Raw genomic sequence first — 70,856 nt, forward strand, 5'->3', positions numbered from 1 at the left:
AGGTGATAGATTCCATGCTTGGCATTCTGCACACACGACCTCACCTCAGCCTCACAACTCCCCTGACAAGTGGTCTGTCATTTAGACAAGGGGCCTGAGACTTAAGAGAGGTAAACAGCTTGCTAAAATTCACATAACCTGTAAGTGACGGAGATGGAATCTAAAGCAAGCTCTGTCTGATTCTAAAGCATTTATTAGGTAACTGCTTCCCACTTTCCAGCCCAATTCCTGTTCCCTGGCAAGTCCATTAGAACCCACACCAGGAGGAGAGAATTTTCTTTCACGACATCTCAGAAAAACTGAACCCTGTGTGAAGACCTCAGCACAATCTGGCAGCCTCTCCACAGCTAAGGGCCTGGTACCAATTTCTAATCAATGGATTTGAGCCAAGTTGTCAGGGAGGGTAAAGTCTTGGCAAACTGGACGAAGGAGAGGATGGCAAGTTGTTTAGCCTCCCTGGGGCTTAGTATTTGTTTTTGCTTTGTTTTCTGAAAGGGAATAATAGAGACCCCTGACCACAGAGTCGGGAGGAAGATGTGGGAGACTGAGTGAGAAAGTGCTTTTCAAAGTATATGCCTGGCACTTATGTGAGGCACAGCAGGGATGACCTGAGCAGTTCTGGGTACACCAGGATCCCCTGTGGGATGCTCAGCTTTCACCCTACCCAAGTCCTTGCTTCCTGTTGTCATATGAATCTCTGTCACCTGGTTTTTCCTTGTGTGTGGAAGGGAACAGAAATATATCCTATGGTCCACAATTCTACTCCTGGAGATGCTGAACAGAAATGCACCCATATGTTTGTTAGAAAATATATATCTATCAGTTGTATGTATAACTGCCCCAAACTGGAAACCGCCAATAGGTCTATCAACAGCAAAATGAATAAATACATTTTGTTGTATTTACCCCATGCAATACGAAACAGCTATGAAAAAACCAAAAAACTTAAATTGCGTGAAACAAAATGACTACATCTCACTAACACAATCTTGAACAAAAGAAGCCAGACACAAAAGATAGAAAACTACATATGATTCTATTTATATAAAGTTCAAATGGACCAGGCATGATGGTTCACACCTATAATCCCAGCACTTGGGAGGCCAAGGTAGGTGGATCACTTGAGACCAGAAGTTCGAGACCAGCTTAGAAAACATAGTGAAACCCTGTCTCTATTAAAAATACAAAAAAAAAAAAAAAAAAAAAATTCAGCTGGGAGTGGTGGTGCATGCCTGTAATCCCAACTACTCAGGACACTGAGGCACAAGAATCGCTTGAACCTGGGAGGCAGACGTTGCAGTGAGCTGAGATTGTGCCACTGCACTCCAGCCTAGGTGACAGAGCAAGACTCTATCTAAATAATAATAATAATAATAATAATAATAAAATCTTAAAAAATAAAGTTCAAATGCAGGAAAAACTAATCCATGAATTGTGATTATTCTTGTTGGAGATGGGGGCTAGGACGATTGGATGGGAACACAACGAGGCCTTCTGGGATTCTGGCATGTTTGGTTTCTTAATCTGGGTGCTGGTTTTATGGGAGTATTCAATTTGTTAAAAATTGCTGGTAGTTCAGGTCCTCATTAACCACCTCCTAACAAGCCTCCTAGCCTCCTGGTCCTCCTTGCTCTTACAAATCCTTCACTGTTTAAATGGTCTTTCTAGAACATAATCTGATCAGGTCCTCTTGCTTCTTGGGGCAAATCCTTCCATGGCTCCCCATTGCTTAGGTCTTCAAACCCTAATAGGTGTAAGAAATACCTAGAGAACTGTGCTTATTAATTATTGTCTACTGTTTAACAAATTACTACAAAACTTAGTGGCTTAAGACATACACATTTTTTATCTCACAGTTTCTGTGGGACAGGACCCTCAGCTTCATGGTCTATTGCAAGGTTCCAATCAAAGTGTTGTCCCAGGGACTGTGCTCTCATCTGAAGGCTTGATTGGAGAAGGATCCACTTTCAAACTCACAAAGTGGTTATTGGCAACATTGAGTTTCTCACAGGCTGTTGAACTTAGGAATTCAGTTTATCACTGGCTGTTGGTATGAGGCCACCCTCGGTTCATGAAAACATACAAACTGAGAAGGGAATAGAGAGAGTCAGCTAATGCACAGAAGTTACAATCTTGTAACCCAGTCATACAGGTGACATTCCATCACCTTTATTGTATTCTGTTGGTTGCAATCAAGTTACTAGGTCCAGCCTATAATCAAGGGGAAAGAATTACACAAGCACATGAATGCTCAGAGGAGGAGATCACTGTGGGCAGGTGAGTTGAATCGTGTCCTCCAAAAAGACATGCTGAAGTCCTCACTCCCCAGTATCTGTGAACTGACCTTATTTGCACCTTGTCCTACCAGAAGCTGGGAGACAGGTATCCTTCCCTAGAACAAATTCTTCTTTGGAAACTCAGAGAGAGCATGGCCTTACTGACTCCTTGATTTTGGACATTTGGCCTCCAGAATTGTGAAACAATAGATTTCCATTCTTTTAAGTCTTCCAGATTGTGGCACTTAGTTAAGGCAACCCTAGGAAAGTGTTACAGGGGTGGTGCTAGAAATCAGCCTACCACATCTAGCAAAATTGCAGATTCCTGAGCCCATGCTCTCCTTACTGCCACCACAATGTGATACGATGGGCTTTGTGGAAAGACCTATTTATTTTGATGCAAGAATTCAAGGGCCCACAATCTCTGATGCAGGAATTCAAGGGAAGCAGTCTCTTTGGCCCAGCTCTGTTCCCCATACTCCAGTTCTCTGTGCACCCACCCTCCCTACCACAAAGTCTATGGCTATGCTCTGACATTTCCTCTACCTCTTTGTCCTTCTCCCTTCTCTACCTGATAACACACTTATCAAGATCCTGGTTGATAACCTCCTCCAGGAAGCCTCCACTGATTACACTGAACCACTAGACTGAATTAGTTGTTTCCTCCTCTGTGATCCCAGATCATTTTGTGCCTAAATGTGCTAAAGGCACTTTGCCTCTCACATTGCATTGCCGTTATTTGCTCCCTTTTCACTTTTCATTTCTAAGCTATGAGCGCCCCAAGAACAGAAGTTGTGACTGATTTAGTTTTGTACCCCCATTACAGAAGTTGTGACTGATTTAGTCTTATATCCCCAGAGCCTGGCACAATGCCTGCCCAGGCGTACTGCTAACTAAGTGAATAAATGAGATGACTCTTCACGGCTGCTCGGGCATTGTTGGGAGGAAGCTTCAGCCACTCCTCGCCTGGCTGTCTTTAGGAGTCATCTTGGCTTATATGACATGACCTTTGATTGTTCTGATTGTGCTACATTTGTGTGGCAGAAGTGATGGCTCGGGGAGAATGGGTCATTCCTTAGTCACTGAGGGAAGAAGCACAGAATCAAAGAACATCAGAGCTAGAAGAGAGACATCCTGGATAACAGCCCAATGTGAGCCATGGGGACAGGCTTCGCTATCGAGGGGCTCAGCTCTGATGTGGCTTGCATGACCTCACTGAGGGCTACATGGGCTAGGCTTCCCCTATTCTGTTGGGAGAGAGTTTCTCATATACAGGAGGCTGAGTCAATGATCCTTGCATCCCTCACCCCCTGCCCAGCCACCAGCAGAAAGAGGAACTATGTAGGGAAGGTTGGGGGAGCCCCAGCTGGGTCACTGGACCAGCTCCACGGGGCTCTCAAGACAAGAGTTATTAGAAAGCTTGTACCTATGCGTGGTGGCTGGGAGGTGAATATTTTCAAAGCCGCTTTACTGAAATAGCACTAATATATTATACAATCTACTCACTGAAAGTTTTAGTACAGTCATGGAGTTGGGCAACCACCATCACAACCAATTTTAAAACATTTTCATCACCCCCAAAAAGAAACCCCATACCCATTTGCAGTCACTCCTCATTCCCCTTATCCCCCTAGCATCTGCTAATCACTTATTTCCTTTCTGTCTCTATGAAGTAGCCTCCTCTGGACATTTCATTTAAATGGAGTTAAACAATATGTGGTCTTTTACAATTGGTATCTTTCAAAGGCTCATCCACATTGTAGCATCTATCAGTGCTGCATTCCTTTGTATTGATGAATAATTTTCCATTGTATGGATAGGCCACATTTTCTTTCTCCATTCATGGGATGTGGAATTTCTTTAGGTTGAGAATCCCATTGGAACTTGATGAATCTAAAGTTGACTTAAATGTAAACCAGATGTGCCACTCTTCTGCTAAAAATACCCTGCACAACAAAACAGATGAATCGCACAGATTCATTGACTCAAAGAAGCAGACTCAGAAAGAGTACATACTGGACATGGTTATGTAGATGAACTTCTAGAACCAGAATAACTCATCTTTAATTATAAAAATCAACAGCGGTCTCTCAGGGTGGGGTTTGGGGGAACTGACTGCAAAGGACCAGGAGAAAACTTTCAGGGTGGGGAGTACAGTTGATAATTACTCAGGAGTATACACTTGTCAAAGTTTATGAAGTTGTATCCTCAAAATTGTGGATTTTATTGCATAGCAAGTTATACTTCTTCTCCCCTAATGAGAACTCTGAGGATAGAGAGCAACCTGCAAATAATTGCACTTGAAAGATTCTTGGTTTGGGGAGAAAGACTTTTAAAAAATTTTTTTGTAGAGACAGGGTCTCACTGTGTTGTTCAGGTTGGTCTCAAACTCTTACCCTCCAGTGAGGCCCTCCAACCTCAGCTTCCCAAAGTGCTGAGATTACAGATGTGAGCCACTGTGCCTCCCTATAAGAAGAACTTTCAAAGAAGACAAGGGAACCAGGAAGAGAAAGGGGGACATGGGACAGCTGGCTCATTTCTGGATAGAAGAGTAAGGCCTCCTTGAAGTAAGGAAGCAACTCTTGGGGCATCTCTCCATTGTAGAACTGTGTTAGCTTTCTCAAGGCAACACTGCAAGAACAGACTTTGACCTGTGGGTTCATCTTGAAGAATGAATGAATGAGGAATAACAGCACAATAGCTAGGACTTACATAGCACTTACTGTATGCCAGCCCTGTCCTTGTAACAACCCTATGAGGCTAAATGTTTTAGTACTCTCTCCAGCTCTTCCTTGTCATACTCGGGACCTCAGTTTCCTCATCTATCAGTCAGAAATCATAATAGTACCTACCTCACCAAGTTATAATGCCTGGCTTCTAATAAGGATTCAATGACCGTGAGCTGATATTACCTCTATATAACTGTTACCTTCACTGTCATGAAAGGGTTAGATATTCAGTCACTCTAAGGACATTGTATGTTATGCAGGAAACATATGTGATCAGGCACAGCTTGGCTATGACCTATCTCCCAGGGCTGTGTATTATCTAAGGGTCAGTCTTTAGCCAGAGGGAGATGTCATTGACAGCATTTCTGGTGGCATCGAGAAAGATGGGAGAGAACTTTCTAGGAAAGTTCCAGTAAAGAGCTTGTGTAGCATGTGTAGGTAGCACAGTTGCCCCAGGATCACAATTCCAGGCTTTTGTCCATTCTGCCTTCAAAGCAAAGACCTGCACGTCGGAAGAGGTGGGCGGTAAAATGAGGCCATCAGGGCCAGGGCAAACTACGTTAATTGTGGGGACCTCCAGCCTGGGAACTTTGCAACTTTGGCTAGAAGCCTAAGCAGTCACCACCCCCTCCACGGATAAGGAGGTGGGCTGTGCCAGGAAGATGCTCCAAGGAGAAGGACTGCAGTATGGCTATGGAGGGAAGGAAGCAGCCTTCTCTTAGGTGAAGTACTGGAAAATATGGAAATGCTCCCCTCCTTTGGGAAGCGCCTTGCTTACTGACTTGTGTGTGTGCACACACGTGTATGTGCTTTGTGTGTGTGGTGGGCCTGGGGCAGGTGAGAATGCCATGCCAAGCACTCCTGTATCAGGCCTCATGCTTTTGTGTAAAAGTTGGGTGTTAATCACGGGCATTCTCCAGGCCCCTTCTGCCCTCTTGGCTCCTTGTCCCAGGGGTGGGTGGTGTGGTGTAGAGACCCGCTCTCACAGCCCATCTGCCTGAGATTAGCCTGGGAAAGGTCCCTCAAAGGTCTTATTCCTTGGGCTCCTTTAGGTTTTGTAAAATGCAGCATCAAAAGATCTCAGATTTTCATTAAACTCTTTAAAAACAGCTTTGGGGTATGATCAGGTTATTTGAAGGTCCCTAATCAAATGGGCCAATTCTCTGTAAGGGAGCTGTGAATCCATTCATTCATTCATCCATTCATTCATTCGTCTCACTCAGGTATTCAGGCATTAACACAAGCGCTTCCTGAGCACAGGCGTTTCGTCCGCTGGTTGGCCGACGGCACTGAGTCCCGGGAAGACGAATGAGGCAAGCCCGTCCCCTCCCCGCGTCCTTCCTGAAGAACACCTAGCTTGAGGTTAGGACTGGCGCCTAACGGATAGAACGAAACTGGGACCACAGAATGGGCCCTAAAATAGAGGCAGGAAAAGCGGGAAGGAGGATGACAGGCAGGCGAGACCACTTCCTGTCGTGGCCAGGTAAAGATCAGCAGAGATCTGAAGGCGATTTCATCCACTTCTTCTCCCGGGATCCAGAGAAAAAAATGCTTTTGTTCTCTAACTGCGGCGGGCGGCGAAGGGCAAGACCTCAATGGTTTTTAAACGTCTTGAGCCGGGACAGTGGTTCTCCAGAGGAACCCGCAGGCTTGGTTCAGAGGCTGTCCCACAGAGGGCGCTGTCTGCCTGACTTTGAATGGAGTCGTGAGCGCAGGAACGCTGGCAACACCCCTCGCCAGAGGGCGAGTGAAGGGCTGAGCCGGCGCCCAGACCCGACTCCCACCAGCTTTCTCGAAGGGGAAGGGAAAGATCTACTCAATGTATGTATCCCGCTGTTCAGCCCAGCAATCCCTAAAACTGAGAGGATGGGCTGAGAGTGCTGACACTGGGGAAGCTCCTCTCCCTGGCCAAACACAAGCACACAACAGCGCCCCTGCGCGCCCCTGGGAGGGGAGTCAACCGGAGAACTTGGGGCGACAACCAGAAAGCCGGCAACGGGTAGCCGCACAGCAGGGACGTGGGCTGCTGTCCCGGACTCTTCTCCTGCCACACTGGGCTAGACTCCCCATCTGGGTCTAGCCCTGGAGTTGTGATCAGCCACGAGTCCCCCTCCCCAGACAGAATCCTCAGCATTTTCCGCGACGTCTGCCGGGGCGCTTCTTTTTCAGGGGAGATGACAAGCTTTTCCACCTGTCCCAGTTTAAAGGCGACTTTCGTGCGTCAGAACTCTAGCCAAGTTTTCATGCGTCTGCCCTGAATGGTGGAGCTCCCAAAACACACGGGCACACACGCAGGGGTCTCTCCACGCACACTCGGCCGCGTGGCAGGCTGTGTGCAGACGGTGCCCACCCAACCCTCATAGACCTCGTGCATCGAGCTACTTCTGCAGTTGGGGGAAAATGACGTCTGGGTATCCAGCAGCGGTTGGGCGAGCTAGGCCCAGTTTCCTCCTCTCTGGGCGCGGGTTTCCACTTATAAAATCCAAGTATGAGGCCCACCCTGCTGGGGTCTCAGGGCAGTGATCCTTTCCAACCCAGATTTTGGATGGTGTAGCGTTTTGCATTCCAGTAAAGCCCTGTGTAAACTCAAGGGAGTAATAACAGTAATTGTTTATGGAAGCGCCATTTACGTTTCTAGATTTTCAAAGCAAAAATGGGGTTTGCTGCTGTAGATGAATGCAGAAAGAAACATTACATATGCCCGTCGAGATTTGGTGGGAGAGGGTCTGACGCCACAGGACCGGAAAACAAAATCTACGTCTCAAGTGGGTACCCCGAGTCTGCCAATGCAGGGCGGCCTTGAATTAGGCGAGGCTCAATCTAACGAAAAAGAAAGCGGTGGGGAGGTAAAGGGATCCCAAAAAGCCCTCGTGTGCGGGAGCTTCACCGGGGTGGAAGAGGGTGAGGCCAGTTTGTCACCTTTCTCTGATAAGAAAACTGTCTCTCGGGAGGGGACCCCACAAACAATTCTGATTTACTTGATGCTTAAATCTAGAGTCTTAAATGGCTGCCCCATGGGCTTCTCGTGCGAACCGGGGAGCTGTTTCTAAAGCCAATGGAGTGGAGTGTCCTTTCACTAAGCCGTTCTGCAAAGGTCCAGTGTGGTTCTCTAAGGACTTGGCTGCTGTCGAGCCGCGCAGCGGATGCCTCTGCTTACCGCGGCGGAGGAAGTTACGCCGCTGCGCCTTTGGTTCACCTTGCCCCTATTAAAGCGTTAGTTAGGCAGCTCCAAACGCCGGCCGGCCGGAGAGACTTCCTGGGAGAAAGTGCTGTCTTCGGGGTCACAGACTCTTAGTTGAGCTTGGGCACCGGCGGCCAGAGCAGAGGAGTGCCCTTCCGAGAGCAGCCGTCGGTTCCGAGAAGCTGTTGCCCCAGCAGCCCCACCGAGTGACGCGCGGGTTTTGGCCGGGTCAGCGCTCATACGCACACAGGCACACCCACTCCTGGTCCCGGGGGAAGGCTCACTCTTCCATTTTCCAGGGCTAAAGGCCAAGGCCACGCGGATTTCTGAGTCCGAAGACGCAGTGCGAGGACTTACACGCGGATTCCCTTACTATCGGCTGGACGATGGGTGGGGAACCCAAATCCCTCTCTTCTTGGCCTCGCCCTTCCTAGCAGGCTTTAGGAAAAATACTGAGGTCGCTGGACCTCAAAGGGTTGGAAAGTGATGAGTTCTCCGCGGGCCGAGGTCACGTCCTGCCTCTTGGGCCGGCGCTGCGTGGCTCTCCAGCCGCGTGGGGGCGGCGGGCCCCTGTCCAGCCCCAGGGGGCGGGGGAGCGGCAGCTGCGAGCACAGATAACCCGGAGGTGACCCGAGAGGGCCTGGTCCGCCCCTCCCCCCTCCCGCAGGCCTGGCGGCGGGAAGCGGGTCCCTGCGCCGCAGGGGGGAGCGGCAGGCGCGGTCTCCGGGCTCGCGGCTGTCAGTGCGCTTCGGCCAGGGGCGCCGCCTGCTCCGCGTCCCTCGCTCGCCTCCTGCGCTCGCAGGAGCGCTCCGAGTGCCTCTTTAGCGGGAGCCAATATCCTTTTGTGCTAATAGGCTTGTCCTCATTTGCTGCCTAATTGGACTATATAAAGCCAATAACAGGCGGGCTCTTATAGCCCGAAGCCAAAGCGCCAAAATCCGAGGGAAGGCGAGGAGGGGGCGGTGGCGGAGGCGGCTGCGGGGCCGGGGCTCGGCTGAGCCTTCGCCTGCCTAATCCCATTTGCCATTGTACGCGCCCAATCGCCGTATACTCCCCGCATTTAACTTGGATGACATTTTGATTTCATCATTAGCATCCGGCGCCGGATTGACGCAGCCTGGAGCCGGGGACTGCTCTTGCTGCCTCCTCCGCGGGAGCCGCAGCAGCAGCCGAGCCGCCACGATCCCTCCGTGCCGCGGCAGGGCCGCTCCCCGCCCCTCCACACCCCTCCCCCATGCGAGCCCTCCTGACTGGGTCCTCACCCCGCCCTCCCGCCGTTGGATTTGCGCCGGGGGCGGCCCCCGACTTTGCGCCCCGTAGTTGAGTTCCGTTTATGGTCTGATTTCCGGCCTCTTGCCTGCTCGCCCCGCCGCCCGCCTGTCCCGCTCCCTCCTTCCCGGGGACCCGGAGGAGAGGGGACCATGCCGGAACCCGGGCCGGACGCTCCCGGCACCGCCAGCGCACAGCCCCCGCCGCCGCCGCCCCCACCACCCGCTCCCAAGGAGTCCCCGTTCTCCATCAAGAACCTGCTCAACGGAGACCACCACCGGCCGCCCCCTAAGCCGCAGCCGCCCCCACGGACACTCTTCGCGCCGGCCTCGGCTGCCGCCGCCGCCGCCGCTGCCGCCGCCGCGGCGGCCAAGGGGGCCCTGGAGGGCGCCACGGGCTTCGCGCTCTCGCAGGTGGGCGACCTGGCTTTCCCCCGCTTTGAGATCCCGGCGCAGAGGTTTGCCCTGCCCGCGCACTACCTGGAGCGCTCCCCAGCCTGGTGGTACCCCTACACCCTGACCCCCGCCGGCGGCCACCTCTCGCGACCTGAAGGTACCGACCACTCTTTGAACTTTCGTTGTCCCCCTGCGCGCCCGTCCTGTCCCAGCCCCGCGCTGCTTCCCTCCGCAGCTCTGGGACCCCAGCACCCGCAAATCCTGTTTGGTCAGTTTTTTCGGCCCCTGGCCTGCATCTCTTGCCCACGCGCTGGGTTGCGCTGCCCGTGAATCCAATCCCACTTGGTGAGAAAAGAAGTGGAATTGGAGCCCGGGGCACGGCGCTTCCCGGGAAAAGTGGCCTCGGGCGTGAATAGGGAGGCTTCGGACGGCCGGGGCTCGGGACACTGCCCGGAAGGAGGGGGTGATTCCAATGCGCCTAAGCCGAAAGGGAACCGTTCTGCCGGCCCCTGGCGGGGAAGCTGAGGGAAAGGAAGGAGGTGGCCGCACTGCCACCATCTGCTCGCCTTTCCTCGGGAGGAGGGGGATCCCAGGACCTGGCGTCCCTTCTCTGGCCCAGCCGGGAAGGAGGTGGCCCGCGGGAATGGTGAGGCCTCATGGCCCGGGACCTGGAGGCCGGCGCGGGTTGAGCCTGCCGTCCCCAGGCGCCGGGCCTCGCTCAAGGCTGTGTCGGTGTGCATGTGTGTGCGTCCGTCTGTCTGTCTCCCCAGCCTCGGAGAAGGCCCTCCTGCGAGACTCCTCCCCCGCCTCGGGCACCGACCGCGACTCTCCGGAGCCACTGCTCAAGGCCGACCCCGACCACAAGGAGCTGGACTCCAAGAGCCCGGACGAGATCATTCTGGAGGAGAGCGACTCCGAGGAAAGCAAGAAGGAAGGCGAAGCGGCGCCAGGCACGGCCGGGGTGGGCGTAGGGGCGGCGGCGGCGACTCCGGGCGCAGAGGACTGGAAGAAGGGCGCCGAGAGTCCGGAGAAGAAGCCGGCGTGCCGCAAGAAGAAGACGCGCACTGTCTTCTCGCGCAGCCAGGTCTTCCAGCTCGAGTCCACCTTCGACATGAAGCGCTACCTGAGCAGCTCAGAGCGAGCCGGCCTGGCCGCGTCTCTGCACCTTACCGAGACGCAGGTCAAGATCTGGTTCCAGAACCGCCGCAACAAGTGGAAGCGGCAGCTGGCGGCGGAGCTGGAGGCGGCCAACCTGAGCCACGCCGCCGCGCAGCGCATCGTGCGGGTGCCCATCCTCTACCACGAGAACTCAGCGGCCGAGGGAGCGGCGGCTGCAGCCGCGGGGGCCCCGGTGCCGGTCAGCCAGCCGCTGCTCACCTTCCCACACCCCGTCTACTACTCGCACCCGGTGGTCTCTTCCGTGCCGCTGCTACGGCCAGTCTGAGGCCCCAGAGGGGTGGGGGAGGGAGCCCCCGGCCTCCTCGTCCGGACCCCGGAGGAGACTGGGCCGGGCCAAGGGCGCCGAGACGTCCAGCGGCCTTCAGGAACTGGGGCTTCTGCGCGCAGCCTCGGCTTCCCCTCCCCCAGTTGGTAGCGTTTTGTAAGTATTTGCAATGCATTTTCGTGCAATTCACCCCTAATGGATTGGAGGCGCTTCCCCTCTTCCTTTTGGTTTTTGGCTTATATTAAGAGAAAGCAGGAACAAGACAAAATTTCCGGGTCAAATATTTCAGCCGATAGTTTTTGTAAAATGTACAGCCCTCCCCTCCAAATTTCCGTTGCGCTGTGGCTTTTTGGTTTTATTTTTATAGAAGGAAAATGAGCGCAAAACCTGAATCCCTCTAGTTTATTCTTTTTTGTTTGTTTGTTTCGAGACGGAATCTTGGTCTATCTGTCTCCCAGGCTGGAGTGCAGTGGCGCGATATCCGCTCACTTCAACCTCCACCTCCCGGGTTCAAGTGATTCTCCTGTCTCAGCCTCCCGGGTAGCTGGGATTGCGGGTGTGTGCCACCACGTCCGGCTAATTTTTGTATTTTTAGTAGAGACGGGGTTTCACCACGTTGGCCAGGCTGGTCTTGAGCTCCTGACCTCGTGATGCGCCCGCCTCGGCCTCCCAAAGTGCTGGGATTACAGTCGTGAGCCACCGCGCCCGGCCGAGTTTATTCATTTTCTATAGAACTGTTTTCAGAATCCAGAGAAGGAGAGAATTCATATGGTAGTACTTTTATTTCTGGATTTCTGGGTGTGTTTCTTCCTCCCAACCCCTAAATCAGTTATCCACCTTAATTTTCAGAATATGAGCAGCCTCTCATAAGAATCCTGACTCAGGCCGCTTTTCTCTTCTGGAGACGTCTGTCGCAATTAGCCTCTTCATCGGTCTTACTCTTTGATGGAAGAATTCTCTAAGTGTTTAAAGGGAAAAGACAGCCAAAAATCAGAACTCTGACTATTGAAACAGCTGTATATCTGGCCTGGTCTAAGTGGTCTTATTTATTAGTTGCCTTTATTTTGAGAATTTCATTTGTAAATTATTATTAGTATTACTATTATTACTTTGTTCCCTGTTTTGAGAGAGTAATTTCAGTATTTTTAATATGGTATATTTTATCCTCTCCTCTTACTTTTCATGTTCTGCAGTAACTGTTGTACGTTGACCTGTGCAATATTGTACAAAATTTCCTGAGAAAGCTGTTTCCTCCTCCACCGAGGGAAACAGACCTTTTCACTGTATAATCATGGTCATTCATTTAGAAAGAAAAAAATTAGGCAGGGGAAAGGGGGGAAGGAAGAAACAAGCTTAGGTAGTGATGCTCAAAGGAGTAAGTTAGGCATACTGGAGCGCTTTAAGTGAAGGACAATCAATTTAGAAGAATTTTAACTTATTTGATAAGTGTACAGATTTCTTGTAAAGTTCACCCTCTACTCCGCAGGACTCCTGGCTCTGTCACCCAATCTGTTTTCTTTCTGTCGGCTACACCTGTTGTTCTGCGATAGTTTGTTTCCCCTCATCTCCCTCACCTCTGCCTGGGTTGAGTCCCTTTTTAAGAAAAAGAGAAAAAAAATCCACAAAATATTGTTACACTAATGTTGTCGTGACATTGAATTAATTAAAAAGAAAAGCTTTTCGTGTTGCCAGAGTGTGTACGTTTGGACGATTTTCCTCAGAGCTAGTGTCTCCAAAACTCTTTTCTGCCTTGCTCGCTGACTGCCTCTGCGCTCCCTGAGTGCAACCTGGACGCACATCCCTGTAATCCGGGAGGCAGTGGAGACAGAGGCGGCTTTGTTCGCGACCAGAGGCACTCTCTCCCCTGTACCTTCCGCGGTTTGAAACGCCCAGCGAGCAGGGAAGAATGCTAGGTGGAAGGGGAGTGGACCTAGGCTCATCTAGTTTGGGAAATTGAGCAAAGCGACAGCGCGTGAGGCGAGATACCAGAGACAGCTGGTGTTTCCGAACACTGGACTGCAGCCTCGCGTTCTGTTCTTAAACCTTGGTTCCTTCGGGGGCCGAGAGCTTTTGAATAGGGCATCCCTGGGCTTTAGTCAGCTGGTTAACTTTGGTGGGCTCTGGTTGGAGGGAAGAAGGAAGTGAGTTCAGAGTTTAGCAGCAGCCGAAGGCCGATTGCCAAGTCAGGCGAGGAGAGGCTGGGCCACAAGAGGACAACTCCAGGGACAGCCAGCTCTTGGGACTTGCTCCCACTTCCAGCAGAGGGGAACTTCCGCAGGGCTTGCGGAGCTGAGATTCCCGGGGCGGCTAGAGCATGGGCGCGGTCTTGATGTGCCAAGTGTGAGGGCACAGAGGCTACCTAGCTGCGGCAGCTGCAACAGAGAAGACCTTGTCTCTTCCGTGCCAGGCTCTGCTCTTGTCTTTCCTCCGGCGCCCGACACCTTCTGGGCGGCATCTCTAGATCCCCGACCCTGTCCTGGCTGACGCCGGGAAGCGTAGCGCTCACCACGCCCGCGTGCTACTGGGCTCCAGGCCGTCGCGCTCTTGGTGAGCAGCTTGCGGAGGCACCGCGCGCCGGAACCGCCTGGAAGGGTGGGTCCGCCCGACAGAAGCAGGTGCCTGGGCGACACTCGCTGGTCGGGTGTGGCCGCCTGCCTTTAAGCTGAGGGTCTGCACGCATAACTCCTGGCGGGGCACCTTTGAAGCTGGGAAGCCGAAAGGGGAAGATGAGGAACCCAGAGGCTGAAAAGATTCCAGAGAGCAACCATAGGGCGCGACCGCTGGGGAGCGCCTGCACGCCTGCCTTTCCTCTCGCAGTGCGTTGCTAGGTTCTTCAAATTCAATCGACACAATTGATTCTACTGTGGCTGAAACGTCCAGTATAGTTTTCTGTTAATGGAAAACTGCCCTCCAAATAAACCGACATGCGTATTTATGGCAAAATTTTAGCCTGGACCCCAGTGAAGATAGATCTCTCTTTATTTCCCTCTGGTTTGGAATAAAAATGAGGCCATGTGTCATAAATGAAAAATAAACAGAAATTCGGGTCAAAATATGTTGTTCCTTGTGTTACCTACAAACATGGTGATGCCTTTTACTGTTGGCAATACCAACCGCAGGACAGGCCAATAACAGTTCATTAAAAATAATGTTGCAATAGCAAACACGTTCTTAGATTTTTACAGCCAGAACACGATGTTATCAAAGGCAAAGAAAATGCTTCTTTATTTGTGTTTGGATTCTAGAAAACGGTTCTTGACTGACCAGGTCTTTACAAAGTCGGGAAATAACTGGTTCTCCACAAGCACAGTTTATCCTTTGTCCTGCTCCTACAGCCTCCCTTTTCCTCCTGTTGGGGAGCCCCACTGCCCTGGACCCCTGAGCATTCCTCCCCCAAACAGTGATGTGTGCCCTGGGGGAGGGAGGTGGTGCCAACTTGGCCTGGGGACTGGTGGCTGTGTGAGCCTAGAGGCTGGTCCAGGTGGGAAATGTCCCCTTCCCTCCTGTCAGGGGTCACCGTATTTATCCCAAAGCAAGAGAGGGGGTTGAGCCAGAGTGTGGGGCTGTGGAGCACAGAAGTCACCCTACACAAAGCATCCTAAGCTCAACTGCAAGTTTTTCTGTGGTTTTCAAGCCCGGAGAAGCCAAGAAGGCACTTAGTGGGGCTGTCACATTTCCAGAGCTGGCCATCTTTTCCCCCCACCCAGAATGCCCCCCTCCCTGCTGCCTCTGCCAAGATTGCTGGGAGCTGCTGGCACCACTCACCAAAAGGGGCCTTTTTTGGGAAAAGTGAAGGTGCCTACACAAAATTCCTCCTGGACATTCCCTAGGGGGAAGACAGGGCATCCCACGTCCTCTCTCCTAGGACACTGAACTGGCACTCTCAATTTTGTCTTTTCACCCCTCCTTCAGACTGTGGAGCCCAGCTTCTCTCTGCCAACCCTAGCTTTAGATTCTTCCTCCCCATCTGCACCCCAATTAATCTTCAAGTCAATGCAAATGACTTCAGCTTCCAGGCTAAATCCTTTCTGCACCACCCAAAGAGACACACATGGAAACAACACACAGGATACACTCACATTTGATATTAACACTCACCATGCACATCCACACACTGTAGACCTCCTAACACCAGTTCCATGGGTTCCTAGCATACAAATGTGTTTGGCATCACCACCACTGCTGGGGCACAGACGTAATCACACACACCTTGTTCGAAGTGACCCTTTTCTCCGGTGGCCTTAGGCTTAGGCAAGCTGGGAAGAATCCTGGGAAAGGATTGGGCAGAGTGAGGTGGCGCTCCCACCTCTGCTGCAGGAAGCCTGAATGAACATCCTTTGGACTGGGATGACTTGAAATCCCTCCTCACAAGCCATCTGGGATAAACTAGCAGAGTCTGCCACCATCCCACCGCAGACCCCCATGCTCTTGTAGGCTGGGATCCTACTCAGTGTCCGCCTCCTTACAGTGCCAGGCTCTGCGGCTCTGAGCACCCCCGAGGCCTCTGGACCCTGGGAGACCACAGAGCCAGCATGCGAACTGTTTCTGTTGGCAACACAGATGTATTTCTTTTATTTGGTAGTAAATAGAGTAGGTGTGTGTATATCAAACAACAGCAAGACAGATATAAACTGCCCCCCCACCACTGGGTGCTCATTCTGAGCTGCGACGCCCCCTCAACAGGCTCCCGGCGTCGCAGAGCCAGAGGCCACGCGGTGAGAACCCCAGTGCGTGCGCTCGGCTTGTGTGAGAGGCTGGAGGTAGAGCTGGGAGAAAGGGAGCAGGGGAAAAGATCAGTGGGATCTGCTTTCCCTTCTGCGGCAGAACGCTGGATCAGCTAGGACTTGGGCCTGCGAGATGGGGACCAGCGTCGGAGGCTTGCGGGCGGGAGGGCGGTGCTGCCGGCTGCTTCCTGCAAGCGCTTTGAAGAGGCCTCGCGTTGTCCAGCCACCTGGGCAAGGGCCACGCGCTGCTGCTTTCACCCCCTTGCGCCCGCAGGGCACCTGGACTCCCCTTGAGAGTCCTCGTGGGGCTTGAGCTTCTGCTGGGCGCTACCCTGCCCTCCACGATTCCATTTTGCCCAGTTTATTCGGGTCGTCCACTTCCAGTGGCTCAGTGACCCAGCCAGGGGGCATCTTCCGCTTAGCGGTCCAAATGTAGACTCCGCAAAGCGGTTAAGAAGACCTGTCTACCCGGGTGCGCGCCATGGGTCAGGGTGTAAGAACCAGGAGCCTCATAGAAACCCCTGCTTGGGGTCCAAAGCGCAGCCAGGCACACCCAGAGGACAACACCCGGCCCCGCATGTACATGTGGCCCCGCAGGAGCCATCCGCAGGGCTCCCACCCTTGGCTCCCCGCCCTCTCGCTGACCCCCACCCCCTAACCCGGACTTTGAGATGTGAGTGATCCCTTGCCTCTGGGCCTAGGACTCTGGAAGTGTGCACGGCCGGTGTGCAGGGTGGATGGTGTTGACCTTTTGACCTGAAAACAGGTGGGGGCTGGGGGGTGGGAGAAGGATGGCGGAAGAAAGGAAAGAGCCACGAAGACAACTAGGCAGGATGTACTTTTGAGCCCTGCCGGGTGCCTCCGATCCGGGTCTGGGGTTGAGATTTGGGCTGCACTTGTCCCAGGTGTGTCTCTCCCGCGGAATACCCTGAAGGTGCACGAGGTGGGGAGCGTAGGCTGAGGTGAATAATCCGATCCTAGATAGAAACACAACCCTCGTCCTCACTGGGGCCCGTGTATGCGCCTGGGATTCCTCCCCACCCTTCCTTCTCCAGGACCCCTAAGGGTATCACTCGAGCGACGGGGTGGTTCCGGAGACCCGAGGGAAGGGATAGCTGGAGACTGTAGCGCGCCTCCTCCGAGAGTCCCCTGGAGGTGCGCACGAGTTGTACTCGCCCAAATCTCTTCCTTGGCTGCTGCTCCCGGCGATGCATCTCCGGGGGAAACTTCCCAAAGTCTGAGTTGCCGGGTTCCAAAAGGATCCCTTTGGGTTTAGGCCTGGGAGAGGTATAGAGCCAGCGAGAGATAGCGTTGCGCCTATCGCTGAGGCAGGAGCGGTGAGGTGGAGTCACCTGGTGTGCCTCACCCAAGCGCTAATGTCTTAAAGAAATATAAAGAATCCCCTTCTTTCATGAGCTCCTTCACCGCCCTCGCCCCCCTTGGTGATGGAGTGCACGCATCAGATTTTCATCAAAGTTCTATTAAGTGAAACATAGGTTGCAGGGCACCCTTTGATTGAAACAGTTTAAATTTTAATTGTGTTTTTAATTTGACATATAGTTGCAGAAAGGAATGACACTGCGTCGCCAAGGGGCGGTCGATTTTCTTAATTTCTCCCAGAGGAATTGATGAGTCTATCAGGCCACTAGATTGGAAACCCATTAAAGCTCTCTGGTTAGGCTGTTAATTGGAACTTGATGGATGTGGGGGTTGGGGGGGAGTGTCGGGACTCGGCTATGCTGATCCAATCTTCATGACTTTCTGTTTTCCAATAAATTACACAATTCATTTTCCAGCCGCAGATTACATAAATTGTACACCTCTGGGGCTCTCTTTTTCAAATAGGGAGCCCTTTTCCCCAAAAGCCTATTGTGAGATGTCATTTGCACCAAAGAACGAACAGCAGAGGCCCTTGAATGAAAATCGAAACATAATCAACGTTTATACTTAGAAAATTTATTGAGATCATTTTCTCTGGTATTTCCTTATTTTAAAGTTTGGACGCGCCATATATCATAATCCACTCGCGTGGGGGGGGGGCAGACTGTGTTTAATATTTATCGAAGCTTGATTCCAAGATCAAACTTGTTTATGACTTCATCTGTCATTTCGGAGGGAGCCTTCTTCTACTATTACCCGGCTCAGCCAGCCTATTTCCCAACTGCCGCAGAGCAGAGAGGATCAATTTTTATTAGGCTCCTCGGCAAGTTTGCTCTGGGCCGCTTTAATATTGAGCAGTGGCATAATCTCGGGACCTAAACTTTAAGCGTTCTTTCAGTCTCGGAAAGTTTATCATTCCTTGGAACCTGGTTATGCCTAATTCCTAGGAGACCGAGACACAGGGTCAATCCCAGAGATGCAGAGGGGCCATCCTCCAAGGTGTGGGTATTAAAATGAGTAGGACTGGGCGGAGCTATCCCAAGGCTAGGGGGGTGGGCGGGGTGTGGGATGGTACTGAGTGGAAGGATTGCCACTCGTTAGGGGAGAGACATGAGGTGTCTGTGGGTGGTGGTTCCAGGAACTGAGTGTTTGCAGCTACACTGGGCCCAGGAGGGGGCGTCTGGGCCTCTGTGCTCCCGGTGAAGATCCCCGTATGCTAGAAAGGGGTGGCAAGCAAGGTTGTTTCTTGACCCTCCGGTCCTTGCGGTGTGACGGCTGTAGGTGCTGGAGGGGCGGGAGGTCCCTCGGGCGATCAACCCAGAGGAGCTCAGGGGAGCTGCAGTCAGTCAGGCTGCAGAGCTGGGTCTCCACCACAGCCTTCCTTGCCCCAGCCCTGTGACCACCACCATCTCTTCCCTGGTTAAGTGCAGTGTGGGTGTGACGTGCACACACTAGTAGGAGCTCAGTGAACGTTTGCTGAATGAATGTGTGAGCGTCCATAGGCATTTATGCAAGTGCCTTCATGCGAATTAATGCGTCCTTTGCCGGGTGTGCACAGGAAGTGCCTCGGTAAAGATTAGACCCTCGAAGCGATTAGAGGGACGGGGCAGAGGAAATACAAGGCAAGATGGATCTTTTTGACGCCCCAAACTATCCCTAGGGGGAGGAGAGATAGGGACACAAGGCTTCATAACTTCCTTGTTTAGAGTCAGCAAGCCAGGCTCCTTGCAAGGGTGGACTCCTCAGTCTCTCACTGTTTCAGGGCCTGGGAGCTGCTTTTCTGAGGCCCACCTCGAGGTCCTCTGCCCTGACAGAGATCACTCCTTGGGCTCTTGCCTCACCCATATACCCGCCCCCGCCGTCCCGAGTCAGCGGGATCCTCACAGCCTCCCTTGCAGCCATCCTCCAAGCTCAATGCCAGTGTCTGCTCCTGTCTCCCTCCTCCCAAGTGCGATGTATTGGCAGTGGAACAACCTTGAGCACAAATCTTGCTTTCTCTGCCTGGGCTAGTCTCTTGTTTTCTTGAACCTCAGTTTCCCGGCCTGTACACTGAGTGAATAGATCTGTGTCACTTGTTTGCCATCAGGATTAAAGTGAAGAATGATGGGGAATTCCCAGCATGTTCCCTGCACGAAGTATTTACAGTTCAGGAAGGTTCGACCAACTCCCCTTACTTGTCCCCAGCTTTCTTCCCCAGCGGGGTGACTGGTACTGCTCCCGGAGTTGGCCGGCCAGTTCCCCTCAGGGCTGCCTTGACCCTGGCTCCGGAGGTAGCGCCCAGGTTAGGATGTCTGCGAGAAGCTGATGGTTAGTGAGAATCGGACAATTCTTTCCCTGAACCTCCCATGTACCCCACAACAGCGCGGGAGCACGCGCGACCCGCTGCGACATGGCCCGGGAGCCTGCGCCGCCGCGGCGCAGAGGAGAACGCACAAATTGTATTTCAGCGCCAGGTCCTTCCGGGTTAATGAGCTGACACCATGATTAAAGCTGACCATTTGTAATGTGTCTCGACCCTGCCGCCGAGCCCTGAAGAGGTTAATGCGGTGACGGAGGCCGGCACCTGCCCCTCGCTGGCCTCCTGGGCCGCGGCGCGCAACCCCTGGCCCCCGCCCCCTCGCCTGCCCCTGCCCCGGCTGCACGGCCGACTCCTAATCAATTAGCCCATTAACGAGCCCTTCGAGGAGTTAAGTAGGGAGAGTTCTGCCACGGGCAGGGCCGCAGTCGGTAACTCACCGCGGCTAATGATATTATAAGCGCTTTACTTAATAACCCGGGCGCGGCGCGGGCGAGGAAGGGACTGCACCGTCATGGTGCAGCTTCTGGACATTTGTGGGGACTGATTCCAGAGTCTCCACTCACCCTTGGCTGCACTTGGGGGGCCCCCTAAAGACAGGGTTCCCGGAATCTCTTGGCCAAGAGGTCCGGAGGCCACAGCTTGAGGGGGTGGGGTTGCCTGAGCACTTCAGGCCTTGCCTCACTTCAGTTTCCAGGAAGCTTGTGCAGACGACTGTGGCCCCAAACCGCTTTGCTTGGCTGGGCTAATTCTAGCTCAGGTAACAGCTGGTCTAGGAATTAAAGGGGCGAGAGCCAGGGCACAGAAGGGGGCTATGAGAACATAAAGAGAATCACTATTTACTGCGCCCCACGGTGTGCCAGGCTCGGTGCTGGGTAGTTTGACCTCACAACAGCCTCTGCGAGGGAGGCACTGCTTCCTCCAATTTTAGGAATAAAGAAACCGAGGCTCAGAATTTCCAAATATCTTCCCCAAGATCACCCAGCCGAGATTTGAGTCGACTCTGCCCAATTCTAACACTGAGTCCTGTCACCAGCTCCTTCTCTTCTTCCTGGGAGCAAAGCATCTATCTCTGCAGCAGTTCTGAAACCTTCAATATTTACAAAACAAAAACAAAAACACGGATTCGCTTAAAACACGGGCGGTGGGCTACCCCACCAGGTTTATGGAGTACCTACTATGCGCTGCTAGTGCTTCGAGGCTTTCCATCCCTACCTGAGGCAATCCGAGAAGTTATTTTCGACTACGAGGGCAGAGAGCCTTTAATCGGTATCAGAGTTGTGCAAGTTCACGCAGTGTGTAAATAGTTATGCCGGGATTTGAACCCAGATCTCAACTAGAGGTCTTAGGACTTCTTCCCTCCCACAAAAGATCCTGTAGTTCCGTAGGACCTGTGACAGGGATGAGGTCTACAGACGGGGAAGGGGACTGTCTGCCCCAAGGGCTACTGGCCATGCTGGAGAGAATGAGCGTACTCCTGCAGACACCTGCTCCTAACCCACCTCACCCCCGCGCAGGGCGCCAAGGTCCCGGGACTGCCGGCTCGGCCCGCCCACTGGGGCTAGAAGGGGTGGAGGGCTGGGGGAGGATCGTGGAGCAGCCTGTACAAGCCCCTGGGAGGCGTCGAGCCACTCAAGCTCCGAGTTCCGCACCGCCCCTGCCTCTGGAGAGAGGGGTCCAAGGGGTTCAAGGGGTCGGAGTCGCCGCAGCCGTCAGGAACTTGGGCTAGAATCTACGCTGCTTTCAGCCCTGGCTGCCCCTGGTTAAATGCCGCTGATGCCCGCCCGGCCCTCGGCACGCTCTGGGGGCGCACCGGCGCTGTATGCCTGGCCGGAGCGTTTTGAAATTTTCCGGGGCCTCTCGGCGGCGCTGCGATTGGCCGCGTTCGGGTAACCTCTATGCAAATGAGGCCGCGCCGCCTCCGCGCCGCCGGAGACCCGGCGAGCTGGCGGGCGAGGAAGGGGCATTTGCACCGGGGCTGGGCGGGCGCACCCAGAGCCGGGCGGGCAGGAACCCCCGCGCAGCCGTCCGGTGCCCTCGCGTCCCTCGCGCGGAAGGGACGCCTCACCAGCCTCGGCGCCCCCTCCCCCTAGATTCCCTCCCCGCCCCTCCCCGCAGCCTGCCTGCTGCACCACCTTCCACCCAGATCACCCAGATCGTCTCTAAAGGGAGTTCTTGGTTTCCTCCAATTTCTTATGAACCCAGGATGGGCAGCAAAGAAGATGCGGGCAAGGGTTGCCCGGCGGCCAGTGGCGTCTCCAGCTTCACCATCCAGTCCATCCTGGGCGGGGGCCCCTCGGAGGCACCGCGGGAGCCCGTCGGCTGGCCAGCAAGGAAGCGCAGCCTATCCGTGTCCTCGGAGGAGGAGGAGCCGGACGACGGCTGGAAGGCGCCCGCCTGCTTCTGCCCAGACCCGCACGGCCCTAAGGAGCAGGGCCCCAAGCACCATCCCCCCATCCCTTTTCCTTGCCTGGGTAAGGATCGTACGTCGCCAGTGTGGCAGCCAGCAAGCGCGAGGGGAGGGAGGCTGAGCGCCGCGCCAAGACTCCCGCGCCGGGCCCCCTCTGGCCAGAGCTGCGGCAGCCTGGGGTTCGGGACCTCGAGGAGAGGGGCGCGTACTGTGGTGCCTCCTCCGCCCGGTGGGCCCTCGGGAGGAGGCAAACACAAACCAGTGTGGGCTTGGGCTTCTTGGGGAAGGTTGAGTTGTTAAAGAGAGTGGACCACCGCGAGAGGGACACGCGGCCGGCCGTACACCCGGCTGTCCTCAATCACTTTGCACATCTGGTGCTTTCTTTCCGGACACGAGGTGGAGATCTGCAAGTCAGGTCTGGGCAGTCTGTCTCTACCGTAATCTCTTTCTGCGTCTTCTTCCTCACTCGCTCTGTATCTCTGCCTTTCTCTCTCTCTCTCCTCCTTGGAATGATTAGCACTCCAAGATGATTGACAATGGTGCGTTTCAGAGACGGTTCCTCTTTACAACATTTGACGAAGGGGAGCCCTGCGTTAGTCCTTAGCGTGATTTCCAAACAAATGGCCTGTGAAATGATGCCACCCTATAAAGCTCGAGGAACTCTTCCAGCTCAGTTACTACAAGGCAAATTCGCCTTTTAAAACCGTGTTAATGTTTCCCCCTCCACTCCAGACCTCCTCTCCCTGTTGCCCCTGGCCCGTTCATAAAGGTGGGAGCACAGAGACCCCATACTCCAAGTAGCTGGGTCTTTCTCTTGTCGCTTTTAAGGGACAGGGTGCTGGGTTTGGGGAGCCAGTGAGGGATAAGAGGAGGGGATTGGTAAGGTGGGACCAAGGCGGCAGGCGCTTGCCAACTGCATGGTCCCAGGGAGAGCTGGCGGTCTCCGAGGCTCCCCAACCAACTCCATGGCCTTCTTGTCTGCTCTCGCTTCTCAGGTACACCCAAGGGCAGCGGAGGCTCGGGCCCGGGCGGCTCGGAGCGCACGTCTTTCCTCTCCCCTTCGCACTCGGACTTTAAAGAAGAGAAAGAGAGGCTCCTGCCCGCAGGCTCGCCCTCACCGGGGTCCGAGCGGCCGCGGGACGGCGGCGTCGAGCGGCAGGCTGGCGCGGCCAAGAAGAAGACGCGCACAGTCTTTTCGCGCAGCCAGGTGTACCAGCTCGAGTCCACCTTCGACATGAAGCGCTACCTGAGCAGCTCGGAGCGCGCCTGCCTCGCCTCTAGCCTGCAGCTCACGGAGACCCAGGTCAAGACTTGGTTCCAGAACCGCCGCAACAAGTGGAAGCGGCAGCTCTCGGCCGAGCTGGAGGCGGCCAACATGGCGCACGCGTCGGCGCAGACTCTGGTGGGCATGCCGCTGGTGTTCCGGGACAGCTCGCTGCTGCGCGTGCCGGTGCCACGCTCGCTCGCCTTTCCCGCGCCGCTCTACTACCCGGGCAGCAACCTCTCGGCCTTACCTCTCTACAACCTCTACAACAAGCTCGACTACTGACCCGCCCGCCTCCCCGCGCCGCCAGCCTGCGCCCCGGGCCGCCTCCAGCTGCCCGCAGAGCCGGGCGCGGACTGCACTGTAAGCAGGGCTCCGGAGCAAGGCGGCATGTTTCCAGAAATATGAAGAAATACACTATGTGTATTCATTAGCTCTTATTTATGGCCTCTGCCCTACTTTTTGTTTTGATTGTTTCGGGTATTTATCGGCATTCCCTAAGTCAGAGAGCCTGCTTTCTACCTAGACCCAACCAGTACGCTTTGAAAACCATTCGGAGTGGGATGTTCTCGGGTGGTGTTGGGAAAGGGAGTTTTGGCCAGACAGCCTCTGGTTGGTAGGAAAAAAAAAATCAGGAAAACACCTACAAAACCAGGTACACTCCTCCCCCATATATACACCTGTATATATGTACATGCATACACACTCGGCCAAGCCAGGTCCTCAGAGGCTTTGGACAATTACCTAATTGCTTCTTTTCGTTTCCCTCATCCCGAGGATGGGTAGGGACGAAAAGAGGAGAGTTCAGATCTGTAAATATTTTTAAAGAGAAAAAAATAAAACATTTTAAACATCTTTGCTAACTTTGGTGGGATTAATTGCCCGGCATGATAACGCACGGAAGGTTTTCAGGTTTTTCGGTGGAAAGACTTGCATGCGTCTCTCTGCAGAAGTCTGGCTCGCGCCACGTGGAGGGTGGGACTGGGGTCAGGGGTTAAAGATCGGGACCTTGGCGCCGCCCAGACTGCACGTGGCTGGAGCTGCCCGCCCACTCTCCCTCCTTCGCCCAGAATCGACGCGCCGGCTGGGGTGCACTCCGGCTGGAATCCAGCTCCTGAGCCCGCGCGGAGAAAGACAAAGACAGGGAGGCAGGCCTCGCCACTTAAGCGATTGCCTTCCGGGAACGAGCGAGCCGGGTGCCCAGCGGCATATTCCCAGCACTGGGCTCGCCTTGAGCTTGGCCACAGCAGGTCACGCTACGACGTCCCCTGTGCCGCGCACTTCCTCTCCAGGGGTATAAAGCAGGCGATGGCGCTGCTTGTACCTGGTAAAGCCTCCACTTAGCTCGCCGCGAGTTTGGTGCTACGAGCTTGTCGCTGCGCCCAGCTACCCCGCCGGTGGCGGAGTTATGTGTGCCACGCAGAGAGGAAACTGGGAGCGGTGAGGCAGTACTTCGGCTCAGGAGAGATCCGAGAACCAGTACCAGGCAAAAAAGGCGAGGGAGGCAAAGGCGCTTCCCTACACTCTTTTGTTGTTAATAGTTTGCATTGGTTCAGCGTGTGGCTGGATCACCGGCTAGCACGCGGCCGCTTGCTCTGAATGGAACCGTGACGCGCGGCGGGGCCGCCCACGGACTTCCTCGCCCTGACACCTGCGGCCGCGCAGGGGCTGGGAGGGCGCTGCACCGAGAGAATAGCCGCGGGAGTGCCATGCAAATTGCAGATTCTCGCTCCCGTTAGATTGCAGCCACCTGTTCTTGGCAAAACGTCGAAAAAGGAAGCCTGAGCTTGGAGGAAGCCGGTGGTTCAGCACCACCTGGGGCGAGCTCCTCCGTCCACCTGCCTCTGGCCTCTGGCCCCGCAGAGCGGATGCAAAGGAACCTGGAGTCCGCAGCGCTAAGGCCCTGTCTCATCCGCTAGAAGGAAAACATTTGCGTGTGAAAGTTGACTCTGAGCTGCAAGGCATCGAAATTATCTACATTTTGTGAATATATACGGGATATCTGTAAACGTCTATGTAACTCGCAGTGTTTTTTGTAAACTGGCCAAAAATATTCTATCTGATGTTGTCCATTTTGAGATCATATTTTTTCTCCTCACATTAGATTTCATAAAAATCACCATCTATTCCAAGGTGATGTCAGAAGGATGTTATCCAAGAACACATCTGCTGATACTAGGTTAGTTCAATTACATTTATTTCAACTGAGTTTACATCAGTAAATATTTACTGGGCCCTAGTACATGCTGGGAAACTATGCTATTGGGCAGTCAGATAAAAGAGACAGTGGATCCGTTTTCTTGTGATTTATCGTATACATATACTTCATTTCAGTGAAATTCTTTTGCTCCAGATGACTTTTAAAATTTTTTCTAATGTTCTTTGAAGATTCCACGAAAAAAACAAACTGCGTATAAAGAACTGCTTCTATAGGAATATTCCATCCATATCATTTTTGTTTGCATTTCAACAGATTACAGTTTTTACAAGAGATCATGGTTTTAACAGTGTTGGGTCACTGTATCCTCTGTAGATTTCCCTTATAGGAAATGGTTTCTTATAACCATTGCAGTCACTTAGTGACAGTGATCTGTGCCCTTAAAATTTTAGGGAATGATCCTTTTCCAGTTTATCATGATGTGTTTATTTCATTCTTTTTACTAATCCAGAAACTAGCTGTCAACCGTGATCCAACAGTATAATTAGTTTTTAGAAATTCCTCTCTTACAGATAACTAAGTTTTACACACACACACACACACACACACACTTTGCATTTGGATTTAAATGTTGTTCAGGACTCCATTGTTGCCAGATTTCCTGTCTCAAGACTATCAATTCATTTGAATAATCAGCAAAATAATCAGCCTCCTTTCAGCTTCTAAACTGGATTTAAAAGATTGACGTTTCTTAAAACTCAAATCGAGCTGGGCTGCAACTGCATGCCCAGAGGGACCTGAATCATACACACACTGGATAATGAAATACACTTAGATTTTATTAGTGGGTAATTCATGCTCAGAATCTTGGAACAATAATATAATTAAATAAACAACTGGGAGAAGGAACCAGATAAGTCAGGAGGTAAAATTATTTAGCTAAAGTTAGAATGGAAGTAAGGAACTGCATTTTAAAATTTTGAATTCAGCCATTAACTTGTGGAAAGAGAAGAGATAGAGAACCAAGTACCAGACTGGCAAGGAAGGAGGGCAAGAGTCTTTCAGCAGTAATATCATCAATGCAGTAGGCAGAAAGGTTGCTGTTGCGTGTTTATTGTGTCAGGAATCATACAAAGATGTGCATCCAGTTCAGGGTGTGTGAATGCATAAAGATCATCAACACTTTCTCATTTATGTCCCTTAAAAGTTAATCACTTTAACCCCAACAATTTTCTCTCACTTCGTACAAAATCAAATAAAACAATATATATTTTTCTTTTACAAAAGGCAGTGAAAAAGCAGTTAAAGCATCGATTAAATCGAAATTTTTCAGTGAACCTTTGACATTCAAGAATCACTCAGTCACTTCATTCTACTGATTAAGTACTGCTTTTCTTTCATGGAGATAAAATAATTTCTCATTACTCAAGCAACCTTCTTGATTCTCATTTCTAGAGGATTCTAGAAAACAGTAAATGGAGCACACTGAGCCTGCAACTTTGGGGAGTGGCAGGACAGAGTGGAAGGGGATAGGCTTGTAGCTGTTGTTTTAGGATCCTTCAATAAGCAGCTCTAAAAGAAGCTGTGGGAGCTTTAACACATTGCAGAGTACCGTCTCCCAGGCTGTTCACCCTTCTGAAGGGGGGTTCCTCCAGGGCAAAGGCTGGTCTGTTTACATGCATCTTTCCAGAGCCTCTCACCAGGCCTGGCACCAGCGGAGGCTCAATAAATGTTTGTGGAAAGATGGGGTGGAGAGATAAAGCATAATATAAATATGAACGGGTTTCTTCAGTAGAACTTGAGACAATGGGAAATGAGAGACGCTGGTTTATAGGTGGAAACTCCAAAGAAATGAGAAAAAAAAATCAAGGCAAAATAATGCAGTTAATTGAGTAGAGCAAATATTTTCTTCTCTACATCAACTTTTCGTTAGCTTCACAGGCGTGTGCACATCCAGGGATAGGGAGAAAACTTTAGCACTATGGAATTATTGACCAAAATGGGATTCTTGTGTTTCAGAGACTAACTTAAAGGGGAGGGCGCCACAGACAGAGCTGTAAAGATCTTTCCCGCTTTCTATGCAGAGGGCGGGCAGAGCGTCAGCCCCCCCCCCACGAAAACTACATTTCCCAGAATGCCATACGCGGGCAGGAGAGGGCGTGAACAGAGCCTTGGCGCGATGGTCCTTGGGAGTTGTAGTTTCCACGCGTCCAGCTCGAACGCCGTTGCCTCGGCGAAGTGGTAAAATGAGCCCACGTGATCGGAAAAGCAGCGGTTTCCCTTTGAGCCGGAACAGGATGACTGGGTTGACCGATGCTGGGCAGCTGAGCGGACCAATCGGCCGCCTAGACTGAGTCGTTGGCGTTTGAAATCAGCCAATGGCAGGTCTACGCTGGAGCTTCCTCTGCGCCTCCTTCGCCTAGCCTGCGAGTGCTCTGAGGGAAGCAAGGAGGCGGCGGCGGCGGTGGTAGCGAGCGGCGAGTAGTGGAAACGTTGTTTCTGAGGGGAGCCCAAGGTAGGGAGGCGAGGCGACCGTGTGCGGGAGCGGACTCTCCAGGGACTTCCCGGGTCTGCAACTGGCAGGGCCGTTCCGTTCGCAGGGGATCCCGTTTCATTTCTATTGTTTTCCCTTATATTTTTAGGAGTGTCCGGGCCGACGGGACCCGGGAGAAGGGAAAGGGAACGGTCTCGGGTCCGGGCATCGCTGCAGGCCGGGCTGGGTTTAGGGGGACTGCGGTGCCTGCCGGGCCGGTTTGGGCGCGGCGAGGGCCGGATGAGGGGACGAGTTCCGACCTTGGCGGGCTAGTGCTCGGCGCAGGCGCAGAGACTCCTCGCGGTCGTCGTCTCGGCCCCTCCCTCTGGGGTTCCCCACCGCCAGGCTATCCGTGCGCAGCCCCAGCCCGCGGGACCCTTGGGGACTCTGACTGGGCCCCTGTTCTGCAGATGACCGGTTCTAACGAGTTCAAGCTAAACCAGCCACCCGAGGATGGCATCTCTTCGGTGAAGTTCAGCCCCAACACCTCCCAGTTCCTGCTTGTCTCCTCCTGGGACACGTCCGTGCGCCTCTACGATGTGCCGGCCAACTCCATGCGGCTCAAGTACCAGCACACCGGCGCTGTCCTGGACTGCGCCTTCTACGTAGGTGCCCTCCCGCCCCGCTCCGGCCCTCTTCCTGTGTTACGATTCTCCACGTTAGGAGCGTTTCTTTTCCAGGGCTGGGTAGAGGCGTCTGTCGGTGGGGTTGTTTAGACAGTTAGTTCTTTAGCTTTTCAGGAGCACCTGCCTTCAACCGGTACCGTTTTAGGTTTGGGGATATGCAGACATTGGAAACTCCGTTTCCCCTTTCCATTAAAGGCTTGTGGAGTAACTCTGTAAACTTTCTGAACATAAATGATCATTATATTTGCAACAATACTGTTTTGGCTGCCGTACTGAACGAAACCGTTTAGGGGAAATGTATGTTTACCCTCAGCTAGCGTGTTGGCTAGAATAAAGCAGCCCTCCTTTAATTTCCTGACACAGGAGTTTAGTGACCACTTGCTTTTTTGTGCTGTTTTTTGGTTTGTTTGCCATGAATAGTTGAGCCCAGTGCATATCCTCAGCATAAACTGAACACTTGCTTGTAGAAATAAGAACGTTGAAACCCTTTCAAAAGTTCTAGTTTTTAAATGGTTCAAAACTGTTTTATAGGATCCAACGCATGCCTGGAGTGGAGGACTAGATCATCAATTGAAAATGCATGATTTGAACACTGATCAAGGTAATGTGACAATATCTTTACCAGTTTGTTTTCTTGACTGGTGTCCTAAAGTATAAATGTGTAGGAAGAGTAGTTCCTAAATTGCTTAGTTACCAAGTTGCTTAAGTACAGGTAGCTTGAATTTAGGATTTTTTTGTTTAAATGATAACCATTGAGTTACTGATTACAGAACATTATGCATATATTTTTTTTGCAGGAAAGCCAGTTGTGGTCACCATTGTCAGTGTTTACATACATTGACACTTAAGTATTTGGCCTTTATTTTGTTCTTAGAAGTGGGCTGGATCCCAGACTGGCCAACGTTTCATTAGGATTTTCCACTACAATGCTGATGTTTTGAGAGTTCAGTTTTCAGAAACTAATTTAGTTTTCAGAAGCTAAAGGTAGATTTAAAACCTCACAAAAAATAGGCAATCATGTCTATATTAATTGTGTTTGTTATAGTTATTTAGCAAAATATGTTTCAGTTGCAGTTTTTGAGTGAGTAACTAGATACATTTCCTTTCAGTTAAGTAATTTCTTAGAGGTCCAGATATGAAATGACTTACTCAAATTTTTTTGGTGACATTGGGACAGTGTAGAGATTGGAATGGAACCCACATGCATAGAGCTGTCTAGCCGAGCATTTGTTTGCATGTATATTCATCAGACACAGATATCCTAAGGAGATAGGTTGGTACGGAGATATGACTAGATAGAAGATGAGTTGAGCAACGGGAGAATGGTTGGAGGATGGCCACATTTTGTCAAAAAAACTAAGCACCCAATTAGAAGAGGCTTTTGCATGAAATTTACTTTCATCTGTAACTTATACTGCAGGTATTTGGTTTTGTTTGCCAGTAGCTTACCCTGTGTAATAAGTAAGCTTGGAGATCTAGGTTCTATTTGTTCAGAAACTTCGGGGGTAGGGAGAAACACTGAAAAGCAAACTTCTCGATTTTCAGTGTTACATAGAGAATTAGCTGTTTATTCTGTGAAAGTCACTGCCAAATTTCATGAAATCCTTTCTTTCTTTCTTTCTTTTTTTTTTTTTTTTTTTTGAGATGGAGTCTCGCTCTGTTGCCCAGGCTGGAGTGCTGTAGTGTGATCTTGGCTCACCACAGCCTCTGCCTCCCGCATTCAGGCAATTCTCCTGCCTCAGCCGCCCGAGTAGCTGGGACTATAGGTGCGTGCCACCATGCTCGGCTATTTTTTGTATTTTTTAGTAGAGGCGGGGTTTCACTATGTTGACCAGGATAGTCTTGAACTCTTGATCTTGTGATCCGCCCACCTTGGCCTCCCAGAGTGCTGAGACTAACCTTACTGTTTGAAGGTCAGGACCATATATTGTTCCTTCCTATATCCTTAGCAGTTGGCACAGATTCTGGTATGTAGTAGATGTTGAAGGAATAAATGAGATATGGTGGGAAGGTTCAAATTGAAAAGAAGGAAAATGTCTATTGAAAATTTGAACCACAGTGGAACCAAGTAGAATAATGAGGACTTCACTCCCAGTTCTCATAACCCTTTAGCCATGTAAATAAGTTTCTTAGCAGCATTGGCTTAATGTTCAACATAAATGTTGTTGATCCAGAAGACCAGAGTTCTCCATTCATTTGTTCATTCAACAGATGTTTCTTGAGCACCTAGCCTGTACCAGAGCTTGCACTAGATACCGGCAGAGATCACAGAGTTAAACGCAGTTCTTGATAGGAAATCTAGAATCAAATGAGGAAGATAACAGACATGCCACTGCTTTAATGTAATCTGAAATTCAAGACAGCCTTTGGTATGTGCCATACTAGTGAGTCATGTGAAGTGTGCACTGTAAGGTGAACAGAGAGGAGTGGATAACTTTGTAGTCATGGAGAGATTTTTCTGTCTGTAGTCATTTCCATGGGGTTGGATGAGGCAAATTGATTACAGGTGAATGAATGTTTCTTTTAATTGTTTATTTTAGGAATCTTTAGTAAAGGTAGTAAGGTAGATGTTGGGGATTCCCCCCCACTTTTTTTTTCCTATAGAAAATCTTGTTGGGACCCATGATGCCCCTATCAGATGTGTTGAATACTGTCCAGAAGTGAATGTGATGGTCACTGGAAGTTGGGATCAGACAGTTAAATTGTGGGATCCCAGAACTCCTTGTAATGCCGGGACCTTCTCTCAGCCTGAAAAGGTAGGCTCTTTATATTCATTGCAGGAGTTGATGGTTTTGGGGTGATTTTTGTCTTGATGCATGATTGCTGACTATGTTGGTTGAATTTAAAGGTGAAAAGTCAACATGGGGGGGAAAAGTTGACAGTCGATTTTATAAATCCAGCTACATAGAAATGCTTTAATGCAAAAGAAAATTAACTTTGGGATTTGGGGCCAACTTTTATTTGTCAGTTGTTATATTTGCTTCCATGTATTGTTAATGCTTTAAATCGCAGAATTGAGAAGCAACTCACTGCCTTTTCAGAGAAGTCATTTAGCAGACTGTTCGATTGTCTTAAATTGACACTCCATCCCAAACCAGAAAATTGGATGGAGCATCACTTATTTTCATTTGTTATCTGAGGTTTCTTTTGAGTTGACTGTTGAGAGGGCAAAATGGGTTATCATTTCAAGTTCAGTGAGAAAGGTGTTTTATGTTCCCTGGCTTCTACTGTTTATATATTTATTTTTTAATACTGATAGATGTAGTTTCAAGGCTCTTAGCGAACAAAGCTTTTTAAAACCGAAACTTTGTGTATTATTCTAACCTTTTGATCTGTATGATGAAAGTGTAATTGAGCATTCCTTCTGTATCCTCATCAGACTTTATCAGGTGGTAGTTAATTTTAAAGATTGATTGTTTTAGCAGTTTAAAGGCATCCCTCACTTGAGTCTATTTCCTCAGCGTAAATATACTATTCAATTCCTGTTAGCCATCATTATATACAATAGTGCATCCAAAAAGCCATTATTTTTGTCACATCACAGTCGAATCTACTCCTGGCAAGACCTTTGTTCAGAATAAAATAATTGCATTGTTTCTAGTTTTGATTTATGGTTGTATGTAACATGTTAAGAACTGTGATAAATTGCTGACAGAATATCATATAATGGACAGCCACACTGAATCAAGCTGCTTATTGGTTCAGCAAGGTTCATTATGTCACTTTTTTTAATACTTTCTTTGATAAATGTATATACCTAGTCAGTAGCATGACAGTGGTTTCACTTGATTTATGATCAGTGGGGATAGAAAGCACTATTAGAAGCTTGTGTGTCACCTATATAGTAAAGATTTAAGATAAAATTCCCAGTATGATTATACCATTATAAATCGATCTCTTTCTGGATTCTCTATTTTTGAAGTTTGGTACTTTATACATCTTAGATTAATTTTCATTTCACTGCAAACATTTTGTTTTCTGAGTAAGCTATGATAAATCTTAACAACATTTCTCACATTTAAATCTGCTTATATTAAATCTGTTGTTTTGAATCTTAATTTTAATTCCTTATTTTTCCCTTGGTCACATTAATTGTTGAATTTTAGGGCCAGATTCTAGAGAGGGGTGGGGCATGGCGTTGTTACAGCTGGTAACTTGATTCTTCTTCAGCTGATGGTATGTGGTTAACATACTAGTGATTATTAACAACATAGGCTTAAGTATTGAATGTTGCATAGACATCTTACCTTGCCATGGGGCCTCTACATTTTTTTATGGCAGTTCTTCAGGTTTGAAAATGCTAAGTCAGATTAGAGTTCCTTATTAATTGAAAATAATAGAGCACAGTTGTGAATCGCAAGTCTAGATTTTTAAAAAGTGACTGAACATGATCAGGAGAATATTTTTTTTTGCCACCTTTTTAATGAGTTGGCTACCTCTGTTTTGTTTCCAAGTAACATTATATTTACAAATAAACCACTAAATGTTCGCTTGTAGGAAATTCTATGATTTATTATAAAGGAATTTTTGTGGAAAGTTTAATATTGAAGAAAGGCATTATGAGGAGAAAAAGAGGGGATACACTACTTTTAAAAATTTTCCCTAATGTTGAACTTCTGTCTTGAATGTGTAGTATTACGTCAGGGCACAAGAATTACTTTGTTGTATGTGTGTCAGACCACTGTCTTGTCTTTTAATTTTGAGTTTATATGCCACCAAAGGCTACTAAACATCTAATTAGTGGTGGCTCCCTCACTCTTCCTGGAAAGGCCTATTTATTCCATGTAACAACTGGGGGAAAAAAAAATCAAGATTTTTAGAGTTGCAAAATGAAATATTCTAAAAGGTGATTATAGAAAAATAATTTTGAAAATGATTGTTTTATGAAAAGCCAGAAACCCATTAAACTCTACCTTGAATTATTTTATGGCTTTATTATCTCCTCCTTGAATTTTTTTTACACTTTTATGTTGTCTCTAAATGAAACATGAAGGCTGGGAAAAATAGTTTAATTTGTTTTAGTAATGGAGAGAATTAAGACTTCAAAAGCTCCTTTACAGAATTACTTAGAATGTACATTATATGATGCTTGGTGAAGTATGAAGAGCATCATGGGTGTGCTATTTTGTGCAAACTTGGTTTAAATAATTGCAGTATCTAAAATTGTTACTTGTGATTGGGGAATTCAGTCAGCTAATTTTTTATGGTTTTATGATCAGATGGACTTTATTTTGGGGCAAAATGCCATTTTTAGGCAAGTAGGTGATTTTTAGCAAGTTTTGGTCTTTCTTAAAAGGTATATACCCTCTCAGTCTCTGGAGACCGGCTGATTGTGGGAACAGCAGGCCGCAGAGTGTTGGTGTGGGACTTACGGAACATGGGTTATGTGCAGCAGCGCAGGGAGTCCAGCCTGAAATACCAGACTCGCTGCATACGAGCGTTTCCAAACAAGCAGGTACTGAACTATACTCCCTCTTCTTTCTGGAATTTGAAAATAATATGATCTTATATTATAATGATTTGGCCACTATCCCCTAAAGCCTTCTTTTTTTTTTTTTCAGTAGTGATTTAGGATTTGCTGTTAGGTGTATTCCTTGATATTTTTGACAGCCATGTGTTAAAAGGAAGTGCGTTAACCCCCATTTTAGAGACGACCTTGATGTTCAGAGAGACCAAGTAATGTGCTCAGGAAGTGGTTTGAATAGAGGAGGTCTTCTGATCTTTTGTTGATCCTGGTCCAGGATGCTTCATAGGTATACAGAATCAAAGAGGGCTTTGCAGATATTTCAGTTTACAAAATGCTGAATTGAAATTTGTATCTGGATTTTAAGCTTATGGAATTTGCTGTTTTCTTTTTGCCTTTTTGTAACCCTAATGCTTATAGAGTTCTTTCCCCAGTTTGACAATAGAACTTTGTTTTTTTTTTTTTCTTAAACTCAACTGAGGTTACAGAGGCAGGGCCCCTCTTTTTTTTTTTTTTTTTTTTTTTTTTTTTTTGAGACGGAGTCTTGCTCTGTCACCCAGGCTGGAGTGCAGTGGCCGGATCTCAGCTCACTGCAAGCTCCGCCTCCCGGGTTTACGCCATTCTCCTGCCTCAGCCTCCCGAGTAGCTGGGACTACAGGCGCCCGAGGCAGGGCCCCTCTTATGATGGATGTACAGGGTGCCCTTCCATCGCTAAATAAGATTAGCCTGTTTGTTAGTGATCTCCCTCCTCCCTCAGGTCCTTAAAGTTTTAAGAGGAGATGGTGGTGTGGTCAGTTGCAATAGAAATTTTGCAAGAGGAAAAGTCATTAAAAATAGAAGGTGTCTTTGGTATCTTATGGCTGTCCTTTGGTGGTTGTAGAACTTGAAGCAGGTATGTTATTCTCTTGGCTTTTTAACCTGCAAAGGCCAGTACCTCAAATGGTGATCACAGTTCCTTTTTTTAGGAAATTGGAAGTTTCCATTGAAGATAAAGAATTGCAGTTATGTGAAACTTTAGAGATTTAAATATGTGATTAAAATATGCTTACATTGTGAACATTATTTTAATGCCATTATATCTAATATTTTCTATAAGATTATTTCTACTTTGTAATGGCAGTTAAAAAGTCGGATTTTACTGACTGACCTATTTCTTCATAAACAGTTTTCAGGAATAAATCTTTTTCATACCTTGAAGGATTAAAAAATCATAGATTTTGTATTTGGTGTGTTCTCTCTTATTTTTTAAGATATTGTCATTTCAAGGAAAGATGAGAAAACGTTTGAAATTGTAAACCACTTTTGAATGTCCCTGAAAGTCCTTGTGCAAACCTGACTTACTGTACTAAATGTAAGAAGTAGCATGACTGAGATGGAAGACTGGTGTTCCAGTTTATTTGGATTATTGATACCCCCAATGAAGGAAACACAATTCTTAACAGTTGTTCGTGATGAAGAGGCACAGAACATAGAAGAATATATTTTAACTGAGGGAACAAATTTGAGTCTGCTGGGCAGGACAACAGGACAACAAATAAGCGACACTAAAACACTTTAAATTTTGTTTAGGTTTGATGAAATAACTAGACATTTTTTATTGTAATGTGCAAGGCCCTGGTACCTATGAGGAAAGCAAGTGATGCCAGTCTTATTTTCTTTTTAAAGTCATCGTAACTATGTTAGTACAGCCTAAACGCTTCATTAAAGCCTGCTGTACTTCTCATTTCTGAAATAATCACTCTTTAGTGTGGGTTGAATTTGGGAATTAGCACCTTGTTTTTGGAAGCTGGAATTTACCATTTTTTCCCTCTGGTTCTCTCTTGGCAGGGTTATGTATTAAGCTCTATTGAAGGCCGAGTGGCAGTTGAGTATTTGGACCCAAGCCCTGAGGTACAGAAGAAGAAGTATGCCTTCAAATGTCACAGACTAAAAGAAAATAATATTGAGCAGATTTACCCAGTCAATGCCATTTCTTTTCACAATATCCACAATACATTTGCCACAGGTAAAGTATGGCATGCTGACCTATATTTAATTATTATATTATTTGGTGCTTGCTTTTTTTGGTATTTAGTGAGAAAAAATCTATACAATGCTTTATGGAAATGTAATTTTCATGACCTTAAAAATTAACTGTTAAGATAATGGTTATTTCTGTGTCTGATGTTAAGAACCATTTTAACTATTTTGAAATTACTTCCAGGTGGTTCTGATGGCTTTGTAAATATTTGGGATCCATTTAACAAAAAGCGACTGTGCCAATTCCATCGGTACCCCACGAGCATCGCATCACTTGCCTTCAGTAATGATGGGACTACACTTGCAATAGCATCATCATATATGTATGAAATGGATGACACGGAACATCCTGAAGATGGTATCTTCATTCGCCAAGTGACAGATGCAGAAACAAAACCCAAGTGAGTATGCTTCACCTGTATTTGAGCCTTTTCTTGCATTCAACCCAGGATTTATTAATTTTTCTAAATTCATGAATAGCATTGTTGATGCCTGCTCGATATTACAGCTGACTGTAGGGTTGGAGTTGATGTTATCATGTTCTCCCAAGCTTTCAATATCCGTAGGTTGATAGACGTCTGATGGATAAAATTGTGCCTAGTTGTTTTGTACAGAAGAATGTCAAACTCTCATTCTTCTTGAATAGGCTCTATTATTTGAATCTCTGGAGTTATTACCAGCTCATTGCTTCAAAATTAAGTTGAGGAATTCAAGAATAATTTATTTTAGTAAATTCTATTTAAGATGTTTAAGAATTTGAACTGCCAAAAATCTTTCCTCTCCACAGAGGTTGTTTCTTTAATATTAACACAAAGTAAGTGACCTTCAGGTCTTATTGGAAACCCAGAGTAATATGGCCTTGCCTGGAATTGCAAATTCCCTTAGTTTTGAAATTTTCGTAGACGTCTTTGGTTCTTGGTTGTAACTGTTGACTGAGAAGAGTCATTTACATTTTTTGATACCAACAGGGCAAAGCTTTTTATTTAATTACCTCCACCAGGCTTAAGGGAAATCTGATACTTTGGCATGTGTTAAACTATAAAATATCTACCCCAAGTGTGTTTGCCCAGTTCCCTGTCCCCTCTCCCCAGGCCCTTAAAGGAAGTTCTTGATACATATTTGTGGAATAACTGAATGTTTTCAGGATTCTTATACTTTGCTGAGTTAAATTGGGTGTGGTACCTTTGCTGATTGGTTGAGCCTCTGAGAGGGGGCAGAGTATTAAATATTCCATATCAGATATGCTTTTATAGGTTTGACTTTAGAAAAGTCTTAGCATGTGAAGCCTGTTGGATAAAGGGCTGTGTTTGCATTTAATCTGTCACTTTTGTATCTCCTGTCCTGGCTGGCCATTTTGATCTCATGCTGTTCTTTTTTTCTTTTGAACTTGTAGGTCACCATGTACTTGACAAGATTTCATTTACTTAAGTGCCATGTTGATGATAATAAAACAATTCGTACTCCCCAATGGTGGATTTATTACTATTAAAGAAACCAGGGAAAATACTAATTTTAATATTATAACAACCTGAAAATAATGGAAAAGAGGTTTTTGAATTTTTTTTTTTTAAATAAACACTTTCTTAAGTGCATGAGATGGTTTGATGGTTTGCTGCATTAAAGGTATTTGGGCAAACAAAATTGGAGGGCAGTGACTGCAGTTTTGAGAATCAGTTTTGACCTTGATGATTTTTTGTTTCCACTGTGGAAATAAATGTTTGTAAATAAATGTAATCAAAATCCCTTTGCATTCTTTCTGGACCTTAAATGGTAGAGGAAAACGCTCATGAGCCATTTGTTTCTTTTGCTGGTTATAGTTGCTAATTCTAAAGCTGCTTCAGACTGCTTCATGAGGAGGTTAATCTACAATTAAACAATATTTCCTCTTGGCCGTCCATTATTTTCTGAAGCAGATGGTTCATCATTTCCTGGGCTGTTAAACAAAGCGAGGTTAAGGTTAGACTCTTGGGAATCAGCTAGTTTTCAATCTTATTAGGGTGCAGAAGGAAAACTAATAAGAAAACCTCCTAATATAATTTTGTGACTGTAAACAATTATTTATTAGCAAACAATTGATCCCAGAAGGGCAAATTGTTTGAGTCAGTAATGAGCTGAGAAAAGACAGAGCATATCTGTGTATTTGGAAAAATAATTGTAACGTAATTGCAGTGCATTTAGACAGGCATCTATTTGGACCTGTTTCTATCCCTAAATGAATTTTTGGAAACATTAATGAGGTTTACATATTTCTCTGGCATTTATATAGTTCTCATGTCCATTTCAGTTGACCAGCCGCTCGTGATTAAGGTTAAAAAGAAAAAAATTATAGTGAGAATGAGATTCATTTCAATGTAATGCACTAAAGCAGAACACGAACTTAGCTTGGCCTATTCTAGGTAGTTCCAAATGATATTTTTGTTGTCAAACTTTAAAATTTATATTAATTTGCAAATGTATGTCTCTGAATAGGACTTGGACCTTTTCTGACATTTATTTTATCCATGATGTATTTTTTAAAAATTCTTCTGATACAGAGAAGGGTCTTTTTTTTAAAGTATTTCAGTGAAAACTTGGTGTAAGTCTGAACCCATCTGTTGAAATGTATTTTCTTCATTGCAGGTCCACCTAATCATCCTGTGAAAGTGGTTTCTCTATGGAAAGCTTTGTTTGCTTCCTACAAATACATGCTTATTCCTTAAGGGATGTGTTAGAGTTACTGTGGATTTCTCTGTTTTCTGTTTTACAAGAAACTTGTCTATGTACCTTAATACTTTGTTTAGGATGAGGAGTCTTTGTGTCCCTGTATAGTAGTCTGAAGAATTCCCCCTTCTGTCTCCTAGCAAGCCCAGTTGCTGTATCTGAACAGTTTGAGCTCTTTTTGTAATATAATCTAGACCTGTTACTTCTGTGCTATCTAATAAACGAGATTCAGAACCCTTGAATGTTGGATGTTTTTGAATGTTGGTAATTAATATAATTTACTTAAAAAGGCTTGTGTAAAGCAAAACTCGTCATCACAGGCATGTTGGGGGATGACATTTTACCTTTAAGTCCACTCTGCCTCGTTTAATTGTCTCCTCTGATGTGTGTTGGGGATTCAGTCCTGCATAAAGTGATTTGTTGGAGTTCAGCCATTTCCCTCATGCCCCCTTGTGCCCTCTCGGTGGATCAGCAGGGCCTTTGAGCCAAGTGTACAGCTTCACTCAGGATGGGCAGAGACTATGTGGCAGCCGCTGGGGACCTTTTGGCTCAGTGCTCTCCTACTAGTGCCGGTGCAGTGGTGCTCAGGTAGCTTGTACATCCCTGTGTTGATGTAGTCATAGTCCACACACAGCCAAATGACAGACCCTTCTGTACTTAGCCATCAAATACCAAATCACAGTGAAGCCCTTGGGATGGTAAATAATGTAATAGCCAGGGACTAACTAATGATATTAGTTCTTTCGTGTGATTATGTGCTTCTAAAAGTCCCTGACCACTTGGTTGAGGACAGACCGTAAGTTTAAAACATTGTATAAGTGAAAGAAATAATATAGTATTGTTACAGGTAACCAAATTAAAGTAATGTGGACTTGTTTTTGAGGTGCTGAGGGAGGGCTTATTTTATGGTTCCATGTGGATGTCCTCTTGTCTCTGGATATCAAATGTACCTCCCTCCATCTCTACATACCCCTTAACCAGCTCTTCACGGTTTGCTTGTTTATGGTTATAGCTACCTTCTCCCCAAATTACCCAGATGTAGTTACCTTGGCCTCATTGGTTTCTCTTACCCACATTCTTTAAGTGTCTCTTCTGTTTATCTTTTCTTCTTACTGCTACCATCCCATGGCCTTCTGGGTGAATGTGGCAGCCTCCAGTTTCTGCCTTAAGCCCTCCATCTAATAGAGCAGTGACTTTTGAACATTGTAGTTGTGACCCAAGTAAGAAATACATTTTGAACTACAGTTCAGAACACAGAGGTCAGTATAGTATGCATGACAGACAGAAGGGTCCTGAAACACGACTTGCCCTTCCTGCATGTGATGTATCTGGTGCATGTGTACATTTTTTTTCTTTGTTTTTTAAGAAATCCTGGTTATGGTACCTTGAATTGGTTTTACAACAAATGCCTGTCACCTGCAATTTGGAAAAACTGCTCGATCAGATTTCTAAAAATTTTCTAGAAGATTTTTAAAAACTGTATTCTTATGTCATACTTGGAATCCTCCACTGCTTCCTGTTGCTCATAGTCGCCCTTCAGCGATTTCATAAGGAGGTGTGCTGCTTCCCAGGCTTCCAGATCATCAGGAAGGGGCCGCGGACTGTAAGGTGCTCTCAGAAGATGGGACTAACTAACCCTTGTTGGGAATATAAATAAGCGTGTGGGATGGGAATGTTAAAGTGATAGCAGTATCTGGTTCTGAGTTCTGTTGTGTAAAACCTTAAAGGTATATTAGCAGGTTAGCCTTTGTTCTGTGGGAAATCCAGGCCTTGTTAGAGGGACCAAGGCCAGAATGCCCAGTTTAGCGTTGGCATTCAGACCCTTCATTGTTTTTCCTCCATTATCTGTTAAACTCCTGCTTTGCCAGAGGTATTTTCTATACCCTAATAACTCTAGCTTCCTTCCCTCAGTGGCGACTCAACGCACATTAGCCTACTGAGAGCTTAGATCACTACAACGAATCCTTATAAATTTGTTTAACTCAGTTTTCCCCAAATTCGTTTGAGCCGGTTGGTTCTACTTTTTCTGGTCTTGTTCCCACAATCATTTTACCTTTTACCACTCCCGCAGAAAACACGGGGGTTCTTCTGTTAGCTGAGAGCCAGGTTACTTTCTTTTTTTTTTTTTTTTTTTAAGACGGAGTCTCGCTCTGTAGCCCAGGCTGGAGTGCAGTGGCCGGATCTCAGCTCACTGCAAGCTCCGCCTCCCGGGTCCACACCATTCTCCTGCCTCAGCCTCCTGAGTAGCTGGGACTACAGGCGCCCGCCACCTCGCCCGGCTAGTTTTTTTGTATTTTTTAGTAGAGGCGGGGTTTCACCGTGTTAGCCAGGATGGTCTCGATCTCCTGACCTCGTGATCCACCTGTCTCGGCCTCCCTGACGCTTGTGTTGATTCCCAAATCTCAGTTTGCCCAGGGGCATTCTCTTTCTGAATTGCTCTTTCAGGATTTGATTTGAATCCTGCAAAGTCCTGTTCAAAACCCCCTTTTCCATGAAGCCCTTCTTCCTTGTTGCAGCTCACAAATAAGTATGCCCTTTCTCAAAACATGTATGAAACACCTCCCGCTTGTATACCTTTAGCAGTAGTTACTCACATTGCCTGGCATTTAAACATTTTTGTATGCATACATCTTGCTTTCCTACTTACAGCAAGAGCAGGACCACATCTTTTTGTATGCTCTGGTACATGCCTGTTGGACCACTTTGATATTGCTAAATTATATAGACTCCTTTTAAAATAATTTGAAATATAATTTTGGAGTATAGACATCTTGTCCAGTGCATTAGACAGGTGACCTTTGACTTTGTTCATTAAGCATTTAGTAAGTCTCTTAGAAGTGATATATTTACTGTAGAGAAATTCAGATAACATGCAAAAAATGAAACGTACTGTCATAATCCTATAACTTAAAAATTCCTTTCCAGCTTCAGAGAGGTATTTGATGAAAATTGTATATATTTAAGGTATACAATGTGTGTTTTGATACATGTATACATTGTGAAATGATGATTACCACAACCAGGCTAATAAACATCTCCATCACTTTGTTAAATTGAGTTAAACAAATTTACAAGTTGACAAGTTACATTTACAAATTTATGTAATATTTTTATGTGGTGAGAATACTTATGATATAATCTCAGCAAATTTCAAGTATACGATACATTATTACTAATGATAGCCACCACACTGTATGTCAGGGCTCCAGAACTTACTCATCTCAGAGGAGGTAGCTACTTTTAACATTTTTGGTATATATCCATCCTTCAGGATTTTCTGTATATTTCTCTAACAGTAAAAGTTTTTGTTAGCCACATCATGTGAAATGCCTGGGTAGACAAATTTAAAGATGTTATTTGGGATAGTGTGACTTGTACAAGCCACATAGCCTGCATGGTGTCCACTTTGAGGGGGATGCCCGTAGCTATACTTAGAAGTCATCCCCTAGAGCAAGCTTGTCCAATTTGTTGTCCATAGGCCACATGCTGCCCAGGATGACTTTGAAGGTGACCCAAAACAAATCCATAAACTTTTGTAAAATACGAGATTTTTTGCGATTTTTTTTTTTTTGAAACAGTCTTGTTCTGTCGCCCAGGCTGGAGTGCAAGTGGCATGATCTCCGCTCACTGCAAGCTCCGCCTCTCGGGTTCAAGCGATTCTCCTGCCTCAGCCACCCAAGTTGCTGGGATTACAGGCACCCACCATCATGCCCAGCTGATTTTTGTATTTTTTTTTAGTAGAGACAGGGTTTCACCATGTTGACCAGGTTGGTCTCGAACTCCTGACCTCAGGTGATCTGCCCTCCTTGGTCTCCTAAAGTGCTGGGATTACAGGCACGAGCAACTACACCCGCCTGTGACTTTTTTGTTGTTTTTTCAGCTCATCAGCTATTGTTAGTGTATTTTATGTGTAGCCCAAGACAATTCTTCCAATGTGGACCAGGAAAGCCAAAAGATTGGACACCCCTGCCCTAGAGCATCTGAAGCCTGTATACAAAAGAGCCTGTGGCTATGACTAACAGGATTCTGGCCATTAGGAATTCTGTGACATGGAGGGAAAATGGCAACTTCAAATTTGTACCCCCAGGTATCATGTGGGCAGGTGCTCCCTGTGGCTGGTGATAGTTGTGAGTGAGCCTTGCACGGACTTTCCCTCTGTTGGCTGTTGCAGAGTGAGGGGCTGCAGGTGCCTACTTAGGTACCTATGGCTAAGATGTTCCTGAGCAAGTGGGGGCCAGTTAGTATATATAATGTTTACAAAATTTGGATCATGTTACATAAATATCTTGCTTCATGCACTTAATATGAAATTTTGCCCATGATTTATTTTTTACCTTAGTTTTAAGGGCCACCTAGTTAGTATTTGATTATTTGAACAACTATTTGGTGCCTGCGATGTGCCAGCCCCTGCTAAGTTCTGGGGTTCAAAACACTGACGGCCGCTGTGATACCACAGTGTGCCCACATTTTGTTTTCAAGAACTTGGCCAACCTTTGGTCCTCACAGCCACTGCCCTGGTAGTAAGGGACTTAGTTAAGTTTGGTGACTGCTTGAAGTCTAAGATCAGCAAAGTGGCTAATGCAGGCACTGTGACAGTCTGAGCACTAGGAAAAGCAGTGTGGGTAGAAATTCCCTGTTCGAGAGCCTTCTGGTTATACTTTAAAAATAAGGGAGCCTAGCATCTTGTCAAATCTTTGAGCCCACTCACTTGAAGGGCCTGTCACTCATCCAGAATTGAATCTGCTAGTTTAACAGGTCAGGCAGTGTGATGTGACAGCGTGAATCTTAGAGTCCAACCTTTGAACCTGGCTTTGAATCCTGACTTTACTGCCTATTTAGGGGGCCACTAGCTAGGTTAATTTGTGAGCCTGGGCAACATGGCGAAACCCATCTCTAGAAAAGATACAAAAATTAGCTGGATGTGGTAGTGCATGCCTGTAGTTCATAGCTACTCTGGAGGCTGAGGCAGGAGGATAACCTGAGCCTGGGAAGTTGAGGTTGCAGTGAGCTGAAGTTGCACTACTGCACTCCAGCCTAGGTAACACAGCAAGACCTTGTCTGCTGAAAGGAAACTGCTGTAATTAGTCTTAATAGCATAAATCAGTGCTTTTCCAAGTGAAAGATGGGCTACCCAGAGATATTTCAAAGACTGAGGTGGGGAAGTCAAAGGAGAGAAGAATCATGAAACTAACACTGTGTTTGCTCCCCAGATGTCAACCTTGTCTTAATCTAAAAAAAAAAATTTCTGAGTCGTTGTTTCCTCATCTGTAAAATGAAGAGAATACCTAGATCGTGGAGTTATGAACAAGTATGTTAAATATTTATCAGAGTGTGCCTGACACAGTGAGTAGAAAATATCTGCTCTCTTTGGATGAAAAATATTTAACACTTCCCTCTCAGATATAATTATTAGCTGACGTTTTAGATTCTTTTTTCTTTTTCATAAGTTAATGTAGTTCTCAGATATCTATGGGATTTCTAGTTCTTAAATATGCCAGTATTTTTTTCTGTTAAAATGTTGGTGAACTATTTTAAACATTCAGAAAAACTCGGGATCATACCCGTAAACCCACTGTCCAGATTTTACAATGTTTAATGTTTTTCCGTATTTTATCTCTTCATTTTAAAATAAAGTTTTTCAAATGCTTGAAGCCTCATTTGTACCCCTCCCTTGCCCCATTTCCATTTTCCACTTTTCTTCAGTGTTGTACCCATTTATTGCTTTTTTTTTGCTTATGCAGTAGCCATATAAAATACGGGCTTTGCGTTTTTGCAAGTTTGTAGAAATGGTAACTGGTAACCGTTTCTATCCCAGAATAAGCCCACCCCCATTTAACATCCAGTGTGGTTAATAAGATATAGGAAAGGGAAAGGGACAAAGCTACAGTCCATCACTGACCAGGAAACAACTTAGCAGCAGCGAGGTTGGGCAGGGGAGTGGCGGAGCTGAGCGCGCCCTCATTTGAGGTCAGCCGCCATTTTTGTGGTGGAATGGCATTTGTCTCTGACTTGGTGAAAACTGTAGAATCCCACAGAAGTTGCTCTTTTCCTCAGGAAACTATGTGAGCGTGTTAGTATTCAATAGATGAGGTGGATTAAAAACAACATCTGTGTTGACATCTGGGGAGCAAACACAGCGCTAGTTTCATGGTTCTTCTCTCCTTTGACTTCCCCACCTCAGTCTTTGAAATGTCTCTGGGTAGCCCATCTTTCACTTGGGAAAGTACTGATTTATGCTATTAAGACTAGTTACAGCAGTTTCCTTTCAGAATGGCACCCGTATGTTGCCTTTGGAACTAGCACTAAGAGAAATGAAAGAAAGCTGCTGTGCCAGTGGCTGCAAATACCAATTGGACCATTGAGTACAAAGGCACTTTCCCCTTGATCAGTGGTGTGTTGTAACGGTGCTTTCATTTTCGAAGGATGCCCACGGAACTTGTCCTGGGGTGGTTGTAGGGCACTTAGTTGGGAATCATTTTGTGTCCTGATGAAAAAAAATTGGAAGGTAAAAACTAGACTGTACTGTGATTTATAGAGGGCTGTAATTGGGAGAACATGACGTGAGTTGGCCAGCCCATTTAATATAACTCATGATTTGGCAAATGGTCTTCAGACTTATTTTAAATGAAAAGCAATTGGTTTTATTTTGTTGTTTTGCTTTCCTTAAATACACCACTGGTATAACTTTCCAAATCACCTGACTTGAGTAGAAAAAAGGAAAATGAAATGTTTTACTGAGCTTTATTTTAGCAGGTGTCACATTTCAGTAATTGAAGGTTCATTTCCAATGGTTTACTTGATTAACTAATTTTGCAAGAAATATTCTTTCACCTCTGACCATATTAGCCAACTCTGTGCAGTTAACACAAACCTGAAGAAGCCATACAAATTATACCTACTGGTCTCAGAAGCACCTAAGTTTGCTTTTCCAATGTTGTAACGAAGTACCTTTCATCCCCTTTATAGGACTCTGTTATAGGCTATTGCAGTAATTTAAAACCTATGTACCTAGACTCCTGACCTTGTTATAACATCACTTTATAATTCTCAAAATACTTGGCTCTTGAAGATTTTCTTAGCACCAGCCATGTATTCTTAAAGAGCCCAGACAATTTGTCTTCTGTGTTATATTACCCTCCTCAGCTGCTAAGACCTAACATTCTTACTGGATTGTCTGACAAAAAATCCCTCAGTTCCTTCATCATTTCACAGGCTAACATGGCATTCAGTTATTAGCATTCTCCAGGTAAAGAAATACCCTTGCACGGAATAGTAGCAATGTATGCCTTCATCAAGCTTTGGATATAGAAGCAACTCTCTTGCTGGGTTCACAGTTAGTTCATCAAAATTGCTGGTGATGTGGAGAAACACAGCTTTCCATATGTGACTCTAGCATAAAGGTGATCATGGAAACAGAGGACAAGTATACCAATAAGCTTCTCAACACAATACCTTTTGTTGCTCGTGTTCATCAGGTGAACATTGACCTCAGTTGCTAGTAGACGTCTAGAATGGGCATTGTTTGTTGAGAGCTTGTTACTTGGTAGCTTGGCTTTCTGGTCCCTTTAGTTATACTAGTAGAATATATATTGTTAATTGTGTACTGTTAGAATGTAGAATTCACCTTTGCATTGCTTAACTTTGCAATAGGACATGCTATCTCCAAACATCCTGTACTTGTGTTGCCAACCATTACCCAGGGTTTTGCTTTGTTTGTTTGTTTATTTATTTATTTATTTATTTTTGAGACAGAGTCTTGCTCTGTCGCCCAGGCTGGAGTGCAGTGGCACGATCTCGGCTCACTGCAAGCTCCGCCTCCCAGGTTCTTGCTATTCTCCTACCTCAGCCTCCTGAGTAGCTGGGACTATAAGCGCCTGCCATCACGCCCGGCTAACTTTTTGCATTTTAAGTAGAGACAGGGTTTCACCGTGTTAGCCAGGCTGGTCTCGATCTTCTGATCTCGTGATCCACCCACCTCAGCCTCCCAATGTGCTGGGATTACAGGCATGAGCCACGGCGCCCGGCCCAGGGTTTTGCTTTTGACTCAACTCTAAAGCTATTTAAAAGTTAGATCAATTGCATTTATTTGGACTCCACTGACACAGAATATGATAAATTGACATGATAGGAAAAAAATCAAATGAGATTACAGAGGATATCCTAACTCCTAAATTGTGAATTCTTTATAGATTTTAACACATTGTTAATAATAGTTGTGATATTTGACCTGCATATTGAACAAGACCTCTGCATGGAAGCACTTGACTAGCTGTCTGCATTACTGAGGTTGGACACATTTAATATTTCTAAGAAAACACTTTTTGGCTGAAAACAATAAATCAGTTTGATTTACCCAAGACCTCCCATTCAGAATAACCCTATGGAAACATGCAGGGAAACTAGCTTATGTGGATGAACTGGGAAATAATTGGAGTAATGCAAAATTTAAATTTGAACTTTTAATTGAGTCAAGACAAAATTTTATTTGGCCACTAGTCAAAACTTTAGCAAAGGTTTTCTTATTCACTTTTGACTCCAAAATAAATAGAACTCAGGAAAAAGGTTTCTCTTTTGGGCCGTGTTTAGATTTCTTTGGCCAACATTCCTGATCAATTTCATCTTTTTAATCTAAACTGGCTTCTCCCTGATTAGAGCTTAGTAAAATGGATGAGAAGAAAAAATAAGATTAAGGGAAGTTGTTTTTAATACCTGTTGCTATAAGCATCTAGTTATTGATTTGGAATTACGAGGACAGATATGCTTGTCCTGCTTTTGGACAACTCAGGAGAACCTGGTAAGAGAAGGAAGAGGACTTGCTGGGCAGATTGACAGCTGTGCCAGAGTATGAGCCGATAAGATTTGTGGGTGGAATTGTCATTGCTTTTGTGAGACAAGGATTAATCTTTATTTTTATTAGCTCTCCAGAAATAGAGATAAAGGTCAGGAATTGGAAACTGAAGAAATCAGTTTGAAACAGGCCTCCTCTGAGCTATTTTGAAACCTGCTGAATGTGGTTCTCTCAACCCTTTGGACATCCAGGAATTGATATCTAAAAAGCTTCTTAAGGCTTAGCCTCTTAACTGGATGCTGAGGGCCTCTGAGAAAACATGGAGTCATGGCTGTTCTAATGGAGTCATCCATCACTGCCAACTGCTTGCTGGAAAAAATAGGAGTCTTTCACAAGAGCCTCATAACCTTCAGGGATTAGAAGCCTGTGCCAGGCTGAATGTTACAGTGGCATGCCATTGAAGGTCTTCTCTTGACCACTGCTTACAGGTAATCATGAAGGTCTGTAATTCAGGGCATATGGTGTCTTCTCTTTTTGCTCTGTTTCTCTCTCACTTCTTTCTTCGTGTCTCCCTTCCTTCTTTCCTTCAATCAATAAACAGTAAAAGGCATTTGTGCACAGTTTGACTTAGGAAAATGTGGCTGGTGGGGTTTTGAAATAGTTGTTTGCTACTTCATTATGCCATTTGGTCCAGGTGGTGGTGGGTGGCAATGGATAAATGAGCCTGTTGGCATGCCCATAAGCCCAAGAGTTGGATCTGATCTAGCATGCATATGCCATGAAGGAATTGTGTCTTTTGAAGGCTTGGTGACATGGCCCATTTTACTTACAGTGCAGTGAAACCTTGAAACACACGTATTGTGGAGGGAATCTTCCAGGCAGCAGCTTAGGACATGCGCTTATCCTCACTTGTAGGCCTAGCTCAGGTTTATCTGAACACGGAGTTTCAGAAGATAATAGGTACTTGGGGACACCACCAGGTGTTAAAATTGCATATTAATCAGGTGGTTATTGGGATACTGTATAGATTTTTCAAGTCTAGTAATTTTGGAGGGAGGAAGATGGGAAAATATTGTGAGTTCTTGAAATTTCCATTCTGAAATAAGACTTCATAAGAGAATGTAGGGTAGTGATAATGGCTTTGGGCTAGTTGTTAGGAGACATGTGGCTTGGGAGATCATGCTTGAAGACCTTGAGTTACCTTCTGACCATATCTCAGTCATGATTTTAATCACATCCTCAGCCATTTGAATTATTTAGTATCTTTTTGAGATTACATATTTTACTCCTAATTATATGACAAAGATATATACCATGAAATATTTATCATGTAATTATGATTAAAATGTGCAGTCTCCCCAAAGATGTGAATAATCACTTTAAGTATTCTATATTTAATTAAAGGAGGCTGGTGGACTGTGCTGGGTCAACTTGGTTAAGCTGAGAACTACATTTCCCAGCGTCCCCTTCCCTTTATGCTTCCGAGTTAGAGCTGGCCAAAAGGGGAACACACACAGACCGGGAAGCCTGAAGAAACATGGTGGCCATTTATCTTTGGGGTTTCTTGGCTGTCAGGTGCAGTGATGGATGGTTGCAGAGGTGCCTGAGAGAGTTTAACTTCTCTTTACTCTTTGGCTTTGCCCAAGGGCCTGCCACCAGATACTTGGCTGCAGACCCACAGGACATTAGCTACACAGCCTTTCCTCAGATTCTTTTTGCAGTTCTGTGGTGGCTGAATGTGCCTGGCCTCTCTGACTGCTTGTGCTTGCCGAACCTCCAGCACCCCATCCAGACCTTCATGCCTCCCCCACAGCTCCTCCCACAACTACAAGGTCAGATTCCTATAATAAAGCCCTGTTCCATGAGCTCCTGGAACTCTGCTTCCCTGTCTGAACCCTGACTGGATACAAGGAGTAAGAGAGTTACAGGCAAGTGTGAACGAAGTCTGTTCAAAAGGGCTTTCGTTCTTTTAAAGCCTTTTGCTTTTAAAGTTGTTGTGAAGGGCAAATGTTTAGAGGTGGATGAAGGTGCTAAAACCTTTCAGCTCCTGTGGTCTCTAGAACATAATGAGAGTCTTTTTCATATGAAGATGATCCTTCTGACCCTCCACCATTTCTGAAGGTGGATTTGTGCTGATCAGACAAATTCAGATTTGTGAAACCTAGAACAGAATCAATACTCACCGCACATCTATCTGTCCTTCATCCCTTCGTCTCTCTTTCCCTCTCATATGACCCTTATGCTTTTAGGACTTGTGGTGGGGATTTATTATTAGAGGTGCAGGTTTTAGCTAGACCAGGAATACAGAAAATCCAAGCCCTTGACCTCACTCAGGAACATGCCTTAATATGCTTAGCTCACCAACCACCACAGTATCCACTTTGTGGATCATGTTTTGTTTTCCTAAAAGATTCATTCATTTGTCCATCCATCCATCCATCCATCCATCCATTCATCATCCATTCACCCATTCACCCATTCATTCATCTCTTGAACCTAACATTTCTGACCTAGTCTTGGACATAGCATTGAGTTTAGGAAGCTGGGCTCTATAGTAGACCTATCAGGCTTGAATGCAGGTGCTGTAACTCCCTAGCTATGGGATTTGGGATCATTATTTAACTTCTGAGCCTTGCGTTCTTACTCTTTAAGTCGTGATAATAACAGTGCCTATTGCATAGGGTTGTTATATGCATTAGGTGAGATAGCAGATATAAAGTGATTAACCCCATGCACAATGTTAATTGCTGTTATTGTTATTATTCAAAGATGAATCACATGTGACCTTTGCCTTCAAGAAATGTCTAGTTTACTGGGATGGGACAGGCATATAAATCAACCAAGTAGCCTGAGGCTTAGAGGAGGAGGCATTAATTAGTGCCACTTAGAAAGAAGCCCTCTTTTCCTGACCTTGAAAGGCATGTGAATAAGCAAACACATTAGAATAAGTTCCAAAGTCACCCAAAGTCATTTCCAGTTCCCTCATATGTCATTTCCTTTGAGTTGTCATACATTTTTGTATTTGCTTCTTCCCCTTTATGTAAGCAGGCATTTTCTCTCTTAAGCCTAGAGATATTGGAGTTTTAGTGGATGAACATTATGTAGATACATATAAAATGTAAATACTTTGCATGATCATTGTGAAAATCATTGTTAAGGAAAAAGTTTCCCAAGCTATCGCTTTGCCACCATAATCTCTGCACTGGGGCTCTTTCAGTCCTGGACTAAGCCCCTTTTTGGGGATGGTACCCAAAGCCACAGAACTATGTACATGACCCCTCTCCACCCCCAACACCTCCCTAATATATTTAAGTGGACACCAGATGGATACTTGACTCAAGGTCATTTGATTTCCTGGTTGGCCTGAAGATAGTGACCTTGGACTTTTGTTGTCTTTCTCAAGAAAGATGAGCTGGATCAACGGGAATTCATTCCTAGGACACTAAAGAGACTGAACCCATTGGTGGTGGTCTTTGCAGCTAGGTGGAGAAATCTGTGGATATGGGGGCTGGGGAAGCCACTTCTGGTCCATATGCAAGCCGGTGAGAAAGTTGAGAAGGGAGCAGAGGTGTGCATTGAGGAGCAGAGACCATGAGGCCCCTGAGAAATGGAGGTCTTGCCTTCACTGAGACTTGGTCTAGATATATGTTTTGTAATGGCATCTAGGCTATATTTTCTAGTATACATCCTGCATACCTAACTTTGTTGGGTATGCAGAAACATACCCTTTGTTGGGAAACATACTTTTGGTTGGGTATGCAGATCCTGTAGAACTGGGATACAATTCTACACGATCATTTGTAGGGCTTTTTTCTCTTCTGCATTGTAATTAAAGATCAATTGGCTAAAAATTGACAAATGTGATCTAATTAAACTGAAGAGCTCTGCACAGCAAAAGAAACTATCATCAGTGAACAGGCAACCTACAGAATGGGAGAAAATTTTTGCCATCTATCCATCTGACAAAGGGCTAATATCCGAACTCTACAAAGAACTTAAATTTACAAGAAAAAACAATCCCATCAAAAAGTAGGTGAAGGATATGAACAGACACTTCTCAAAAGAAGACATTTATGTGGCCAACAAACGTGTGAAAAAAAGCTCATCATCACTGGTCATTAGAGAAATGCAAATCAAAACCGCAATGAGATACCATCTCATGCCAGTTAGAATGGCGATCATTAAAAAGTCAGGAAACAACAGCTGCTGGAGAGGATGTGGAGAAATAGGAACGCTTTTACACTGTTGGTGGGAGTGTAAATTTGTCCAACCATTGTGGAAGATAGTATAGCAATTCCTCAAGGATCTAGAACCAGAAATGCCATTTGACCCAGCAATCCCGTTACTGGGTATATACCCAAAGGATTATATATCATTCTACTACATAAAGACACATGCACATGTATGTTTATTGTGGTACTGTTTGCAATATCAAAGACTTGAAATCAACCCAGATGCCCATCAATGATAGACTAGATAAAGAAAATGTGGCACATATATACCATGGAATATTATGAAGCCATAAAAAAGGATGAATTCATGTCCTTTGCAGGGACATGGATGAAGCTGGAAACCATCATTCTCAGCAAACTAACACAGGAACAGAAAACCAAACACCACATTTTCTCACTCATAAGTGGGAGTTGAACAATGAGAACACATGGACACAGGGAGGGGAACATCACACACCAGAGCTTGTTGAGGGGTGGGGGGTTAGGGGAGGGATAACATTAGGAGAAATACCTAATGTAGATGATGGGTTGATGGGTGCAGCAAACCACCATGGCACATGTATACCTATGTAACAAATCTGCACGTTTTGCACATGTATCCCAGAACTTAAAGTATAAAAATAATAAAAAATTAATTGGCTATTTATCACCAGATATATGCTATTCCATTTAAGTTTTGGAGCTTTATTTTTGGAGGTACAAACCCTACCCAATTTTCTGGTGAGTTTGTAAGGCAATCCAATCTTGCGCCTTCAGCATTTAATGTGTGCCACAGTTCAAAGAGGACCAGTTGAGTGTGTGCTCTGCATGGTTCCCACTGGGAGAAGAATTTTGTCAATAACTGGGAAGCAACAAGTTCATGTGAGAACTGCAGCATGGCTTATGAAGACCCTCTTCAGGGAAGCTCCCGTTTTCTGAAGCATGTGGGTGCTGTCTTAGTGAGCAAAGTGGAGCTTGCGCTGAGGTTTTACTAGAAAGAAAATCGAAGCAGCACAAAAAACATCTTGAAGTCGTATGACTTGTAGAATGGAAAATTCCAAATCAGGCAGCCCATGGCTCGAATCTTAGCTTTGCCAGTGATTAGCTATGTTATCCTGGGCAAATTTTCTAAGTCCTAGGCTCCAGCTGCCTCATTTGTTAAAGAAAACCCAAAATGTTGTTAGGAGGATTAAATGAAAATGTAACATATTTAATCCAGTGCCTGGCATATAGTGATAACTCAATGCAGGCTAATTATTGATATATTTTAAAAATATTATGGCTAGTATTATATATAAATACATTAAATATATGTAAATATATATTAATTTATGTATAATACTAGCCATTATTTGTTTTCAAATATATATGGCATATATATATCTTCAAAAGGAATATATATGTTTTGTATGTATCTATCTTCAAAAGCAGTATATATATTTTATAGGTGTGTATATATATATATTCCTTTTGAAGATGGTTTTTGGTCAAAGAAGCCAAAAAATAAATAAAAATTTCTATTTTTTTTCTTTTGGGGTATAGAAATGTCATGTTATTCTGTAACATTAGATTCTTAGGGCATTCATTAAATCTAATACTCTTCCTAATGGGAGAGAACTTTTTATTTCAGGCAGTGCATTATGTAACTTCATCTTCCTAATTTCCATTTTATTCTCCAGTCTCTTTCAAAACATAAATTGAGTTATAAACTCTGAACTGCTAATGTGGGAGTGGAAGCCCACCTCTGAGGGTGCCTACAGTGCTGTCTAGTATTAATAAAGTCCCTGCTACTGCAATGAGATGCCACCTCACACCCATTAGGATAGCCATTATGAAAATTCCAGAAAATAGCAAGTGGAGGCGAGGATGTGGAGAGACTGGAACTCCTGTGCACTGCTAGTAGGAATGTAAAATGGTGCAGTCTCTACGTAAAGCAGTATAGTGGTTTCTCAAAAAATTAAACAGAATTACTGTATGATCCAGCAATTCTGCCTCTGGGTATATACCTAAAGGAATTGCGAGCAGGGACTTGAAGAGATACTTGTTCATACGGCATGATTCACTCATGTTCATACAGCATTATTCACTCATGTTCATACAGCATTATTCACTCATGTTCATACAGCATTATTCACAATAGCCAAAAGATAGAAACAACTCAAGTGCCCATCGATGGATGAATGAAGAAAGAAAATGTGGTGTATACACACAATGGAATATTAGCCTTTAAAGAAGGGAACTCCTGACATATGCTACAACATGGATGAACCCCCTCAGAACAGTATGCTAAGTGAAATAAGCTAGATGTGAAAAGACAAATACTATATGATTCCGCTTACGTGAAGTGTCTAGAGTAATCAAATTCATACAGACAGAGAGTAAAACGGTGGTTGCCAGAGGCGGGGAAAAGGGTGGATTTGGGGAATTATTGCTTAATGAGTACAGAATTTCAGTTTGGGAAGATGAAAAAGTTGTGGAGTGGATGGTGATGATGGTTGCACAACTATGTGAATGTACTTAATGCCACTGAAATATACACTTAAAAATGGTTAAAGTAATACATTTTATGTACATTTTAACCCACACATCTTAACAAAGTGTTCAGCACACAGTCTGAATAAACACTGACTGCCTTAAAAAAAAAAAAAAAAAAAAGGGGCCTGTTGGGTTTGCATTATTATGCCCTGGAGGTACAGCCTCATGACCAAGGTTTGACTGATTTCATTTCCACCTGAATCCACCTAGTCTTACCCCATAGCAAGCAAAATATGGCTTTGCAGAAATGTAGCAGAGGCAAAAAAGAATGTCCTTTCCAATTCTTGCTGGATTCTTGCTTGTCTTTCCGATTATTTCACCTTCTTTTTTTGTTGTTGTTGTTGAGATGGAGTCTCGCTCTGTTGCCCAGGCTGGCGTGCAGTGGCGCCATCTCGTCTCATTGCAACCTCCGTCTCCTGGGTTCAAGCAATTCTCCTACCTCAGCCTCCTGAGTAGCTGGAATTACAGGAGCCCGCCACCACACCCATCTAATTTCTGTATTTTTAGTAGAGACAGGGTTTCGCCACGTTGGCCAGGACGGCCTCGAACTCCTGACCTCAGGTTTTCCACCCACCTTGGCCTCCCAAAGTTCTGGGATTACAGGCATGAGCCACCACATCCAGCCTCAATTCTTCCACCTTCTTTAGGTTTATTCTTTTATTTTCTTACTGACTTCTTAAGCTGAATGCAATACTCACTAATTCTCAATCTTTCTCATTTAAAAATAAATTTATATAAAGTTACACATTTACTTTTAAATACATCCTTTACTATATCTCACACTTTTTTTTTTTTTCTTTTAAGCAACAGGGTCTTGCTCTGTCACCCAAGTGAGAGTCCAGTGGTGTGATCATTGCTCACTGTAGCCTCCACCTCTTGGGCTCAAGTGATCTTCCCACCTCAGCCTCCTAAGTAGCTGGGATTACAGGTGCACATCACCATGCCGACTAATTAAAAAAATTTTTTTTTAATCTGTACAGACAAGGTCTCACTATGTTGCTGAGGCTGGTCTCAAACTCCTGGACCCAAACAATCCTTCCCCATTAGCTCTCCCAAAGTGCTGAGATTACAAGTGTGAGCTACCATGCCTGGCCCATCTCAAAAGTTTTGATGTGAGATATTTCATAGTTGTTTGGTTCTACATATTTATAATTTCCACTGAGATTTCCTCTTTTACCATAAATTACTGAGATATATATTTTTAAGTTTACAAACATGTGGGCTATTTTTATTGCTCATTTATAACTTAATGGCAGTGTAGTCAGAGTCATCTGAATGATATCAATTTTTGTGATTTAAGTTTTCCATTGTAACACAATTAATCTTTATAAATGGCTTATAATACATCTGCAAATAACTTTGTCAGGTACAATGTTGACTTTTTATATTCATTAGATTGTTAATTGTGTTATTCAGTTATCTTATGTTCTTATTAAATTTTGACCTACATTATCTATCAATTTTCTGATATGTTAAGATCTCTCATTATGTTGATTGGTCAGTTTCTGCTTTAAATTCTGTTCTTGCTTTATGTAATTTGTACTTGTTTTGCTTTAATATTTTTAATGTGTGTAATGAATTATATTATTTTGAGGCTGTGTTATTAGTCACATACAAGTTTATAATTATTAATAATTATTATATCCTCTAGGTGAATTTTTTCCTTTATTATTACAAAGTATGCCTCTTCATCCCTATTAATACATTTTGCTTTGCATATTATCTGATGCAATATTCTGTGAGTTTTATTTTGGTTAATATTTGCATGTGATATATATTTATATTTTATTATTTTCAGTCTTTCTTGTGGGTTTTAGGTATGTCTATTTTTTTTTTTTTTTTGAGACGGAATCTCACTCTGTTGCCCAGTCTGAAGTGCAGTGGCATGATCTTGGCTCACTGCAACCTCCTCCTCCCGCATTCAAGCGATTCTCCTGCCTCAGCCTCCCTAGTAGCTGGGATTACAGGTGCTGCCACCACATCTGGCTAGTTTTTGTATTTTTAGTAGAGATGGGGTTTCAAAATGTTGGCCAGGCTGGTCTCGAACTCCTGACCTCAAGTGATCTGCCTGCCTTGGCCTCCCAAAATGCTGGGATTACGGGTGTGAGCCACCATGCTTGGCCAGGTGTGTCTATTTTAAGCATCATATACCTAGATTAAAAATGCAAATGCAGTATAATAATTTTGGTCTTTAAATAGGTGGATTTAATCCATTTAGATTTCTTTGTGATTAGTAATGTATATGAGTTTATTTCTTCAGTTCTGCTGCCTTATTTAGGTATTTTTACTTACAATGCTTTTGTTTTCTCTTTCTTCCTCCTCTGCCTTTTGTTGGATTGATAGTTTTTCATATTTCTCCCCTCTTCCCCACCTCACTTCTGGCTTGAAAGCTATAGATTGATAGTTACCTTTAAAGTATTATCCCTCATAATTAACTGTCTATTTTCCACCAAACTCTATAGTTATTCAATAATTCTCGCTTCTTTCCAATAGTAACAGTCATTTCTCACATGTTACCTACTCACAGAACACTCCTTTTAACAATCTTATAATTGCTATTTATAGTTTTATTTTTCTTCAATTTTAAAATATCAAAGTTAGTTATTTTTATAGTTCAGCAGTTAATTACTTATATTAATATACTATGTGTATATGTGTGTGTGTATATATCTCTGCCAATAGTTTCTTTTTCCCTTGAAGTACTTTTTTTCTTGCTGAAATATATCCTTTAGTAATTTTTTGTTTTGTTTGTTTTGTAATGAGAATCTGAGTATGTTTTTGTATTCCAGATAATGTCTTTATTTTGTCCTCACTCTCAAAAGATAGTTTAGCTGGATATGAAGTTCTAGGTTGACAGTTAATTTTCTCTCTGCATACTTTTTGTACATCTGTACTTCCTGTTGAGAAGTCTGCTGTGAGCCTAACTATTGTTCCTTTAGAAGCTATCTTTCTTTCTCTCTGTGTGTTAGTTAGGGTTTGCTCGAGAAAGAGAATCAATAAAATAATGTGTGTGTGTGTATGTATACATACATACATATATGCAGTTGTACATACACATACACAGGTGTATATACACATACATACACATATATGTATAAAGATATTTATTGTAAAGAATTAGCTCATGCAACACAGAGGCTTGGCAAGTCTAAAATTTGATAGAGGAGACTGGAGAATCAGGAAAGAGTTGCAGTTCAAATCCAAATGTAGTCTGGTGGTAAACAAGGAATAGCCAATGTTGCAAATGAAGTCTGAAGGCAGTCCTACTGGCAGAATTCTCTCTTGCTTGGGGAAGGTCAGCCCTTTGTTCTGTTCGGGTCTTCAGCAGATTGGATGAGCCCCCACCCATATTATGGAGAGCAATTTGCTTTACTCAAAGTTGATTTAAATGTAAATATCATCTAAAAACACCCTCACAGAAACATCTAGAATAATTTCTAAATGTCTAGGTATCCTGGCCCAGCAAAGTTGGCACATAAAAGTAGCGATAGCACTCTGGAAGCTAAAATTGTCTTTTTATTCTTTGTATTCTGCAATTTCATTGTGATATGTCTAGTTGTGGATTTATTTTCATATATTTTTGCTTAGTACTGAAAATATAATATACATCTTCAGTTCTTAAAGATTTTCAGCATTTATATTTCTGAATAGTCTTTCCCCACCAGTCCCTACATTCTCTTGTTCTGGAATTCCTGCTTGGTGAATGTTGGAACCTTATAGTTCTTCCTCCATGTCTCTTAATTGCTCTTCCATATTTTAGTTTTGTTTTCTCTCCATGCTATGTTCTGGGTGAGGTCCTCAGAACTCTCTGCAATTTACTAATTCTCTCTTTGTGTCTAATCCAGAATTTATTTCACCTAGTAAGTTTTCAAAAAAATTCTTGGATTTCTATTTGATTTCATATCCACCTCTTGTTTTACATTTGCTTATTTTTGATACATAATTTCTTGAATTTTTTGTTTGTTTGTTTGTTTGAGATGGAGTTTCGCTCTTGGCTGCCCCGCCTGCCCAGTTGCCCAGGCTGGAGTTCAATGGTGTGATCTCAGCTCACCACAACCTCTACCTCCTGGGTTCAAGTGATTCTCCTGCCTCAGCCTCCTGGGATTACAGGCATGCGTCACCATGCCCGGCTAATTATGTATTTTTAGTAGAGATTGGGTTTCTCCATGTTGGTCAGGCTGGTCTCGAACTCCCAACATCAGGTGATCCGCCCACCTCGGCATCCCAAAGTACTCGGATTACAGGTGTGAGTCACCATGCCCGGCCTTTTGAATTGTTTTCAATGAAGTTGTACATTCATTTACCTCCTTGAATATTTTAAACATAAATGAAGGCTTTGGTACATGGAGCTATAAAATTTTAATTTCGTCTAGGGTAAATATATATTTCAATTTTGATTTTGAGAGCTGACTTACAATTTTGATTTCCACGCTTTATTTTTTGAGACAGGGTCTTGCTCTGTTGTCCAGGCTGAAATGGAATGGTGTGATCATAGCTCACTGCAGCCTCGACCTCCTGGACTCAGGCAATCCTCCCACATCTGGAGTAGCTGCAACTGCAGCTCTGGTGGTAAACTCCCTGCCACCGCTTCCTGCTTCCGGCCCCAGAGATCAGCTCTTTAAGTCCACAGAAATGTTTATTTTTTACTTTGGCATCTGACTGTGTCTTTTGTTTTCTCTTATGATTTAGCTGTCATTGCTGTGGTGTTTGGAGCAGAGAGGGATCAATGTGAGCTTATTGTGTCAACTTGACTGGCTAACTCATGATTAAAAATTTTTGCTTTACTAATGTCACAAGATAGATGGTCTGATGGGAAACAATTAGAAAATAAAAATAAAAGAAACAATTAGAAAGTAAAAACTTCTTTTATTGGTAAGCAACTGGTATTGCTTACATTGAGACAATAAACATCGGTTGTGTTTGCAAATCTTAGTCCAGATGGATCTTCTTTCAGAATTTGTTCTACTCTCACTACCAGTATGATCATCAGGTCAGGAGAAAGTATCACTGGTCTTGGCAGTCGGTGGCAGGATGACTTTGCCCTGATCATTTCAAGTTTTGGTATGAAATGGAGATTGTGTCATCCTTATCTACCTCATTGGCGAGAACATGTGCGAAAGCTCTTTGAAATACATTGGGATGCTATGGTATGGTGAGTGCTATCACTAACACTCCTTGTTTATACTCATTGGAGAGGACAGCATTGTGTGGCCCAGGGAAATAGTTTTGGAAGCAGGTGGATCTGTGTTTTGATTCTGGGTTTCCCTTATTCGTTGTGTGATCTTGGCAGGCAAGTCAGTTAACCTGACTCATCATGAAATGATATAATACTGTGTTCTTTTTTTATCCATTTACCTGGGATGGGACGTTGGCTTCCTCTTTGTTTCCTATCACCCAAGCACTTCATTAGTGCCAAGTTCCATCTCGGAGTTAAATGAGGGGACCTAAAATGCCCAGGGCACTTTGCCCATTATCAATCTTAAATGTGGTTTCTTTTTCCAGGGCTTTATCTATGTGAAGCTGTTCTCATAATTGCCTTTCATTATTTCTTTTTATTTCTTGGGTATAGGGCCCTAGAACTTGAAAGTGGTTCTGAGGGACATGTCGAAGGGCCCAGGGGGACCAGAGGAATAGATCAAGCTCAGCTATCTCCTGTCCTAGCTCTCCTGCCTTCTCTGCCCACCATCTCCAACCATCCCAAGGGCAGATGTTTGTGATGAGCACAACTATGGTGCTGGCACTTTGTCATCTCTTCTTACTATCATAGTTACATGTACTGGACCAGGAAGGAATGCATTTAGACTACGGAACCTCTGTGAGGGGATGGAGAATTCAGATGAGGTGTGGTAAGTAGGAATGTCATTCCTGCCCTGCTGAGAGGTGACTGTGATTGACATATATGAATCTGGACTCGGCAACAAGGGACTCGAACAGGGAGCTCTGAGGCCTTGGCTGGTTTTAGCTTCCTCATTGCTGAAAAGGGGTGTTGCTGTTGATGGTGGCGTGAAGTCCATGGCTGAGGGAATGGCACTTGTTGTTGCTCTGGCTGCACCTGTTCCAGGGAAGGCCCTGGTCCTCATGCAGCAGTGGGGATTGGTGGCTCTTTGTTGGGTCTCAGGGCAGGATATCTCAGGATGATACTGCAGTCCCTTCCCTGACTCATTTCTTCTTTAAAGTGGCCTCTTGAGAGCCTTCTTTGGCCATCTGCTAAGAATCTGACCAATACCAATTCCTTTCTGAATTTTACTTGATCTAAAAGTCAAGAAACTAAGATGGAGTGACCAGTATCAATATACTTGCCTTTTCTGGTTTCTGGGTGAAGAAAGATTAGCATTGCTGGAAGGTGAGATGGTTATATTAAATTCATTGCTTCCATGCTAAATCTTGACAAATATTAAAAGCAAAGGGTAAAGGGGGAGGGGATCCCAACTCAAGCCTGGAAGATTTTGAATGGCTAGAAAATCATAGCATTAAGACATAATAAACATCAATCTCCAGGTATGTTATAATTTTATTTTTTAAAGATAACACTGAATGACTGTAACTGCTTTTGTATCGGAGCAGGGAAGCTGTACCCGAACTTGAAAATCTTTCATCTGTTATCCCTAATACATACTCACAAGCACATCGCAGTCTTGAGGAAGTACAATTAAAAAGGGGGTAATCCTTTTTTCAAGTCCTCAGGTTTAATTTTCCTGATTATGGTAGATTATGAGTCATTCTGGGTCTTGGTCTCCAAGAGAGACAGCGCCTTCCCTTCAGTCCCTTTCAACAGTTGTTTATGGCAGTTTCAGCCTCTTTCTGCCTCTCGGAGGCTCTTTATTTTTAAAGCAAGGCAGACAAGGCCTAAAATTATTCCATTAAAGAGGGGCAATTTTTGTAATGGGACTTAGAGTGCTTTGCAGAAGTGCAGGCAAGTTTCTTCAATATCCTGAGCATTATTCGCTCATTTAGTTAAATGATGTTTCTAATTCCCTGGTAATTACGTGTAATGAGGCACTTTTTCTCTTCTTGATGAGACTTTAGCTTAATATGAGATGGCGTATTTTTTTCTTTTTTTTTTTTTTCCATGGGGATAATTACCCCTTCCCAGGAAAAGCAGGGTTTGTTGTGCAGAATATAGCAAATTATTTTATTTCCTGCCATCTTGACTGCCAGTAAATTATAAAATTAAGTTTCAGTGGCGCATTAGCACCATTTTGGAAAAGGCTCAAGACTCCATTTTTTCTTTTTCTTTCTTTCTTTTTCTTTTTCTCTTTCTTTCTTTTTTTTTTTCTCTCAATTCATGTACTGCTGTCCTCTGGGACTGTAGAGGCTATTATTCATAGAACAGATGTTTTTTTTCTGCCAATTCCTAGTATTCAGATGTACTGAAGCAGCAACATAGGTTTAATTTTTCTGGATTATATCCAGTGTAGAATGTTCTTATAAGCATCTTTGTGTTCAGGTAATTATCATCATAAAGTTAAGTAATATGTTCCCTCTTTTCTCTGGTCTCCTCTCTCTCCTCCTTTGGATGTCAAATTACCTATTTTTGTGCAATGCTTTAATTAGGTGCAAAGCAACTAAATTTGAATCACATGAAGGTGGTGACACCAACTATTAAAAGGCAAGAAACTCCGCTAATATGGTCACTCTACTTAACTCTGTTGTTAAAAAAGCAAATTTAAAGAGAAGAGAAAAAAATATGGGGAGAGCATCATCTAATTAAGGACAATGTCATGCCTAACTTTGGTTTTCTGGATTTAGTTATTTTTACCAGTTTTAAGAATTATATGTTTGTGTGTGTGTTTGTGCAAATGCACACTTCTACCATTTTTTATTTTTGTTTGTGCAGAAGAAACATTTCTTTGGAAGAAGCAGCCTAATGAGATGGAAAGAGGAAAAGAGAGCTTTAGCCGGGGAGCCAGGGGGCTGGAGTTGTAGGGTAGACTCCATTTACTCCCAACTGGCTGTGTGCTTTGGGCGAGACATCCTTTTTGAGCTTCAGCTCCCTCCTGTTTAAATGCATGAGTCACAGCAGAGGATCTCTAGTCTTCAGAAACTTAAAAGGTCTTCCTATCAGTTAGCAAAAGAACCATGTGTTGGGGTTATAGCAAAGTAGCCCAGATTTAAAGTTTGAGGTTGGATTGTTGTTGTCATTTTGTGCTCCCCACCACCTGCTCTATCATCCCTTGTAAAGATGCTGGTTTCCAGAGGTCCAGGTGCCCCCATCTCCTGTCTTGCTGATGGTCTTATGGTTCCTGTTTGGGTTCTACTAAACTTCTAGGCCTGGAAAGTTGGGAGATGCCACCAGTGCCCTGTCCACATAGGATCAGTGTTTCAGGTGTGAGTAAACCAGGGTCATTCGCTGCAGAGGGAGATGCCACCCAGTCCCCTGTCCACACAGGGTCTGTGTTTCAGGTGTGAGTGAACTGGGGTCCTTCACTGCAGAGGGAGATGCCACCCAGTGCCCTGTCCACCCAGGATCAGTTTCAGGTGTGAGTGAACCGGGATGCCCTGTCCACACAGGGCCAGTGTTTCAGGTGTGAGTGAACCAGGATGCCCTGTCCACACAGGGCCAGTGTTTCAGGTGTGAATGAACTGGGGTCCTTCCCTGCAGCCCTCAGTTTCCCTTGAGTCATGGGTAGTCTAATATTTTCCTTTTCTTGAGGGTAGCCGGAGAATTTTTTTGTTTGTTTGCACATTTGAAATCAACAGCAGTGTTCTGAAAATAATACTGTCCTTTTCAGACAAATGGTAAGAGACTGATGTGAGCTGATTTCTTCATGTTTGGGGAATGGGGGATGTTTACCAAAATGACAAGTCTTTCTCACTTGTATAATTAGCCTGCAATAAAAACCTCCCATCTGGAGTTTTTATTTTAAGAAACTGCTGTTCGGAATAATTCTGTTATAGGATAGTTATGTTGGTCACTTCACTTTTTCACTTGGGATCACCGAGGAGGCTCATGCCCGCTTCCTGATGGGTCCTCCGTAGGCCTACCCCCAGGCACGTGCCTTCTCAGCTCAGCACCCTGTAGGAGCTCCATGCTGACCACATCACAGTGTAAACTCTGAATCTCAGCGTGAACCAGAAGTGGGCCCAGAGTCAGATGGATTCAGGTCTGAGTCTTAGATCTGCCATTCACAGATTCTGTGATCTTGGGCAAGTTGCTTATCTTTTCTGAGCCTGTTTTCTCATCTTAAAAACGAGCATCCCAATAATACCTCATCAAGTAAAATAAGATACACGTAAGGCACAGAGCTTGGGACTTAACTGCTGAGTAATGTGAACTGCTAGTATTATTATTGCTGTTGCTGGGATTACTACCTCACCTTCTACTGCTTGCCTAGAGGTATGTGTGCCACATCCCAGCCACTGGTCCCTAACTCATCCCAGGCTTTCCTGTCCTTGTGCCTCTGTTTATACAGGTTTCTCTGCCCAGCATATTTTCCCTTTCTTATTTCCCCTGCCATTCATTCATTCATCTCCATTCATTTATTCATCTCCATTCATTTATTCATCAAATACTTATGGAGAGCATCCATGATGTGCCAGTCCTGTTGGCCTGTTGGGCTCATCTCAGACACAGCTTTGGTGACTGTCCTAGTGGGAAGGGCCCTCTGTATCCCCCACAGGCCCGCAGGCCCATGCTTTGCTGTGGCCACATATAATGCACAGGGCCCTCTCTCAGTCACTCCTGTTCTCCTCTTTTCCACGTTGGTCCTAGTACAGCATCTCCCATGGAGGAGCTATGTGAACAGAGACTGAATTGAGGGAAATCACTTTTGGAATCCCAGCCCTCTCCTCAGGCCCCAGTGGAGCATGAGCTGTGCTGTGGATGAAGTCTGTTGGCACAGCGAGTCCCTGGGATGGAATCTGCACTCACTGCTTGACCCGTGGCTGGGTGAGTGGCGAAGCGGTCAGCACAAGCTTCTAGCCCAGACTTCCCTCTTAGCAGCATGTGGCCTTGGGCATGTCACAGAGTCTCCCTGCTCTCTCCCCCATTTTCTCTTCTGTCAACTGAGCATAACTGATGCTACAATCTCACTGACAGATGGTGAGTGAGGACAGAGTGAGCGGGCATGTGAGGCACTTAGCTCCACGCATGGCCCACCGATGTTGGCCGCTCTTGTTATCATTACAACGATGATTATTAGCCTTTCTACATGAGAGATTCTCAAACCTGGCTGCTACCCATGAGAATCATGTGGACAGCCCTTAAACAAAGATTCCTGGGCTCCCCCTCGATCTTCTGCATCAGAACTGCCAAGATGGAGTCCGGGAATGTGTTAGCTACATGCTTTTAGGATGACTCTGATGCCCAGCCTGGGAACCCACAAGGGGCATACTCCTGGCATGGGCAGTGTCTGTGTTTAGTGGGTCCAAATACTGCCCTGTTGAATCAAGAAGTGCACTCTGTACTGGGTTGAATAGTGTCCACTCCCAAAATTCCTGTCCACCTGGAATCCATGAATGTAACCTTATTTGGAAATAGGGTTTTTGCAGATATAATCAAGTTAAGATGAGGTCATGCTGGAATAAGGTGAACCATAAATTCAATGTAACTGGGTATCCTTATAAGAAGAGGGGAACTTTGTACACAGAAGCAGACATAGATGGAAGTTGGTCATTTGCCTGTGGAGGCAGAGATTGGAGTGATGCTGCCACAAGCCAAGGAGCAGCTACCAGAAGCTGAAATAGTCAAGGACGGATCCTTCTCTAGAGGCTCTGGAAGGGGCAGACTTCTGACCTCCAGAACTGCGAGAGAATACATTCCTACTGTTTGAACCCCTCAAGTTGGGGACGATTTGTTATGGCAGCGCTAGGAAATGAATACAGGCTCCAAGTCACCTTCCAAGAATCCTGCATTGAGGCAAAAACTCTGCTGATAGGGCTCACTTTGTGAATAGTTGACATGCTTCCAGCTTTATAAACATCAATTCAAATCTTAGAAGAGAGTTTCCCCCTCTGGGCAAAATGGGTGTTGACGTATTTTTAAAAATGGGAGTTAAATGCTGAGGGTATAGGGCACCTCTGGCCCATATGGGACTAGCTGAGTCCCAGGTCTTCTGTCTGCCTGGTCAGGCCTGAGCATGTGCAGTGAGGAGGCCAACAACTGTCTGGGCAGATGCAAACCTCCATTTGTGTATTGCTACCTTTCCAGAGCCTCAGGGATGCTCAGTGGACACCTCACAGGAGGCGAGATTGACAGAGCAGGTTCTAGTCTTAGCTGTCTTCTTCCTTCCGGAAAGTTCCTGGACAAGTCACCTGATCTTGTGGAACCCAAGTTTCTCCACCTCTAAATGGAACACACTAAATTGTTACGAGTGAGCATCAAAGGAAATCAAGAATGTGTGATTTAGCTCTGCATGCAACAGGCTTTCTAGATAATTTTCATTGCAGTTATTTTGACTTCAGTTTGGTGAGTCGACTACCCCAGGTTTTGAAATGAACTCTACCCCAGGGAGGCAGAATGCGTGTTGTAATCCCAGGCTACAATTCTGGAGCCTTTATTGAAGGAGAAGACATTGTTTATTTGTAAGAATGAAAAACGGAAGGCGGGGAGCCTATGTGGCATGAAATTCAAGAAATGGAGCAGCTGGCCACTGGCGATGGGAAGGCCCACAGCAGATTCTGCAAACCTCTCTGGAGTTTCTGCTTGAGTTCCTGTTTGCTGCTGTGAGCCCCTCCACTCTCCTGTTGCTGAGACACCTTCACCATGGCTCAGGGGCCACATGCTATTCCTCAGGTGGCGGAGGGCAGAGACCGGGGGAGTCGGTAAAAAGGAGAGGGCTGGAAAATTCCTCTTAGCATAAGAATAAACAGTGATTTGAATATTCAGTTGTGAGGGTTATAAATAACTGTGAGTTTTCATTGACGTGTAAGCGGTGATACATTTTGTACAATAATTAGTTATTTGATTACTTTTGTTTTAGCCTGAAGTAGAGGACAATTGACAAATGTGAATACCTCTGAGACTGATGGGGCGCAGTAAACTAACTTTATTTATTACAAAATGCAATTTTATTAATATGAATTGACAGTAATTAATTTGCTAGTGTTGATGTTGTTAATAATTGCATGTAATTTATGAAATATTCATGCTAGAGCAGAATGAAATAATGCACAGGTCCTCTGGCTTGTTTGTTAAGTCTGTGAATATTTCAACAAAGCCTTTCTAATTCAATGTATTCATAGTACAGTGGTTTGAAATCCCACAAAATTACCAAAAATATTTTAATTTCTTATTTGAGTGTTTCTTAACTTGACTTCCAGGCATGTCCAGGGATACTGTGCTTATACTTCAGGGCACCATGAAACTCCCTGAAATTAAATGGAGGAGGTGTTTTCTTGAGAGCCTCCCCCAGAAGATTAAGTACCAGTGCATTGTCTAACTTAATCTTCATAAAAGCTCCAAAAATACTTTATTCCCATTTCATAGATACGGAAACCAAGGCTGAGAGAGATGTCATCGTTGCTGGTCCCATGTAAGTTGAAGTGTCAGAGGTAAGAATCAACTCTGTCCTCTGGCTTCTAAATCTAGGACCCAAGGAGTAAAATCTAATTTTGCCTTTATTCCAATTTTTTTTTTTTTTTTTTTTTTTTTCTGAATGAAAGTATGGACTGTTTCCCTCTCCTAATTCAGTTTGGCTCTCTTGTTCCTAGAAAAGGATTGTAATTAGAGGGCATCACAATTGAATTCAGCTAATGTGATCAGCAACATGGGGGCCCCGCTGGAGCCTGTGGTCAGGCTCTGTGGAGGCGCTTCAGTCTGCTCTCTTGCTTTGGAGACCCCCTCCCCACTCTGAGGGCTGCAGGCCAGTGGCCAGGAGGTGGCTGTATTTAGGAAGAGGCAGCTGTGAGGTGCTGGCACATGCTCTAAACCCCCTAAGAATTCAGGTCTCAGTTCCTAACTCCAGGGCTGACTTCCTGGGCCTGCACCGTGTTTCCGGGCTGAGAAGGGCTCTACATTTGGTTCAGTGCTCTAGTGTCACCAATCCTTAGTAACTTTTGAACAAGGACCCTACATTTTCAAGTTCCCTGGCCCTGCAAATTATGTAGCCACTTCTCTATTCCCTCTGGGACTCTAAGAAGTTATTTCGCTTCTCTGAGCCTCAGCTCTTCATCTGGGAAATGGGGAGGAGATGTTTTACTCTCTCAGGGCGATAACTGAATGCATGCCCAAAATGCCTTTTACATTCTGAAGCCCAGGGCCAACGCCAGGGATTTGTTTCAGAGTGTTGTCCTCCAGTGAGAGCAGCAGAAGGATGACCACAGGAGACTGAGTGTCCAGAGCTCTTTCTCAGCCTCCTTGACCCGCATCCCAGGGCAGACGCATCGAAAAAAGACCTAAGTCCACGTATAATCCAAGGCAATAAATGTGCTCCACATTCTTGGCTGGGGGTCTGGGTGGTTAGCCCTGAAGCCATCGCATGGGAAGGTGTAGGGTTTGAGAAAGCACCACCATTACCTACGTGTTTTCACCCCCCAGGCATGTTCCCTATTTGTTTTGAGAAGAAAATGAAAGAAAAAATTTTCTGCACAAAGTTTGCAACTGGCAAACATTTTTCCAGCTGTGAGACCTTGGACACATTTTCATCTCAGAGCTGTTTTTTCTTTTGTAAAATGATGTAATAATTGCAGTTATCTCCCTGGGCTGTGGCGGGTATTAGATAAGAAAATGCAAGTAGAACTCACAGAGATCAGCCTATCAGAAGCACTCAGTAACAGTTAGCTTTGCTTTGTTTTCTTCTTGTGATTGTTACTCTTTAATAAAATTTATGCTGCTCACAGAGCTCTGTCATTTATTTATATTTTTGAGACCGGGTCTTGCTGTATCCCTCAGGGTGGAGGGCAGTGGTGTAGTCATGCCTCATTGCAGCCTCTGCTTCCCGGACTCAAGCAATCCTCCCATCTCAGCCTCCCAAGTAATTGGGATTACAGTAGTGCCCTGTAACATCTGGCTAATTTTTGTGTTTTTTTTGTGGAGACGGGGTTTTGCCATGTTGCCCAGGCTGGTCTTGAATGCCTGAGCAATCCCCGTGTCTCGGCCTCACAGTGTTGGGATTACAGGCATGAGCCACCACACCCAGCTAACTCTGTTATTTTTGACAGGGTGGATGAAGGGTTAAGGTTGAGGTGAGAAGGTAGAATTGGTCTTGTCACTCTTGGCCTGCCTAGCCCCTCTTGCTCACCTACCTCCCCCATTTTCTCACTCTGTTTCTCCTCCCTGAGTATCTGGGGAGACTTGCACCCTACCACCTCCAACCTCCAACACCTGGAGAGGGAGTTCAGGTGGGAGTTGGGGTACCACGCTGCAGGCTGCTGCTTTTCCCCGGAACCTTGATTTTCACGCCTCAGACCTCATCTCAGTGATCCTCCTGCACTGGGACTGTGGTTAAATGTCTGTACTCAGGATCCACATAAGGGTGAGCCACTCATGGAGGGAGAGCACTTTTCCTCCCCCTCATCCCAGGCCTAGTTCAGCACGGGGCCTGCCCTGGCTGATTCCCAGTGAACACCTGTCGAATAAACAGGGAAACCAAACCTTGATAGGAAAGGGGTGTCTGCATGTAGAGAACACCTCTTTTTCTTCTTTCTTCTCATTTTTTCCTTTTTCTTTTTTTAACCCTCTTAACCATTTCCGAGTGTACAATTCAGTGCATGAAGTACATTCGCAATGTCATGCAACCATCACCACCATCTGTTTCCAGAACTTTCCTTCATCCCATACAGAAACTCTGTACCCATTAAGCAGTAACTCCACATTCTCTTCTCCCCCCAGCCTTTATTTTACTTTCCATCTTTATGAATTTGCCTCTTCTGGATGCCTCACGTAGGTGGACTTGTACAATATTTTGGCCTTTAGATCTGGATTCTTTCATTTAGTATGTTTTCAACATTTATCCATGTTGCAGCAGATATCAGAATTTCATTTATTTCTAAGCCCAAATAATATTCCACCGCATAGATTTTTGTTATCCATTTTGTTTATCCATTTAGTTATTGATGGACACTTAGGCTGTTTCTACCTTTTGGCTATTGTGATGAGTGCTGCTATGAACATTGGTGTACAAATATCTGTTTGAGTGAACTGCTTCCAGTTCTTTTGGGTAAAAACTACCTAGACGTATAATTGCTGGGTCATTGGTAATTGTATGTTTAACTTTGTGAGGAGCTACCGAACTGTTCACACGAACTTCACCATTTCACATTCCCACCAGCAATGTTTGAGGATTCCAGTTTGCCCATGTCTTCACTGACACTTGTTATTTTAGACAGCACTTTTAATCACTGGGCAAAGAATTGCCTCCTTCTTTACAGGCATCTTTGCTTGAAGCAGACTCTAAACCAGGAAGAGCAGGTGCAGGAAAGGAGAGGGCCCAGGGAGCCACAGTTATTTACTTTTGCTCAGAGATGCTGAGGGTACCCTTGCTCTTTAGGAAACAGCTGGGACAATCTCTGGTTGAAGCTGCTGAAAGCCCATGTTCTTCTCTGCTCTTCCAGCAACAAGAGCTACAGGGAAACAGAGGACATTATATGAGTAAAGATGGCGGCCACCTTCTGCTGCCACTCTTGGCTAATTCTGACTACATAATGTGGAGTAAGAGTTTGTCTCCATATGACCTGCTGCAACAAGTAATGAACCGTTATTCTCCTGGACAGAGGTGTGGTCAGGGTGTGTGGCTGGGACTGTCACCGTGGAGGAAAGATGAATGTACCAAGCAGTCTCTATGCTGAGGACCTGGTTGTTTTGGAGTTATAACACCCTAGTCGCTTTAGTCATCCATGAGCTTCATGACGACATTGAGCCATCTGACACTCCCACCCTTCGTATGGGGCTCCTCTGGGTGCCAGGCAGGGGCTGCTGTATGCAGATGGTGTCCTGGGATTCTAAAAGACACAAAGTGCCCGCTGTCTCGCCAGGATCTCTTTCTGCAGCAGGGACCCTCGATAGAGGTTATCCAGCCTGGACAGAGGATGAGGATCCTGGATTCTCCAGTCTGAGAACCTCTCTGGATCTGCTAGAGATCCCAGCCTGTCCTTCATGACCAAGGCACTGGGGTGGAGCTCGTCTTCATCAGTGGAGCTGGCCCCTCTTCTTGGTGGAGGCTGAGGCCTGCAGGAGCATGGTCCCACAAGGCAGCAGGGCAGGGCAGGGCAGGGCAGTCACAGTCTACTGGGAGATGGGCCCACAGCATACTTACTTAGGGTCAACATACGGTCAACAAGTGGGGATGGGGGGCAGGCCCTTAAAAGAAGGTAAATAGGCCAGGTGTGGTGGCTCACACCTGTAATCCCAGCACTTTGGGAGGCTGAGGTAGGCGGATCACCTGAGGTCAGCAGTTTGAGAATAGCCTGGCCAACATGGTGAAACCCCCTCTCTACTAAAATTACAAAAATTAGCTGGGCGTGGTGGCAGGTGCCTGTAATCCCAGCTACTTGAGAGGCTGAGGCAGGGTAATTGC

General features: G+C 45.5%; 3 protein-coding genes across 5 annotated transcripts; all 3 read left to right on the plus strand.

Moving 5' to 3' along the window:
* Positions 1-8,498: 8,498 nt before the first annotated feature.
* HMX3 (H6 family homeobox 3) lies at positions 8,499-14,199 on the plus strand. The gene is made up of 2 exons (XM_002808515.4): positions 8,499-10,007; positions 10,621-14,199. Exons 1-2 carry the CDS (start codon positions 9,608-9,610, stop codon positions 11,292-11,294), a joined length of 1,074 nt encoding a protein of 357 aa, XP_002808561.3. The 5' UTR covers positions 8,499-9,607; the 3' UTR covers positions 11,295-14,199.
* Positions 14,200-15,940: 1,741 nt separating this feature from the next.
* Positions 15,941-24,223, plus strand: HMX2 (H6 family homeobox 2). Of its 2 annotated transcripts, XM_002805844.4 has the most exons (3): positions 15,941-16,009; positions 21,900-22,168; positions 23,100-24,223. In XM_002805844.4, the coding sequence occupies exons 2-3, from the start codon at positions 21,901-21,903 to the stop codon at positions 23,651-23,653; spliced, it is 822 nt and encodes a 273-aa protein (XP_002805890.1). In that variant the 5' UTR covers positions 15,941-16,009; position 21,900; the 3' UTR covers positions 23,654-24,223.
* Positions 24,224-27,919: 3,696 nt separating this feature from the next.
* On the plus strand, positions 27,920-39,110 carry BUB3 (BUB3 mitotic checkpoint protein). 2 transcript variants are annotated; one of them, NM_001266253.1, is given in 8 exon segments: positions 27,920-28,041; positions 28,470-28,664; positions 29,217-29,286; positions 31,290-31,441; positions 33,982-34,140; positions 35,977-36,154; positions 36,353-36,569; positions 37,562-39,101. In NM_001266253.1, coding segments are annotated over 7 exon segments (987 nt in total). In that variant the 5' UTR covers positions 27,920-28,041; the 3' UTR covers positions 37,578-39,101.
* Positions 39,111-70,856: the final 31,746 nt, after the last annotated feature.

The sequence above is a fragment of the Macaca mulatta genome, chromosome 9, assembly GCF_049350105.2.
Source record: "Macaca mulatta isolate MMU2019108-1 chromosome 9, T2T-MMU8v2.0, whole genome shotgun sequence".
NCBI classification, from domain to species: Eukaryota; Metazoa; Chordata; class Mammalia; order Primates; family Cercopithecidae; genus Macaca; species Macaca mulatta.

Coding starts and splice junctions, on each gene's coding strand:
- HMX2 (XM_002805844.4), top strand. CDS start 21,901: ATGGGCAGCAAAGAAGATGCGGGCAAGGGTTGCCCGGCGGCCAGTGGC. Junction 22,169..23,099: donor CATCCCTTTTCCTTGCCTGG/GTAAGGATCGTA, acceptor CTCGCTTCTCAG/GTACACCCAAGGGCAGCGGA.
- BUB3 (XM_015148313.3), top strand. CDS start 28,470: ATGACCGGTTCTAACGAGTTCAAGCTAAACCAGCCACCCGAGGATGGC. Junction 28,665..29,216: donor TCCTGGACTGCGCCTTCTAC/GTAGGTGCCCTC, acceptor ACTGTTTTATAG/GATCCAACGCATGCCTGGAG. Junction 31,442..33,981: donor CCTTCTCTCAGCCTGAAAAG/GTAGGCTCTTTA, acceptor CTTTCTTAAAAG/GTATATACCCTCTCAGTCTC.
- HMX3 (XM_002808515.4), top strand. CDS start 9,608: ATGCCGGAACCCGGGCCGGACGCTCCCGGCACCGCCAGCGCACAGCCC. Junction 10,008..10,620: donor CCACCTCTCGCGACCTGAAG/GTACCGACCACT, acceptor CTGTCTCCCCAG/CCTCGGAGAAGGCCCTCCTG.